The sequence below is a fragment of the Cebidichthys violaceus genome, unplaced genomic scaffold (genome assembly GCF_023349555.1).
Source record: "Cebidichthys violaceus isolate CVI_PGR_0920_01 unplaced genomic scaffold, fCebVio1.0.p SCAF_4, whole genome shotgun sequence".
Lineage (NCBI taxonomy): Eukaryota > Metazoa > Chordata > Actinopteri > Perciformes > Stichaeidae > Cebidichthys > Cebidichthys violaceus.
This window is the reverse complement of record NW_027176594.1, coordinates 1,420,446-1,483,382: the sequence shown is the minus strand read 5'-3', so window position 1 is coordinate 1,483,382 and position 62,937 is coordinate 1,420,446. Positions and strand designations below refer to the sequence as shown.

Genomic DNA, 62,937 nt, shown 5'->3' with positions numbered 1-62,937 from the left:
GCAGGTTAAACTCTTATAAACATTTGTGAATTTGAGTTTATATGCAAGCCTGGGATATGTGTATACTAGTGATTAGTGCACTAGTGACTGGAGCAAGCTGGCTCCAGATCAGCCCATTGATGTGCATGTTTATAACATTTCGTTTCAATTATAAACATAAGCTGATTGTTATGCCCTTTGCTTCCACGTCTACACATTGTTGTATTATTGCCTGCCTGTGATTGCCGTGTCTTCTCTTCCCTCTATCTCCGTCTGACTTCCTGTGTGGCAGAGTGCTGCCGAGTCCTAAATAAGTCAGCATTTTTGCACTTCATGTTCCCTCGTCTCAAAGTCAATGGGTTTGTGGCTGGGTGCCTAAAATAAGGTCTGTGGTTAACAGGAGCTGAAGATATTCGAGCATCAAAATAGGTCGCTGCTAACAAGAGGCTAAATGAGACGACTGAACGCCATCACTAAAACACTTAGTGCTGCTGTTCATGTCTGGAACTGACTGACAGCAGAATCATCTCTGATATTTATAACTCGTACAAAATGTTTTTCCCTAACTTATTAAGTGTCCACCATCACGTAATGCCTTGTGTATTTCTAGTAGATCAGGTTGGATCGTCAAGGTGACGCTGTGGGAATCTGCCCGACGTCATCTTCAACATGATACACACACACACACACACACACACACACACACACACACACACACACACACACACACACACACACACACACACACACACACACACACACATACTTGTTTTCCCCCTTTGTAAGGCCCAAACTTTTTTCACCCAAATGTGGGGTCCACCCTTTCCAGTGGCCCTACACCACTGTAAAAAATCAGGATAGATAAAAAAAAATCTAAATAATTATCATCTATTCAATATATCAAAATACACACACACACACACACACACACACACACACACACACACACACACACACACACACACACACACACACACACACACACACACACACACAGTGTTTTCTCTCGCTGGATCCTTTCATTGGCAAACAAACTGTAATTAAAAAAAAATCAGCTTCAAGTGAATTAAAGTAAATTGCAGTCGCTATTGACGGGTTGGTCGGCTATTTAAAAATGCTAGTTACGATTCTACAGAAGATTCTCTCTGACCAATCAGTGGTCTGCAGGTTTTGAACCCCCCCCCCCCCCCTAGTATCCGAGGTGGTACCAAAAAACAGTACCAGGTACTATCCACAACTTTTCCATATGGAAAACCAAAAGAGAACAATTCCAAGCGAGTCACGTCCTGCGAGGCAACGGGGATCCAAATGACTGTTACAACGAAATCATCACATCATGTATGTGTCAACAAGTGACCAACAGAAGAGCTGTATGTGTTAGTGAGAAGATTGGAGATGATGAAAACAAAACCCTGTCCGTTCGTGTTGGTGAAGAGAATCAATATTTCTCACAGGATTCACGGAAGTGATCGGTCCCACACATTTTACTCACATTTCCTAAACTCATGACACAGAAAAAAAAGTTGTTAATGAGTAAGAAATCTGCAGTTTTCCATCAAGAGCAGCATAAAACAGGAGTGTAAATAAAGACATTAAAGAACTCTCACTGATCAATGTGGTGCCATTTGCTATATATGCAACTGAACAAGATAAACCCATCTCTGTCATGGTATTCCTTTTGTTTTTGGGTAGTAAAAAAAATCTGAATCTGACGTGGCAGACTCGTACGAGCCCACCGCACCTCAAATGAAAGCTAAGATAAGAAGAAGACAAACGTTCTCCATACTATGTTCTCTCTGTGAGCACTGAACTCAGAGAGGAAGACAGCGTCTCAACATCCTTGAAATGAAACGAGAACAAATGAATTCTGATTCAGTCTGATTCTCCTCGAGCCGTGAAGACGCTGTTGTTGAGCGACGAAGATGAAGATGAGGGTCCTGAACTGATGCATCAAAACATCGACTGCGGAGACTGAGATGAAGATCGAGGAGACCAAAGATCCGGATCCGCCGCGGTCACGGTCAGGACTCGGTGAATTTGAGTGATAAATATGCGGTAAAATCACTTAGAAAAGATGTCATAGTTGGATAAATATCTCAACATGATGAACATTATTGTTCAAAACACTCGCACACACGCATTCCTCTCATTTTTAAACATTTACATAATCATTTTTAAAGTATGATGATTCTCTAACAAATGTGTTTCTTTTAGCAACAGAAATGAAGTTGTGAGTCATCTGTTGTAACTGTCAGTGTTGTGATGTGACAATGAGCTGCTGTTTGCACATGATCAAGCTCTGAACATAATGGCTGCTACATGCTGTAAATTACATTTCACGTTCATTTAGGTTCACGGTCATGACCACGGTCATGGGCTCAGGGGGCCTCAATGACAAAATGTTGCTGAAAAAACTGCAATACAATTACAAAGAGACATAAAAAGACTACAGAGATAAATAAAAACTACCACAACAAGATGCCAACGACTGAAAAAGGCCCAAAACATTATTATAAAAACAAGACGACTACAAAGAGATCCATAGTTACTACAAAGATATACGAAAAATCAATCAAAATAGATGCAAAACAATAAAATGGGACATGCAAAGCAAAAAAAATAGAAGCAAAATAAATGCGAAAGAAACCCAAAATGACTATAAAAAGACTCAAAATGACTACAAAGAGACTCAAAATGACTACAAAGAGACTTAAAACAACCACATATAATTGTTAAACATCTACAAATACATGCAAAACGACTACAAGGACACATAACACGACTACAAACACCACAAAAATGACCAATAATAGATGTAAAACGACCACAAAGGAACAAAATGAATGAAAGTAGACTCTGTGAGATTGGATGCTTTGCATGTAGACAGGGTGGGGGGGCCTCTTACATGGCTGTGCAAATTAGTGGGGATCTAAATAAGGAATAAGATTGAAGATGGTCAAATTTGCAGAGTGCTTCTTTGGATTTGTTTTCCTGTTTGTACTGCTCTTCTGGTTTTGACCGGCAAAGGTCCCCCCCACACACACACACACACACACACACACACACACACACACTAACCATAACGACCACCAGCCTAAACCTAACCTTATCCCAACCTTAAACCAAGTCCTCAGCCAGAAATGCAGTGATTTATGTTGTGTGGAGCTGCATCTTGTCCCCATAAGGAAGGCAAATCCCCACAATGTGGCTGTGTAAACAGATTCATGTGCCCACAAGGATGGTAAAACATAAACTCACAAACACACAAAGAACCTCCCTCTCACTGTAATCTCCCAAATTGTAAGGAGCCGAGGGAGACACAGAGACACATTCGAGGAGGAGCAGAGACGGAGTTCAGACAGAGGATTCTGTGAGACACACTGATCTCGTCGCCATGGTGTTCGAGGAGATCCTGGACGATGTCGGCGGCTTCTCCAAGTTCCAGTTCCTGCTCCTGTCCATCCTGTGCCTGCCCCGCGCCATCCTCCCCCTCCACTTCCTCCTGCACAACTTCATCTCCGCGACACCTCCTCACCGCTGTGCCCTCGGGAGCCCGGAGGACGGCGGCGCGGCGGCGCCGGGCTTCGACCCCGAGGCGCTGGCCCTCAGGATCCCCCTTCAGAACGACGGCTCCTTCAGCTCCTGCAGAGTCTACGACCCCCAGCTGGCCTTTGACCTCGGCCCGGGAAACAGAACGGAACCTTGTCCCCACGGCTGGATCTACGACCAATCACAGTTCAGCTCCACGACGGCCACCGAGGTAAAGAAAAGCTCATTCATAGCTATCAAACTTTGCATTTTCTCTATTTCCTGCACTTGAACGTTGAAGTGGACTTCAAAGTCAAAGTGAGTTGAAAGTGAAATTATTGAAAAGTATAAATTCCCGCACCAGTGCAATTTAAGACGATTAGCAGTGGTGGAGGAAGTACACAGATCTTGTACTTCAGTAAAAGTAGTAATACCACAGTGTAGAAATAAACTGTAAAAATTAAAAGTCCTGCATTCATAATGTTAATTAAGTAAAAGTCCAAAAGTATTCACTATTTAGAATGGCCCATTTCAGAATAATGTATATTATATTGGATTATCGTTTTGGATCCATTCATAGAAGTTATGCTGAAGTTTCTACAGCTGCAGTTCCTCTAGTGTCCACTAGATGCTGCTCCAAGAAAAGAGCGACGGTGTCGACGTAAACGTGGAAACCTACGACTTCATTCCCTGTTTCTGATGTCAGCCTGAGCTCCGAGTGGGAAAACGATGTTCACAGTAATCACGAAATGAAACCCCTCATAGAAGACAGACAGGTGTTTTAACCCGTCTGTCTCTCTGCAGTGGGATCTGGTGTGTGGAGACAAACATCTGAATCAAGCTCTCGCTACGTATTTCTTCCTCGGTGTCACGGTCGGAGCCATTCTGTTCGGACATCTTTCTGACAAGTGAGTTCTTCAGGATTCATTAAATGCTTCAAACCCTCACAGTGATCCGGTGCTGAGGGATCATTTAATGATTTTATTCATCATTAAACATCAACATATTATTGTAAGCCAAATGTTTTAATCTTCACGCCGCATCACACACCACAGCAGGACCAGTATAAAGTACATTTACTAAGAAGTACTCTACTTTTATGCAACGTTTTAGTGTATATTGTACTTTTTACTCCACTACATTTGTCCGACAGCTTTAGTTACTTTTCAGATCACAGTTTTTCATCTCGTTCCTGTCCAGTTAAAACCACGTGTCTCCAGATGTGTTGATGTTTGTGATGCAACACACACACATTAATGCAGCAGTAATATTAATCCAGAAACATGAGATACAATAGTAAAACACTGAGAGGGAAGATTTTCCTGAACAACTACTCACATACATTTTGTTGATAATATTTACATGCTGTAAGTATACATAACTTAAATATACACTTAAGCAACTTTTTTTTATTAAGTAGGAATATTACTGGAGTATTTTCACAGTGTGGTATTAGTACTTTTACTGAAGTAAAGGGTCTAAATACTTCACATAACAGTACAGTAAATGCAAAACGCGTTGGGTACCTCCTGCTGAGAAATATCAATCATAAATAGAAACACTTTTTTCTTTTTAATTTCTGAATGAAAAATTATTTATTAAACTATTTTCAACAATTTTCAATGCAAGTGATTTTCAGGAACAAAGTCAGCTGCTGCTCTGCTGATACACACGCACGTGTGTGTGTGCGTGTGTGTGTGTGTGTGTGTGTGTGTGTGTGTGTGTGAGAGTGTGTGTGTGTGTGTATGTGTGTGTGTCTGGCAACAACTGCAAACTCTCCACATGACTCTATATTGAATAAAACCAGTTACCTAATAATCCCATGTCATTGATTACTTAACACAGAACACTGTCTCCCCCCCCCCCCCACACACACACACACACACACACACACACACACACACACACACACACACACACACACACACACTTTTTTTGGAAATTGTTTAAATCAAAAGGTGGATACAATCTAATAGGGTTAGACTGAACTGAAACACTCTTTTGTGCACAAGTCAATCCTAAAATGAAATACCGAGCCTGATCCCAGATCTAATATACGTTGAAGTATAGGGCAGGGCTGATTATGCAATATGATTATGTCCATATTCCCCAGCCATACTTTGAAGGGTCTTCTTGAATATGTCTGCGGTGTTGGTAATGGTATCTTAAATGTATGTATGTATGTATGTATGTTACAAAGTGAGCTGCTGAGATGCACGACACATTTCAGACTCGATCTGTCAATGGACAGTCGACGCTCTCTACCAGGCGAGCTAGATTTGATCAAAGCGATGTGTTTGTGCTGCAGGTTTGGGCGTAAGTCGATGCTCCTGGTGGCTTTAATCGCCTCCACCACGTTTGGAGTCGCCTCGGCCTTCTCCGCCTCCTACGTCATGTTCGCCGTCTGCAGGGCGCTCTGCGGCGTGGCCCTCAGCGGACTGTCGATCATCGGCGTGGTCCTCGGTAAGAACTCAGAGACGCGATTCAAACCAGAAACGCTTTCACTGTGAGCTCTGTGTCAAAACTCACACCGACAATATTCACATTCGCCATTTCAAGACGGGAGGAAGTCTTTTGTAGCTCTAAGAAGGGTTGGGCGAAGTTCAAATTCCCCTACTGACGATATTAACAAAAGTAACGTAATACCAAATCATTGTCCAAAGTAAGCTGCAAAGAGAGAGTCATATAAATATCTAGAATTGAAAAAAGGAAGATATATTCATTTCCAAAATTCACAACATGTACAAAAAAAATATTCTGATTCATTTGTTGGTGTTTAACCTTTCAAAAACAACATTTTCACTGCAGTCCAAAAAAAAAAAAATCTCCTGCACACAACTGTATTAACGGAGCGGTCTAACAGCTACATTGTTATAACCAAGAGCAAAAAAATCTGCCGTTTGCTAAAACGTTTACAAAATACAAGATCGATAAGCTAACCAAGTAGCACAAAAGCTAACCCAGAAGCACAAAGGCTAACCCGGTAGCACAAAAGTAACCCCAACGATACCCCAACAAACCCAACAATAATGAGACCCGATCCGAAATGCGATTGACCTGAACAGGTCAATAGCATTTCAATATTATCAATATATAATACCAATGTCCACAGGTAGAAATCTGTCTCTTTTGGCAGATTTAAAATCAACCTGGTTCTCTGTCTCGACATATTTCACTGCAGTCTGTTCGCTCTTATCGCTCTCTTCCTGCTCAGGCATCGAGTGGACGGACGTGAAGCACCGGACCTTCACCGGTACCGTCATGAGTTTGTCTTGGAGCGTGGGGAACATGCTCCTGGCCCTGCTGGCCTACTTCATACGAGACTGGAGACACCTGACGCTGGCGGCGACGGCGCCCTGCGTCGCCGCCATCATCTCCTGGTGGTGAGGTGGATGTTAAGAGTTTCTAGTCTACATGCTGACGGTAAATACCTCAGTGTCTCTGTGTTTTGTAAAGGCCTGTTTCCTCATGTCCGTGCTCAGGTGGCTGCCGGAGTCGGCCCGCTGGCTGCTTACCAAAGGCAGAGCAGAGGAGGCCAAGAAGCATCTGGTTCGGTGCGCTAAAATGAACAAGAAGAACGAATGCACATCCAGCCTGGAGACTGAGGTACAGCCTCACGACTCCATGAAAACATCCAGTATGGATCAAAGTTACCGATGAGTTTAGTACCCAAATCCATATATTTGCCATGCTGGCAGAGGGGATTCAGGATGTTGACCTGTTCCTCCAACACTCACAAAAGCATCAATGAAACTTCCTGGCAAATTAAAAGCCTACCAGGAACAAGAGGGATGATGCCCTTTGAGCCACTGGAGGGCTTTTATTGTGTAAGATCTGCGCAGGAAGTGTTGAGTTTCATTGACGAGATCTTGACCACGCTTGAAAAATGGCAAAATTGAGTGAAAGAATGTTGAATGTTGAATACATGGTGAGTGTGACATGACTCTGTATTTATGAAATTTAACACTATACTTAAATCATCAAGGCAGGTAGCTGGTAAACATGGGAGGAAGTGAGTTTGGATCATGATGTCTCACTAAAATATGATGAACTGGATTTATGTAACAGAGGAAAGAAGACATTAAAACCTGTCCAACATGCACAACATGAAGCCAACTGGACTCTTTCTAAGAATAGTTGCATAATCTTTGACATTTTATGTGCTGACTGTTATTTCTGCAATGAGCTAACAGCTCTTCTGTTAATGTGACGTCGTCTCTGTGTGACCGTGTGCTTGATTCAGGCTCTGGTGAAGAGGACGGTGGCTGAGTTGGCTGAGAAGAACCACTCCTACCTGGATCTGGTCAAAACACCCCACCTGAGAAAGATCACCCTCTGCTCTGGATTGTTCTGGTACCGAATCCTCCTCTGACCTCAAAAACATGTTGTCTGGTGCCATGTGTGTGTGTGTGTGTGTGTGTGTGTGTGTGTGTGTGAGTTCATACTGGCCGTGTTCCTGCAGGTTTGCTGTTGCCTTCCTGTACTACGGGATCAGCTTCAGGATCTCGGGTTTCGGAGTCAATATCTACCTCACACAGTTTATCTACGGCGCCATCGAAGTTCCCGCCAAAATCCTGGCCTATTTCGTCCTGGACTGGATCGGCCGGCGGAACGGCCAGGCGGGGTTTCTGATCACAACCGGAGCTCTGATTGGAATAAACACAGCCATACCTTTAGGTGACATCACTTCCTGTCCCTGCATACACATACACTACCGTTGAAAAGTAAGATGGAATTGAAAGGCAACGTGTTGCTTTAGCAAAGCTCTTAAAACTTCACAATACAAACAGAAGGTTCTTCATCTTTTTAACTTTTAACTTCTTCTTCTCTCTCAGATTACTCGGTGCTTCGTACGTGCATCGCTGTGGTGGCGAAGGGTTTCTCAGAGGCGGCGTTCACCACAGCGTTCCTTTACACAGCTGAGCTCTACCCAACCATCCTCAGGTAAAAGCCCCGAACCTGAAACCACCAGGGTCCAGCTGAGGGACTCTTGACTGATGCTGCTTTTACTGACAGAGCATTATTACTCAGCGTGAGCGGAAAGAGCCGTGGACAAGCTGCTTTGAGGTTAAATAAATGTAGTGACGAAAAAAGTATAAAGTAGCATATAATGTAAACTCTAGAGTTAAGTGTAAATACCTCAAAATCGTAAGTACAGTAATTGAGTAATTATGATCCACCACTGCAGAAGCCTATTTTTTCAGTAATATGAGAGTTAAAAAAAAGATCTTTGGTTGAATTTTGACTTTTAATTGCTGTGACATCACTTGCATCTACTTGTACTAATTTTAAGCTTTTTTTCTGATTATATCATGTGAGAGAAGCTGTCATGCTAATAAGTCAACAAAACATATTGTGTGTTTTTAATACATATTCTAAATAAAGTGTGTATTTCTCTTTAACATTTTCATTTAAATAGAGATTTCCCACAATTCTGACAAGTATAAACTAGATCTGGAAAAATACTTAGGCTAACCCTTTCATGCACAATTATGACAGTCAGGATTTGGTTTGTGTTTTTATTCCTCATAAGGAAGTACATTATTATTTTTAAACATTGATTTTTTTGCATGTCCACTTAACAGTATGCGTTTGACTTTTCAACTGAAGAAATATGTATTTAACAAACAAACAGATAAAATTATAAACATGGGAAAACTATAGAATAACATATACTTTTATTTTTGTGTTCACATATTCTAACACGTTCAAGGAGTTCAATGCAATGTAAAACATGGTGGACCTGGTTCCTCCAATTATTGTTTTTGTTGTAGAAAAGATTGTAGAAGAGATTTTAACAACTGTGTTAGTCCTTAGTTGTTAGTTGATGTTACCAAACTGTATTTACCTGCAAGGGTCTCCTACTGTGGAACAATTAAGAAGATATTCCTGAGCTGCTCAGCGTTTCTGGACCGACAGCTGACTGGCAGCCATCTTGGTTTTGAGGAATTTGTGTTGCACTTACAACGGCTGGCCAGTTGGTGGCAGTATATACTATGATGCACTAGGGTCTACTATCCTCTGTTCTCTTGAAATCTGGAGCATTAATATGAATAAATAAGTGAACTGAAGCTCCCGGTTGTTTTGTTGTTACAGGCAGTGTGGTTTAGGCTACACCTCGTGTCTCGGCCGGATCGGGAGCTCCCTGGCTCCGATTATCATGTTGCTGGAGGACGTCTGGCTTCTTCTGCCGCCGCTGATCTTCGCAGGGACGGGCATCATCAGCGGCAGCTTGGTCTTTATGCTCCCAGAGACACACAACGTCTGTCTGCCCGAAAACATCTACGATGTCGAGGAGGGAAGGTAGAGCACTTCTGTTTTTTAATGTTTACTGCTTCATTTCTGTGGTCGAGTCACAGATCTGTGGCATAATCTGTAAAAGCACGCCTGACTTTCATGCAGCAAACTGAAGTTTTAACGGCTCTGCCACAAAGTTCACCTTTTGTTAATCCATGAGGTAACCTGCTCTCACTCCTAACTCTGATAGCGATGCACACTTCAGCATCTGTATGAAACTTAACCCAAACCTATGCGTATCATTATCAGACGGTCAGAGAAACAGATTTATAAAGAGCAAGTAAGTCCTCTTAGTGGAGGTTGTACGGGTCAAACAGACACAGGACTTTCACCCAGGAGACCGCTGTTTGTGTCCCGTCACAAACCAAGTCATGGTTGACTTTTTTTGGGGGGGTTAAATAAACACTGTTCTTCTTTTGTTACTTTCTGTTCAGACACAGGCAGAAGGAGGCAAATGGAGATGCAAATATTGAGCTGAAGGAAACAAACTCTAAAGACTCAACAGCATCACAAGACAACTGATCAGCTGTGAACAACAGTGGAGACGAGAAATCCTTCCTGGTTTGGTAGTTACTTTTCCCGGTTCGCTTCAATAAGAGTTTGTACATTTTAAAAGTTGAAGATGAAGCCTTGATGTCTTTGTGCGGAGAGTCTTTCAATGCTGAAGGCAGTGCATCAGAAACCGATGGCCTCTCATCGCTCTCCATTCAGTTCCTGATGCAGTATCATCAACATCAGGGAACCGGTCCGTCAGTCCACCGGAGGATAGGCAGTCACCTGTCCATGAACACATATTATAACTCACAGAGTTAAACCTGACACGTTTACGTAAAAGAGTTACCAGAACTTCTTCTGAACACTTCCAAGAGTATAGAAACAAATTAAAAACCGCTTAGCGAAGCAAAAAAAGGAATATGAAAAAAATGTCAAAATGTTTTTTTAATTAAAAATGTATAAAAAGAAAGTGACTTAATATGTTAAATGACATTTCTAGAATAATAAAAAAATATTTATTTCAATTACTAATACTTTTTCACTTCCCCTGTTTGACATTCCTTATTTTTTAACTACTCCTTTACTGTAGCTAAAGCATTTAAATAAAGACAATAAGATATAATAAACAGCAAACATATGACATCAAATCAGAAGGTAAATCATTATGACTTTGAGAGGCTGTTTACTGACATTTTACTTATAACTGATGATTCTTTACTTTCAAATTAAGACAGAAACTTGAATAACAAAATAAACACCTCATATTTTTCCCACAGCGCCCCCTTGAGGCTGTCCCGGTCCTCTGGTAGGATGAGATGGTGCTGCGTTCAGGTGAATCTTAGTCGGCTCTGTGAGACGCTCAAAGCTCACAGTTGCCAGCTGAGATTAAACTGGATCACAGCCGTTTGTTATTTCCTCTGCAGACGCCTGGTTTCACCCTTTTAATATTGATTTTATCAGTTAATCACAAGTGATGAGACACATATCAGTAGTTTGTGAATTTACCCCCAATCATGATAGTCAATACTTTTAGTTTTACCCTATAATAACATACTATTTCTTTGTTGATTAGAGTTTGTATTATTAATCTGAATCTGTAAATCACTAGTAATTAAATGTATTCATGAATGGATCCTGAAGTGTCAGGAACCCCACTTGCCTTCATCTACAAAATGTCACTTAAAGAGACACGAACCAACCAGGAAGTGACACAAAATGACCTCAAGGAGACATAAAACGACTACAAAGACTATGACAGGGGCAAAACAACTACAAAGATACATAAGAAGTGGCAAAACAAGCGCAGACAAAAGCAACTACAAAGAGACCAAAACAACTACAAAGAGACACAAATTGACCACAAAGACACACAAAACAACTACAAAAAGTGGCAAAAGAAGCGAAGACCAAAACAACTACAAACGGACCAAAACAACTACAAAGAGACACAAAACCACAACAAAAAGAATCTAAACAACTATAAAGTCTGTGTGTCTTTTTCCTTTGTAGTGGAGGTGGTGGGGGTCTTTTGCATGTCTGTTCCCAGGGGCCCGGTCATGATTGTAGCGCAGCAAAAAAATGCAAATACTAAATAAATACTCAAGTACAGTCCAAGAGCCCCAAATGTTATTTGATATCATTGTTGTTGATCAGTGCAGAGCGACTGGATCATCTCTGCAGGTGATTGTGTGTAAATGTGTGCCGTCACAGTTGCCTGCAGAGATTAAAAAGTCACACGCTTACACACACACACACACACACACACACACCATGGAGACCGGGTGGGATCCACTCCTCAGCCTGCAGATGGCGCTGTATTGATGAACAGAAGGAAGGGAGGAGGGGGAGGAAGTCTGGGGGAGAGAGGTTAAGAGATGAGGATCACGTCACATATGCGCTGAATACTACATCAGTATCGTCATCATCACTAGATGCCACTGGTTCCTACACACTGTCCCTTTAAGAAGGAACTTAAATTTGACTTAAGCTTTGACACATGGTTGTGTCTTTTGAGACACAACCATGTGTCAAAGCGTGAGTCAATTTTAAGTATATAGTATTTTATGTATTTAGACTCATTCATGACTTTTCAGAGAGGTCAGTTGTTGATCTGCATTAGTGTGAATGGAGCTCAGAAATGTGCATGACCTGACCACAGATGACATGTTGGATTTGTTCCGGCCTGCGGGCTCCGAGGGCTCCGAGGGCTCTAACGAGGCGAGACGTGGACGGACAAAGCATCAATTAGAGCCGCGGGCTGTCCGAGCAGCGGACAGTGGACACTGAACATGGACCCCCCTCGGCCGCTCTATTGTCTCCGTCCACGGAAAACAGAAAAATAAAGACAATGTGATTTGGTTCTGCTGAGGTGCACTCCAAAAGCCCTGGCAGCGTCAGAGAGTTGTCGTCTTCAAAGCGTCGTCGACCTCGTCGTCCTCAGCCGGCAGATGTGTCTCTGCACATGTCGACCCCCCCCCCCCCCCCCCCCCCCCGCTGTGCTCCACATACACTTTTCATCGGGCTGTTTCTGGTCAAACAGCATAAACATCATGTAACGTCGTTAATGTTTGAAGAGTAAATGACATGTTAACGGAGCAAGAAGCAATTAGTCCGCACAATATAATATAACAGAGGCAAGAAACCAGCAGTATATGAACTCTGAAAGATAATAAGCAACAGTGTTTGTCGTTTGATGGTAGATTTTAAAGATCTTCCTAATATGTATAGTTCACTTATGAAGTGATTAAAGTGTACGAGCAACAGGAATCAGATCTCTGGTGTTGGATCTATTCAGAATCAGATTCAGAATCAGAATCGGTTTATTAAGAACGTTTGCACATATAAGGAATTTGGCTCAGTGATTGGTGCGTAACAATAAACAAAGTGCAAAAGGATAAGACATGAACTAAAAAATCAAATTATGAAAATTCACAATAGAATAAACAAACAAAAAAAATAAGAATACGTTAAAATAAATCTGCTGCTAAAGTGTAAAGTGACACTAAGTCTATATTCCACATGCTCTTCAGGAGATATTTTTGGTAAAACATTACGCAAATCACATGTTTTGTCTGACGCACATTGGACACAATTAAATAAAATATACTGTGGTGTAACAACCATGAACAGGAGAGGAAAGAGATTCTTTCCCTGTCTGACTGTTGTCTCCATTCGTCAACCAGAAATACTCAAAGTTACTCATTTGTTGCCTTTAAATTGCACAGCAATATGGAACACGTTAAGCACATGTATATCAACACCTCAATGTGCAGGACATGAGAAGGAAGAGACTTCCTCAGTTATGAGCATCTAGTTTAAAGACACATCTGTGTGAAATGTTCATTCTCACGTCTTGTGACAACTTCGTTTTTTATTTTAACAGTTGAAAACATTTCTAAGCAAACACAGAAACAGACCCTCTGAACATGTGCTGCTGCATTTGAACGCAAACACATCGATCCGAACTACTCTCAGCTCCGAAAGCACAAAAAACTAAGTAGCAGACTGACATTCAGAGTTAGATGGAGCTATGTTATTAACATGACGTTTTAAAATGAATGTTTGTCTTACCTCAGTGATAAACACATGCGGGCTGCCAGCCTGAGGCGAGCTGTGAGTGTCTGTACTGTAGCACCACCCTGACCCCAACACACACACACACACACACACACACACACACACACACACACACACACACCCCTCCCTGCCATCACCCCCCCACCACCTCACCCTGGACCTCACTTGGATCAGCGTTGAAGTTTCCCGTGGTTTCAAGATGTTTACTTCCTGTGAATATATCACTCTTTTACCAGGATTCATCGTCATAAAGGAAGTTTGATTTTAACGCAGAACTGCAGTTCATTTTTCAAATTATTTTAAATTTGTTAATGTGCTAATGAGTTTGATTTGAGGGGGGACACTACAGGGGAATAGGGTAAAAGTGTTTACTCAAATATATCACCATGAAACTTCACAACCATTATTATTTATATTACAAGTGTTCTGATATTGTACGTTTACATATGCAAATGAGGCATCATCTTATTAAATATATTCTAATTTGCAAACATTCCCAGAACAGACATCTGAACATTGTTTAAAGCCAGGTTTCATTCATTTATATGTTAGAGTCAAAGTGTCTTTGGATATCTCTTTTTTTTATAACTGAATAAATCAGCCATTAACAGCCATACATTTTCTCCATGTTTTTAGGAATACAAGGTTCTATAAATAAAGCTACGGATGATATATAAACGAACCCCTTTGTAAACCTTCAGAATACACATGGAAATGTAAAGTGTGGCGTATGTACAGTATGTGCTAAAGCCCAGATTTTGAATTACTGAGGTCATGAATATTTCCAGAGCACAACAATATTTAGCCACCGTATCATTTTACAGAAATTACATTTCTGTAAACTTTAATTCCTCACATTATGGTCTAAACATGTTTTTCAAGCTTTTTTTAAACAGCCAGGTGTTTAATTTTGGTGGTGAATACTAAATCCCATTTTTTATATCTATAAAAATGTTTAGTCCCTGATTTGTCAAATTTAATTTAATCTAAAAAGAAATACCAGAATCACCCCTTGAGATGTGTTAAAAGAATGGCATTGTAAAATGTAATATACCCTTCATGCCTTTACATTTTGTGACTCAGGAGAAGCTTCATGGCTGCATGTGAATGTAGAAACGGTGTTTTCTAGACGGTGGATGACCGATTGTTGACCACTTTAGTCATTAATTAACTGCTTTCTTTTGAAAAAGCTTGGGCCTGTGAGCGTAGCCTTGATGTCATGTGTTCGTCTTATCAGGCAGCCGTCGGCCTTCCCACCTTCAAATGTCTGACGAGTCTTTTTCACGTGCAGCACCTGACGTCTTCCCATCGTCAAAAACATAATGTGTCACTGCAACAGTTTATTAACGTGTTCAGCCTGTGAATCATAACAGATAATAATTGATTGAAATTAAAAAAAATAACATTTATTTATTAAGTACATAGTTTAATTTAGTTTATGATGTTTAGTCCTGGAGTATTTATTACTTCTGCCAAGGATGTTATGTTTCTGATTTGGTTTGTTTGTCACAGGCTGCAATGAGGAAGTGCCTTAAACTTGCATTCTCTCTAATGTCCATCAGGGGGCGTCTGGTTGTATAGAAGTCTAGTCTAAAATGACTCTACTTCTCTCTTGATTAATTCCCTCAGTAAACATTGTAAACATGAGTTTATGGTCTCAATCTCTAGTTTCAAGTCTTCTTCAATACAGCATGATGTTCATTTAGTACATTATGGTCCATTTAGAGTCAAACAGACCATAAAGCAGAGTACGCTTTAGGGCGTGGCTACATTGTGATTGACAGGTTACTAAGGCGCCATTTCCCATCTTGATCTTTTTGTCCTAGAACTTCAACTCTTTCCCACTGTGTTTTCAGTTCATAAAAGTTAATTGTAACCTTTTAGGTTGCCTACAAATGTCTTATTTAGCGTTTGGTTGTACTTAGCTCCACCCTCTCATATCACTTCTGGTTGACAAAAATCTTGCCTTAATGCATATATATATATATATATATATATATATATATATATATATATATATATATATATATATATTTGTTTTTAATCTTGTGTTTTTCTTTACATACATAGAATTTCACCAGAATGCAGAAAAAAAGATAGATAGATAGTAAAACACATAAAATGAGCAATTTACTATATTTAAAAAAAAAAGACTCTCAAAAGTGGAGCAACAGCCAGCTGAGATGAGATCGACTAAAATTGAATGTGAGACCACCGACCTGACCTGATCAGTCTTGGCTGGTAACAGACAAACAAACATTCAGGGTCATGACCCCAAAACACAGCAGGCACAGTCATCATAGTTATTCAGAAAACAGCCGTATTGTAGTCAAGATAATCATGACGGATACAAAATTCCTATTAACAAGGAATCTTACGTTAAGTAAGTTTGTCCTTTTGTGACAACACTGTTGAAAATTCCGATGACTCAACTGCAAAAGTAAAATTGGCATGATGATTTCAGCAAAGTAGGCCCTAACTTGACATTTTGATTACTGATTGCTGTCTGGATTTAAAGAGAATTTCACTGTAGTGTTTTATTTTGAAAGGAATCTGGTATCAAGTGATAACCATAACTTGACAGAAACACAAACAGTAAAAACATCAAGGTTTTAAGTAAAAAGTGTAAAAAGCGATAAAACTGCCAACTCTCACTTATTGAGCATACTTTTTTTTGAATGGTGTAAAAATGTTACGTAAATAACAGAATATTGAAATACTGCAGTGATTCACAACAACATCCTCTTTTTTGAATGTAGCATCACTGGTGATTGGGATTAGAACTGTTTCAGACAGCAAAAACAGCTCTGCTTGTCATGTGATGACCATGTTTTTCATCACCCTATTATGAATTTGTATTTTCCTCTAATTGGTCTTTTCTCAATTTGTACTTTGCAGGATCCTACGACACATTTTCTAATAAACACAAAATAAAATCAGACAAATTGGTTTGACTGGTTTCACGTTTACAGACTTGATGTGTGTGTGTAAAAAAACAATTACCCCGGTGTCAATCTGAGGCTGGTGAACGTGACTTAGAATCTGTGCAGCAGCTCATATCATGGAACTCCCACAAAAAAGAGGAAGCTGAATGAGCTTGAGTACGAATGTGACTTCTTCGCCACATCCTGACTGTATTTCCTCATTCTTCATTTCTTAGAAACTTTCTTGACTCGATGCAGCAGCCAGACTCCAGAGTGACCGGACATTCTACGTACCTAATATGAAACCTTAAGGTAAGAAAGTTGTGTTTTCCTTTGTATGCATTAGCTCATGATGTAGATAACTTTGAGGATACATTTGTAATGTGATGTGAAGCTTACGGTCTCTTTTAACTCCTTTCACTTGACTGTAAACTGGTCTCTGTCTCTACAGTGAAGCAATCAAGATGCTTCCTGTTTATTTAGTGTTGGAGCGTAATGGTGCGTTCACACCCCTAGATGTTCCTCTTCTCCCCAAGCCGCTTGCTTTCATCGCCAGAGGAGCAGCTTTGTTGCAGCTGCTCCAGTATAGAAGGACAAATGTTTTTAGCAGTCTGTCGATCCAGCGCTTTGGTCCAAACTGAAATATCTCATGAACTACTGGATGGATTTTCATATAGACATTCATGTTCCCCTCAGGATGAATCTTAATGACTTTGATGATTCTCTGACTTCCCCTCTATTGTCATCATGAAGTGGACATTTGTGTTGTCCTCTGGCAAACATTGGACGCTTTCACGTGTTAACAAGTAAGAACTACTGTGATATTCATATTAAGATGTCAACCTTAAAGTAATAATCTCTATGATTTTCATTTAAATGAATGTCTGTCAAGTCCCTATCTCAAGCCGAAAGGTATAACACAATGGTGATTTACCCTGTGGCCCACTTGCATTTGCTGTATTACGAACTGTGTGTCTGTGGCGACATTCCCATAATCCTGAGATCCAACTAATGCAATTAGTGTTTATCGCCATTGGTGCCGCCAAAGAGAACACGATTGGAACTTTAAATGAAAGGTTTCATGATGATGTTGTTTCTGGTTCCGTAATGTTTGGTGTCATGCTGCTAGCATGGCTAAAAGCAACAGCACGGCCATTAGTTCAAGCACTGAGCTGGAACAACGGGAAACGTGGCAGACTCCAGTTCCTCATATGTGTGGGTTTCATTCATCAACTTCTTGCTTTAACATTTACAGTTTCCATTTAGTGGCGCTTTAACTCAAAGATGTCTCTCTTTAATTACAATTCCTGTGGGGCGACTGTGGAGAGAGCAGGGCCATCCTTCAATCGGTGGTTCGATCCCCGGCTCCGGCTCCGGCTCTGCTAGTTGCATGTCGATGTGTCCTTGAGCAAGACACTTAACCCCAAAATTGCTCCCGTAGCTGTGCCTACGGTGTAGAAATGTGATAGAATCTGAATTGTAAGTCGCTTTGGATAAAAGTTTCTGCTAAATGACTGTAATATAATGCTCTGGCACTTTTGTTTTCCTTCAGACTGACAAAACTGTTTGATTTTAGCAGGAAGCCACAATGACGTCAGAGGTTCTTTTGAACACTCTGAAGGAGTTAAGAGAGTGTGACTTTAAGGACTTTAAATGGTATCTGCAGCAGTCTGGCATCCTGGAAGGCTACCAAAGTGTTAAAGTGTCTGAGCTGGAGAAGGCAGAAAGGCGGGACACGGTGGATCTGATGGTGAACACCTTTAAACTCAGTGGAGCTCTGGAGGTTACCGAGAAGATTTTAAAGAAGATAAACAGGAATTATCTGGTGCAGAGTCTGTCGGACACCAAGTCAGGACAAGAAGGTCAGTCACACTTTGGTCATTTTGTTTTTTCTAGCAAAAAGAGTGGATTGAACTGCAATACAATACTTGTAAAGGAACTGGCTCTCTGTACAGAAGCTCATTGTAATCACCAAAGAAGATAATTGGAAGCCTGATCTCATACAAATCACCCTCCAACAAATCAGCTATCCAAGACCCAATTACCTTCAGTACATTTAAAAAAAAAAAAGAAAACCAATCAATAATCACTGATTAACTTGATGATAAATAATATGAAATAAGTGAAATTGATAACATAACACATAACCTCTCTCACACAGCGTCAGTGGATGTCGATGATGTTGGAGAGACTTCAGAGAACAAAGAAACTTCCTCCTCTCCGATTGAAGGTAAAGTTGCTGTTTTTTCTGGTATGTACGGAAGAGACAAAGTGTAAACATAAAAAATGAATTGTAAGTAAGTTTTACTTTCTGTGACATTGCATTGCAATCTGTAATGAGAAGTTATACCTAAACAAAAGTGGGATTGTTGTGACGTATTGTGATGCAGGAGGCTGTTCAATCTTTTTTTGTGGCGTTTCAGTCAGAACTGCAGAACTTCGCTACTTGAGCAGTTATAGGCTCATCCACTCATAAGAGACAAATGACGATTTTAGAAATGATTTAAATCAACCTATACAATTTAATCGCTTTTTGCAGGCGCATGCAGCTGTCACGGCCAATATTTCCCATAAACTTTGCTACATTTTCATTTTAATAACTTTTTTGCCTTTATTACAGAAGCATTTATTGCCTATAATAGAATATACAGGGATTGGATTGAGTGCAGCGGACCTTGAGACAATTACTGCTCACAACATCTTCCAACCACCCAGCCAGCCCAACCAAACCAAACACCAACAATTGTGGTGTGACCGCCCCAGGAATAGAGAGAAGAGAGCCTGCTTCTGGCTAATGTCTGGTCACAAGAACACAAAATGGATGAAATACACCTCTAACGCTAACCCAGCAACTGGAAATCAGAGACTGTTGTGTCCACATCTTTCCAGAGACCTGGCTTCATCATAACATCCCGGATCAAGCTATTGCACTTGAGAAGTATACCATGACCCTGAGTTTGCTTGGTGATGCTTGGTACTCTAAACAAAAAAACATTTTCCCCCACTTTGGACAATCGGATCACATTTCCCTGCTTCTGCTGCCTACAAATGTAATATACAGTCACATAAAATATGACTATGATGTGATGATCTCAAAGAAAACAAAACCATTTCCTTTACATTACATTACATGACAAGGAAGCATACAACACCGCCATAGCACCTCCACACCAACAACACCAAAGACAAGGCAGACAATCCAGAATATCAAAGGCTACAAAAATAGGTGCATCCCCATGACGTGTGAGGCCATGTTGCCAGATGAGCTGGCAGCCACCTGACAGCCACCAAAAAAAAACAACCTCACAGCCCGCCTGGACCCTCACCAGTTTGCATACAGAGCCAACAGATCCACAGAGAATGCTGTCTCTACTGCTCTCCACTCAGCCATCACTCATCTTGAAAATGAAACCACCGACATCTGAATGTTTGTTGAGTTCAGCTCAGCATTTAACACAATCTCCCCCATGAAACTGATTGGCAAACTTAGCAGTCTGCGCATGGGTAGCTCATCCTCCAACTGGTTATTGGACTTCTTCACAAACACACCCCAGGTGTTTCAAATTGTAAACCACACCTCCTCCACTCTAGTGTTGGACACCGGAGCACCCCAGGGCTGTGTGCTCAGCCCCCTCCTGTTCACACTGCTCACCCTCAACTGCAACCCAAGACATGAAGAGAAGTTCTTGTTTACTTTTACAGACTGGAAACATGTTTTGTGTACGGTCCATGACAGGAGGGTTCTTCAGTGAGTGATTAAAACCGCCCAGAACATCATTGGTAGCAATCTACAGAGTATTAGCGAGAATGGTGAGAAGAGATGCATGCAAAAGACAATACCCACCCCGGCCACAGCCTGTTCACCCAGCTGTCTGGCAAGTGATACAAAAGTATCAGCTGCCGTAAACCAGATTTCAGAGCATCTTCTTTACCATGACATCCCCTGTACTACCATAAAAAAATGTTTTGTTTGTATTTACTTGTGTAGCATAAAGATCCTACAACTTGCATTTCATTGTCGTTCCTACTGTGTTGTAGGACAAAAAAAATAAACCTTGAACCTTGAGAGGAAGAATAGTGAAACTGATTCTTCAGGACTTTTGTTTGTGACATGTTATCCAGTAGTTGGCAGCAACACCAGCAGCTGCTCAGTGGTCACCAGTCAAGGGCTGTGGTTGCAGTGAGGAGTGCATCTCCTCGTCATAAAGATTTAAATGTTGCAAAGCTAGGATGTTGAGAGAATGACGTGTCTAAATCAAAGAGTTAAGATAACTTGGTGTTTCACAATTACTATCTCTAAATACTGTAATACTGTCCACAGACAACTTGCTCCACCTTTAACTAAAAACTTTGTTTGACTGCCCTTTAGCTTCTCTTCAGAAACAAATGTGTTTACCTAGCTCATGAGGGAAGGGGCATCTGTAAACATGCAGCCTAATGTTTTTGTTCTATTTATTTCACACAGATGAGATTATTCCAGTACCAGAACCACGACACATCTCATATTACCAACACTTGCTTCAATCACACCTCCAGGATAAGTTCATGTGTGCACAAGAGGGGTGGGCACAGAAGAAGGATGAACAACGTCTTGATGATATCTACACAGAGCTGTACATCACAGAGGGGGCTGACGTACACATCAACAAACAGCATGAGGTCAGGCAGATTGAGGCGGTGGTGGTGAAGCCAGCAGGAACAGAGAAACCAATTAAACCTTGTGACATGTTCAAAAGCCCCTCTGGAAGATATAAACCCATAAGAACAGTAATGACAAATGGAATTGCAGGAATTGGCAAAACTTTTCTTGTGCACAAGTTTGTGTTAGACTGGGCTGAAGGAAGAGCCAATCAAGATGTGCATCTCATTTTCTGCTTGACCTTCCGCAAGCTGAATTTATGGAAGGGAGAAAAGTTTTCTTTGGCAGAGCTCATTCATGAATGTATCAAAGAGACCAGAGACATCAATGATAAAGCTCTTAATCACATCTTTACAACTCTGCAGTCATCAGGAAACACCAACTATGACAAGAGCAAATTCAAACTTCTGTTTGTTTTGGATGGACTTGATGAGAGCCGCCTTCATCTGGACTGCTCTACCAGTGGAAATCAGGCAGTTAACATTGATGTGACAGCGTCAACCTCAGTGGATGTGCTGCTGACGAACCTGATCAGCAAGACATTGCTTCCCTCTGCTCGCCTCTGGATAACCACACGACCTGCCGCAGCCAATCAGATCCATTCTGATTTTGTTGACATGGTGACAGAGGTCAGAGGGTTCACTGACCCACAGAAGGAGGAGTACTTCAGGAAGAGATTCAGAGATTCGGAGCAGTACAGCAGAATCATCTCCCACATCAAGACATCACGAAGCCTCCACATCATGTGCCACATCCCAGTCTTCTGCTGGATCACTGCAATAGTTCTGGAGAATGTGATGGAAACCAGAAAGGGAAGAGAGCTACCCAAGACACTGACTGAGATGTATGCAGAATTCCTTATGTTTCAGATGTATCAGACAAACGAGAAGTATGGCCAAAAAAAGTGCAGTCAGTACATTAAGTCATTAGCAAAACTGTCTTTCCACCAACTGGAAGAGGGCAACCTGATCTTCTACGAGAAAGATCTCAAAGAGAGTGGCATTGATGTCCGTAGAGCCTCGGTATGCTCAGGAGTGTTCACAGAGATCTTCAAAGAGGAACTTGGTAAGAAGAATGTTGAAGACAAGATGTTCAGCTTTGTCCATCTGAGTGTTCAGGAGTTTTTGGCTGCTTTTTACGTAAAGAGGGCAGTCATTAACAAACACAAGAATGTGATGTGTGAACCAGGACAGACAAGTGGTGAACAAATACGAATGTTTTTCAGTAAAACATCTATGGCTGAGGTGCACAGGTTTGCGATTGACAAGGCGTTGAAGAGTCCAAATGGACACCTGGACCTGTTCCTCCGATTCCTCCTGGGTCTTTCTCTGCAGACTGGTCCGTCTGTTCTACAAGGCCTATTGAAAAAGAAAAAAAGTTTAGAGACTAATCAGGAAACAGTCGAGTACATCAAGAGGAAGATCTGTGAGAATCTGTCTCCAGAGAGAAGCATCAATCTGTTCCACTGTCTGAATGAACTGAATGATCGTTCTCTAGTGGCGGAGATCCAACAGTCCCTGAGATCAGGAAGTCTCTCCACGGATGAACTGTCTCCTGCTCAGTGGTCAGCTCTGGTCTTCATCTTACTGTCATCAGAAAACGATCTGACTGTGTTTGACCTGAAGAAATATTCTGCTTCAGAAGAGGCTCTTCTGAGGCTGTTGCCAGTGGTCAAAGCCTCCAACAAAGCTCTGTAAGTGCACAGATAAGTGCAGATACTGTGTCACATGTGTAGGGTTGTTCTCAATAAAATTAAGTCTAAATAAACTGCAATGTTTAGACAACAATTTAATTAGTTGATCAATTGAAGTCTGTCAAATTGTTTCTTGAGATGAATGAATACATATTTACAGTCTAGTTCATTCAAGGCTAAAATGTACATTTCTCACATAATAGAGACAGTGTCAGTGTTTTTTCTTCATTTCTAACTCTTCTTCAGGCTGAGTGGCTGTAATCTGTCAGAGAGAACCTGTGAAGCTCTGTCCTCACTTCTCAGCTCTCAGTCCTCAAGTCTGAGAGAGCTGGACCTGAGTAACAACAACCTGAAGGATTCAGGAGTGAAGCTGCTCACTGCTGGACTACAGAGTCCACACTGTATCATGGAGATACTCAGGTCAGATCACGCTGTGATGCTTTTGTGTAATGCTGTGTTGTAAATTGCAGAAATTACAGGTAAACACACAATAGTAATATTGAAACTTGAAGGCTCTACTGCACATACATTGAGAATGGATTTCAGTTAAGTAGAACACCTCTTGTGTCCAACATATTTCCATTTCCATGAACTCTGAATTTTTGATTGAGGGACAACAATGTTGAAAACCCATTTAGACAGAAAATCCTCACCGGAGAAATTCATGACACTGTTTCCCCATTGGTGAAACAATTGCTTGCTTGTAACTAACAGATACATATTGCTTTGGTTTCTTACTGTTTTTTTGATGAACACATGTCTGCAATTTACATCACAAGAACGATCCAAAAATGTACTTGAAAATACATTTAACATGTTGGATGTTGAAGCAAAACATAAATATTAGTGCTGGGCAACTTAACGCGTTATTATCATGTTAACACATTAATTAATTAATGCCGACAATTATTTTATCGCACATTAACGCAGTTTAAAAAAAAATGCAATTCACACCGTTGATGCCAGCAAACCACTCAAACAAATGGTGGAGGGAGGCTTCAGCAGACTTACGTGTGGGAGAAGTATAGATAAACAAAAGCAAGACAAGATAACAAATGCCACAGCGAAGTGGATAGCTACAAACTGCAGGCCGATTAGTATTGTGGAAGATGTCGGTCTGAGGAATGTTCATAGGATCGCAACGAATGACGGCACGTACGAGCCTCCCTGAAGACGCACCGTCACAAGAAGAAGACACGAGTAGTATGAAAAGGATAGGACTACAAAAGCGATGGCGTTACAACGTGCACCAACTGTTGCTCTCACTGGACTCTACTGGACAGCGCTGGGTAACCATAATTACCTCGGAGTTACAGTGCATTATATTGATGAACAGTGGGATCTGCATTCACATGCTCTGACTGTCATGAAAACAGAAGACAGTCATTTTGCTGAAACGTGCGCGGAACATTTTATTCATGTTGCAGAGCAGTGGAACATTTAAAATAAAGTCAGCACACTTAGCACAGATAGTGAAGAAATATAACTGCTGCCGTGTAAAGGGAATACTGCTGTTAAAAAGCACCTTATTTGTTTAAAGTGTTTGCAAACCAAATGTTAATGCCCTTTTGTTCATATAGCAGTACTTTTTAAATAAAAGTGCACAATACACAACTTTTGAATTTGACACTACTGACACTAAAAACACTACTATTGAACTTTGCGCATAATAATGCAATTAATCACGATTAATCGCAGACAATCATGGGATTAATCGTGATTCAAAATTGTAATCGTTGCCCGGCACTAATAAATATATTTTTTTACTTATTCATATTTCAGATTAAGTCAATCCAAGTTCACAGAGAATTGCTGCCAGGAGCTCTCATCAGTTCTCAGCTCCCAGTCCTCCCTTCTGAGAGAGTTGGACCTGAGTAACAACTACCTACAGGATTCAGGAGTGGAGTTGCTCTCTGCTGCACTGGAGAGTCGTAACTGTACACTGGAGACTCTCAGGTCAGATCATGCTGTGGTGCTTTTGTGAAGCAACTTGTTTTCCCATTTTACCGGCTTTCAAAATTAAGCAACAGGAAACATTTAGAATGTCAGTTTGTGATGGAATTTACAACCAACTACATTTTTTTTGTTTTAGCATCAGCATACGCTCGCTAGTTATAACTGATTAAATCTGCAAACAAGAGTCACTCTCTGCAGCCTACAAAAAACCCACTTGGCAGGTAGAGGTTCACAGAGAGATGAGGCCAGTACTTCTCAGCTCACATTCCTTCATTCTGTGTCCTGGACCTAGAAGCAAGATCCTCCATTACGATTTAGTAACTCATCAACAGGGGAAATTCTAAAATTGAGAAGCTTTTTATTTTTTTTACATTGTACACAATAGAAACAATGTCAGTGTTTGTCTTCATCACTAACTCTTCTTCAGGCTGAGTGGCTGTAATCTGTCAGAAAGAAGCTGTGAAGCTCTGTCCTCAGTTCTCAGCTCCCAATCCTCCATTCTGAGAGAGTTGGACCTGAGTAACAACTACCTACAGGATTCAGGAGTGGAGTTGCTCTCTGCTGCACTGGAGAGTCGTCACTGTACACTGAAGACTCTCAGGTCAGATCATACTGTGGCGCTTTTGTGTAGCAACTTGTTTTTCCATTTTACCGGCTTTCAAAATCAAGCAGCAGGAACCATTTAGAATGTCAGTTTGTGTTGGAATTTACAACCAACTCAAATGTTTTTGTTTTAACATCAGCATACGCTCGCTAGTTATAGCTGATTAAATCTGCAAACAAGAGTCACTCTCTGCAGCCTACAAAAATCCCACTTGGCAGGTAGAGGTTCACAGAGAGATGAGGCCAGTACTTAAAATCAGTTCTCAGCTCCCATTCCTTTATTTTGTGTGTCCTGGACCTAGAAGCAAGATCCTCCATTACCATTTAGTAACTCATCAACAGGGGAAATTCTAAAATTGAGAAGCTTTTTTTTTTTTTTTTCATTGTAGACAATAGAAACAATGTCAGTGTTTGTCTTCATCACTAACTCTCTTTCAGGCTGATTGGCTGTAATCTGTCAGAGAGAAGCTGTGAAGCTCTGTCCTCAGTTCTCAGCTCCCAGTCCTCAAGTCTGAGAGAGCTGGACCTGAGTAACAACAACCTGAAGGATTCAGGAGTGGTACTGCTCACTGCTGGACTGGAGAGTCCACACTGTACCTTGGAGAAACTCAGGTCAGATGTTTCTCTGATGCTTTTGTGTAACACTGTATTTTTCCATTCTTTGGTCTAGTTTTGTGTTGCATGCCTGTTGCTGAAACAGAACTTTATTTTTCACGACAATCAAAATATTGCACATGTACATCTACAGTATGCTTAATCTTGACCATGTTCACATCATATTATCTTCGCACTTTGAATCATATAAACATTAACGGTGCTAACAAGACTAGGAGCATTTTTATTACCTCTTTATGGCTCTCATCATAGCGAGTGCTGAGCTGTCGGCTTGCAGCTAACGGTGCTACAGTGCAAACTACTAAAGAGAGAGAAGCTCATATTACAACACAGAGGAGTGTGACAGGATTCTCTACTTAGGTAGACATTACTCCCTTATATCTTTACATGGCAAATAGTTTCTGCTACATTAATGCTCTGATTCCAATATATTGCAAATCAGAAGATTGTCATCAAAACACACACCAGAATGCAACAAAATGTCTTTTTTATAGAATACAACTTTTTCAGTTCAGGCTTGGTTTTCACAGCCAAAGTTTATTTTAAATTCTAAAACTTAAACTGTCTTGTGTCCAGTCATACAGTACTGAGACACTAAATAAAAACATAGGAAATATGATCTACCTATTTAGGTTGAGTCAAACCAGGCTCACAAAGACCTGCTCTCAGGAGTTCTCACCAGTCCTCGGCTCCCAGTCCTCCCTTCTGAGCGAGCTGGACCTGAGTAACAACGATTTGGAGGATTCAGGAGTGGAGCTGCTTTCTGCTGGACTGGAGAAAACACACTGTACACTGGAGACTCTCAGGTCAGTAACCATCTTTAGTTTAACAGATGACCATTTAAATGCTACTGGACATACAAGTTGATGTCAATGATAAAGTCCAACAATTGCAGGATTTTATTGTGTAGAGTATGCTCAGAAACACTGCAGTAACAAATCTTTACAGGACCATTTCTAGACTTTAGAAAATGTACACACTTATATTCTTGAATTCTGCAGCAAATCCATTCAGCAAATCATCATGTTAACTGATTCTGTTTATGACGGGTTCTGAATGATATTCACACAGGAAAGGTGGGGAAGTCTAACACTGAGCTCAGTAAATGCACACTTACAAGAAGGACACTCATTGATACACAAAAATATATAATGTGTGTGTGTGTGTGTGTGTGTGTGTGTGTGTGTGTGTGTGTGTGTGTGTGTGTGTGTGTCTCCAGGCTGTCAGGCTGTCTGATCACGGAGGAAGGCTGTACTTCTCTGGCCTCAGCACTGAGATCCAACCCCTCCCATCTGAAAGAGCTGGACCTGAGCTACAACCACCCAGGAGACTTAAGAGTGAAGCTGCTGGCATCTGGTCTGAAACTGGACACTCTCAGGTATGAACAGACAACAAAAGCTCACACATTGTTTCTCTGTCACACTGACAAGCTCAGAACTATTGGTTCACAGTCTTTACCAACAGCACTGCTGATAACAGTGAAGACAGTAACTGACCTAACTGGTCTAATACCACATCAGGATTCAGTAGTGATTATACAACTACTATGACTCTCAGGAATCCTGTTGTGACTGTGAGTTTTATGTTAAAATTGATATCATTAGAAAAGTATATATCGATTATATTCTGCTTCTTATCAGTCTTATAGCTTCTTTCAGGACTTTGTTCAGACTTCAGCAGCAGCATTCTGAATGAGCTGAGATTCAGGAGAAGAGACGCAGGCCTGTCCTAAATCTGAGTGCTTTGTTTCTTCCTCCAGGATGGACCATGGTGGAGAGCAGTGGCTGAGACCTGGTCTGAGGAAGTGTAAGTGTGTGCTCACTTTGATTCATGAAAACAAGACAGCACATGCTAGTTTAAATCAAACGTTTGTGTATCTGTATTCAATTCTCAGCTTGTAAGAAGATCCAAAAAGATGAGTCATTGTGAAGATTTGATCTATTAAACAATCAGTCTGTTAATGAAGCAACAAATAAACCCATCAGGTGTGTTAGATGATAAACTGCTTCTGTATGTGTGTCTTGTTCTCTCCATCAGATGCCTGTGAACTCACACTGGACACAAACACAGTAAACAGAAACCTCAAACTGTCTGACAACAACAGGAAGGTGACTGCAGTGATGGAGGAGCAGCCGTATCCTGATCATCCAGAGAGGTGTGAACACTGGTATCAGGTTATGTGCACACATGGTCTGACTGGTCGCTGTTACTGGGAGGTCGAGTGGAGTAGAAGGGTTTATGTATCAGTGACTTACAGAAGCAGTAGACACAGCAGGTTTGGGGAGAACAATGAGTCCTGGAGTCTGTTGTGTTCGGATGTTGAAGGTTATTGTGTCTTGCACAACAAGGAAAGTACACGACTCCTCTCCTCCCTCTCTTCCTCCTCCTCCTCCTCCTCCTCTGTCTCTCACAGAGTAGGAGTGTATGTGGACTGGCCTGCTGGCACTCTGTCCTTCTACAGAGTCTCCTCCGACACACTGATCCACCTCCACACCTTCAACACCACCTTCACTCAGCCTCTTTTCCCTGGGTTTGGGTTTGGATTATATTCATATAGTCCCTCAGTGTTGCTGTGTTCCCTGTAAGAGGGGGAGTGTAGCGAAACACTCACATTGCTCTCTCTCTCTCTCTCTCTCTCTCTCACACACACACACACACACACACACACACACACACACACACACACACACACACACACACACACACACACACACACACACACACACACTTTACAATAAAGGCGCTACATGATAAATAATATTAAATATGATTTTCTTTTTCAAACAAATGTATCAATCAACTTACTCTGTAAAAATATGAATCCACAGTTTTGATTAAAACACATCCCTGTGATATATTTCAAAAGACCGAATCAAGTTAATGTTGTTAATCTGTCATTGTTGTTAAAGGTGGAAATGTCTTTCAATTTCATTTTTACATAGTAAATATATCATATAAATGGGTAGAGGTGGGTGTTAGTGTTACAGTTATATAGGAACCATGTCGATGAGCCTTAATACTTTCAAAAATTGACTGATAGTATACAACATAACAATTATAATTTAATATATTTTGTCACTCCAGTTGTTTTTTATTTACATTTGGATTGAATACATTCAGAGTAAATACCACACTTCCCCTGATGCTTTTGAGTGACACAAACAGGATTCAGACCAGACTGAGTCTACATTAAAACATCCCCTCCAGACACACATACATTTGTATTATATGTTTTGTAAATTTGTACCAATACTAGGTGGCAGGTAGGTATCTGCCACCTAGCATCAGTCATGTATTGGAGTAAAAAGTACTATATTTCCTCTGAGATGAAGTGGAGTAGAAGTATAAAGTTACATTACATTCAACAGTGAACCGTGACTGGACCTTTGGGCAATCATAGACATAAAATATAATGACAATTGTCCAGGCAAAATTCTCCAAAAATGCACCTATGGCAGAAAATTTGAGGAAGGGGCGTGAACTATAAATCTATTGATTATTCTAGCCAAATTGTAAATACATAAGTGTAAGTTTGCAAGGCAAAGATCTATTTTGTGTTTTATACAAAGAGTTTGAACTGTATTTGTAAACTACTGTAACAACAAAAAAGGACATGAGAACAGTAATGGCATGCATTGCCTGTGATATATGTCATTACACGATGAGAGTTTGTGCCTTAGTGTCCCCTTTTTCTCTTTATATTATTCATTTACGTTTTTATTTTATTTTTTATGCATTTATTTCTTTTTGTTTTTTTAATCTTCTGCGGTTGCCCCTGGCATGTTAGTTTGAATGTGTGTATTTTGCTGTTTCTTATCGACAATTTGTGAAATTGTACAAAGCTTTAAAAGCCACGTGACCACTATGGACGCCTACGCTGATGCCTGACTGTAAAACGTCATAAAATCACCAACGTGTTTAACGCTTTGTTCGAATCGATATTTTACCAAGTGTCCCATGTATAATAAACGATATATAATAATAAACATGCTTCATAATTTATAACATCGTTTGAGAATAGTTAGGCTAAACCCTCGTTGAGCGCTGCTCATCAACTTGTTCAGGCAGCTAGTCGGCCGCCTTTATCTGGACATCATGCTTTGAACAGGGGAAACAGCTGATCTCTGAAGGTGAGAGCGACTCAATTATATCATCGCAGGTTCGTTTATGATTCTAATGTTTGTTTGAAGTTTGATTTCTGCTGCTCAGCTGTGTAAACACACGACCAACGGGTCTGAGTGGGCAGCTAACAGTCTGCTAGCCTCGTGCCACTGTTAGCTTTGCTAGCGTACACAACTGTTAGCAGGTTAGGTAACTGCTGAGTCGCCGGTCATTGTTTAGTTTGTTTTGATGCGTTATTAAATGATAATGTTAGCCAGTTTAGGCTGCCAGGACTTCTTTAACACGCGCACAAGCGTTTATATCTTGCTGTTACACTCTATTAGTTACACCTAGCTACTGCAGTCTAATGCCAGTGTCCAGATAATTCACTTAAGTAAAAGTACAAATACTACACTGTAAAAATACTCAATTAAAACATCTGCGTCAAAAAGTGAGGTACGTGAACATGTACTTAAAGTATAAACATGTACCCTGTAACTGTTATACATCATATCATTAGATTATAACTTATTTTTGAACTATTAAAAAACAAATTTTAAAGTAACTAAAACTGTCAGAAATGTAGTGACGTAAGTAGTACAGTATATGTAATAGCAATACATGGAAGTACTATGGTATAGTACCTCAAAATGTCACATAAGTACCGTACTTTTCATTCCACCACTGATACAACGTGAAGGTTGTGACGTTCAGTGAGTCGGTTGTGCTGCTGTTGCGTCACACGGAGAGCCGTTTCTGTTATGAAGGGCGGCCCTGGGGTGGACGAAATAATAGAAACACCTGTCAGCATACAGTTCAACAAATGAGTCAAATTGATTGTGGAATAATTAGTTTATAAAACATCAGTGTTCGGCTTAATTTCCCAGACTCCAAGTTAACAAATTAATTCGTCGTGTTTTTTTTTGTCTGACCAAAAAAAAAAAAAAAAAAAAAAAAAAAAAATCACAAATTGAAGCGGATTAGTTTACTGTTATTAAAGAATGCGATCAGTTTAGGGCTACAACCTAACAATTATTAACAATAGTGAAACATGTCCATCACGAGGTTTCCAGTTTTACTGAAGGTGACATTTTCAGTCCAAAGACTCCGTTTGCAATAATATTAAAAAGGTAAAAAAAATCAGTAACTTCTCAGATTGGAGAAGCTTTGTTTTATATGTAAGAACAATGAGTCAGGCGCTAAGTTGAATGCAAACAGTTGCTGATTTGTTGTTTTACGTAATGAATGAATCGTGTGTGATCAGAATAAAATGGTTTCAACACTTTGCTCGTTCAAGATCGTAAAATGACAAGAAAGTGAATCACAAAGCATCTGTGTGATAACAAGAAAACTAAATAAATACAATAAATCTCATCTCCTGTTTTCCATAGTATTCTTTGGTTCATTAGTATTATTGGGTGAAATGACATCAGAGCTGACGTTCGTCCTTGTTCCTGTTTCCCCGGCTCAGTGCCTGTCAGCCATGGGTCTGCGGGAGTTCTGGCACAGCTACAAAGTCTTGATTGTGATGGGAACGAGTCTGGGGCTGATCCACTGGGGCTGGTATAATCTGAAGGCAAACCCACAGCTGCGCAAAGTCAGAGAGGAGTACATTCCCGAGCCCGGCATCGTCGCTTACGTCTCTCCGCCTGTCGCTCCTCCGGCCGCTGCCAAGAGCAAGTAACTCAAACCGAGGTATTAAACTGGCGCTTCGCCCTGCGGCACCTGCAGCTGGTTTCCTGTGCTCAGCTAATCAACCACTCAGGCTGAGGTGCGTTCGGCTGCAGTTCCTCTTCTGTCCACTAGATGCCGCGCCAAGAGAACTCTCCATATTGAGGCAATTGGGGAAAAACCCTTAATTCTCTCCATCGACACAAAAAAAAAAAAGTTATCATAGTGTAATTTCTAATAATAAATGGAAAGAATGAATTAATGCTCGTCATGGTTCTGTGTTCTGTATAACTTACATTAAACATAAAAGGAGGTCTGCTCTGCACACTGTTAGGCTCCAGATAAACACTTCATTTCTCTCTGTAAGGCACCGTATCCATCTGTAACATCTTCCTCTGGAAAGTGTGGAAGAAACGAGCTGCAATTAACTCAAATCATTATCAGCTGCCGGTCAGCACACAGCGGAAAAACCACACACCACAAGGTGGCGATCACAGTACTCTGGAATATAGAAACACCCAAATAAGTTTGAGATCACCGCGTTGTTACACTTCATCTTTATTTGTTGTTATTATTATTATTATTTCATAATCAGATGCGCTATTGGTGGTGTCTCTCCATGCAATATTCACAAATACCTTCATAATAATAGAGTATAAGTGGATCGATTGAGGTAAACCTTTATTGGTTGAGCAGTACTTCAATGTTTGAGCAGGTCTGTTTGTGTTCTCTGCGTGGGGTAACGTCACACTCCATCCTTTTTATTCTTATATTTCATACATAAAGAGACGTTTCAGAGAATGTATTGTCATGAGAATGTGCCTCAAAGGCTTGGAAAAGTCTGACGAGTGTGAACGACGGTACTTTTAACCTGCGGGTGAATCAGGTTTCTGTGTGTTCTTCCTCCTGCAGCGGTGTCGGTATGAAGCCTCACAGCTGGCTCAGGAGGAACTGGCTGTGGGCCGCCGGCGGTGCGTTCGTCTCCGTCCACCTCGCCACCTGGCTGATGCAGAGCGCCATGAGGAGCGCCGTGCGCTCCGAGGCCGCTGCGCTCAAACAGAAACCTGCTGAGGAGACGCTGGAAGTCAAGGACGGACAGCAGCCTCGGCGGAGGACTGAGACCAGCGCTACCACTGATGAACTCTGAGGAGCTGTGTCCCCTTCAGTCCGACTTACAATGTTCAATTGTGAGTCATAAAACTGCAGAGAAGAAGCTGCTTTGTTCCACAGTTTTTGTGTTTTTAATTTATGGTTGGTTGATGAGTGAGGTGTGATGCACTGTAAATAAATCAATAAACCAATAAAATGATCAAAAGTGTCAATCAAATCAGAAACAAAATACATATAGACTGTCTCTCTCTGTCCAACTTCATGTCCTGCATAGATTTAAATATGTTATTAACACAAACATATCTTGATGAAGCTGTAAAATGTATTGCCAAAGTATTCACTCACTTTGTTTATAAAAGACACAATGTTAAAGATGAGTCTGGTCATTATGTCGAGACTCAAACCAACAATGAATGTATCTGCTAACAAGTATATTTGTGTGCAATTCAATTTATTTTTGTACAGCCCAAAATCACAAATTACAAATTTGCTTTCTGTATGAAAGTGGGAATACTGTTTTAACTCCATCATGGTTCCTACTGAAGACGCCAATCTTTAAAAACACAAATATAAAGTTTAATGTTCAAAAAAAAGAAGTTCAGTAATTTCCTAAAACAGCTGGTCACTGTAGTTTTGAATCCATCTACTTGTTGGGGACTACTTTCAGAGGCGGATTAATCCACATTTGGCGCTCTAGTGAGTATTTGTGGCAGCAGGACTGTGTGTGTGTGTGTGTGTGTGTGTGTGTGTGTGTGTGTGTGTGTGTGTGTGTGTGTGTGTGTGCGTGTGTGACAGATTTAAAATGCTGAAGTCAGCTTGTACACCGTGTGCTTTTTAAAAAGTTGAAACAGCTTTAAGTAATATGTATTTTATGAAAGTTATTCTAGGAAATAGTAAGTCATTTTGATCAAACTACAGAGTGATTGCAGACTTCCAGTTACTCTGAATCTCTTTGTTCTTTCAACTTTTAACTGCAGTGGAGAAAACACAATGTCCTGAGAGATCAAAGTGTGGAAAGAAACAACCTTTAGTCACCTTTTGAACTTCGGCGCAGGCTCTCCCGTTTTAAAGAAGGTCTTGAGTGAGCGAAGGCCACTTAATATACTGTTTCCCTTCCTTCACTGTGAGCTAAGAGGGAAACCATACAGGTTTGTTTTAAGAAATCATCAGATCGTGGACTTGGCTGAGACGAATAGCTGAAACAACTGGGCTGTGACTCGTGTGTGTGTGTGTGTGTGTGTGTGTGTGGGGGTGGGGGGGGGGTGGGGGGGGGGGGTGAGAGGAATGAAAAACATGTTTCCTCCTCTAAAATACTCAGAAATCCACTCGTGAAATTCGGCGTGTAACTGTGTTTTCTACAGATCTGTTTACGGGGAGGGAGGCTGGTTCTCTGTCGAAGGTCCAGCTGAGGACTGTGGACGGATTTTTAAACCTGTCTCTCTGAACAAGACTCTCACAGTTCAGGATCTGGATCCTCTTGAAGTCACACAAACTTTATTTGTTAGCTCCATTGCTGGTAACACTTGATTAAATAGATAAACCATTGTGTTGAGTTCTTTAAAGAACTTTCATTCAGAGTTTTCATCTTGTTTGGAGACGCACCGTTTCAACAAGCTGCGGCTCTGTGAGACTAACGGTCGTGGTAAAGGAAACAGAAGACATTTTGACCTCATGATGGCGCTAGACGGACGTTATCCGGGTTCATCCATCCAATCGGACCAATCCATTGAGGAGATATTTGAACACTTTAACTGGGGCGCTAGATAGCAAAGTCAGAGGATCACCAAAGTCACTACAAATCCTCCTCTGGAGACCATGAATGCCAACACCACCATCCATAGAGGCGTTCAGTCAGCAAGGCTGAACCGGTTTTTACTAGAAAAGCAGTTTGAAGCTGATAAAACTTTTCTGCATTTGCGTTTTTTTTTCCAAAATCAATACCTTAAACAAGGTTCCTTAATTACACCGCAGGTTGTGTTTCGCTGAATCAGGATTCGATTACTCGTTCTCGCACGCCGGCGTCCCGAGAGACAATCACAGATATTGACCATCCTCCACACCTGTAGACGTACACTCAGTGTTTGCCACACGTGAGACATGTTTTCTTCATGTTTCCTCATTAGGTCAATGCATGAATGCAATGTGATCCCACACGGGAGATCTGCATAATGTTCAGATACTATGTGAGAGCAGCAGATTCGGCTCTACCACCATGTTTTATTGAGCATTTTGTGATATTTTACTGGATTTCTATGCATGGACACGACTATTATGAACACAAGCATGTAAAAAGACAGGGGTGTATAAAAATGCATATAGAAAATATAAATATATATAAAAGCACCAAAGACCAACAACATAAATAAAACATCTATTTACAATTAAGTGTTTCTGAAAGTTGTTAACAATATAAATATTGCAAAGAAATAAATATCGAAAGGGGGAATAGTGTGTGCATATTATCTATATATACCTGTGTATATATATATATATATATATATATATATATATATATATATATATATATATATATATATATACGGTATAACATGTAGGATTTGGACAAATAAAAGCATGGATAGACAGGGAAGTGAGGAAATTATAGTTATTATTTATATATCATAATTTGGGCGAAGTAACCCTTTGACCTGCAGATCTCCAGAAGCGCCACATCAGAGACGTGCAGCTCTCCTCCTGCTGCTGCGTCTCAGGTCGGTACTCGTTGGATTGAGATAACGAACACGTGCAGGTTCCCACAAACATCCGTCACTCCACAGCGCTGATGTCTCCGTCTGCTCCAGGCCTGCAGGGGGGCCGGAGGTCGAGGACATTAAGATACCGCGGCTATCCCTTCAGCTCAGGACTCGCAACAGATGGATTTACGTTGCGTTTGACTCGTTTGACCGACTTCAGCGGGAAAGGTTCAGCCAGTTCGCTGCGTCCAGGCCTGTCGACGCGCCTTTGACCCAGTTAACCCTTAACTCAGCATGAATGTAATTAAACGGGGACATTTTTTTTAAAGATTTCAACAGAAACGGATTTTGCAGAAATAAAATGTCCTGGATGGTCTCATATTCCAATTATTACCTCATTAAGTCTAAAAGATTTAAAAGACAGGTCGACATTTATTTTTCCAGTCTGTCTTAAAGCAACACCCACATGCAAAAAGAATGCAAATACAAAAAAACAAAAACACCTAAATGTACTACTATTGAATCACGTTAAGAGATCCCTCCCTTCAGCGTGCTTGCAACGTCCACCCTCTGTCTTTTGTACTAAAATATAATATAATATGAGGCTTCAGCAAGATGAATAAACTCAGTCGTTGAGGAGGAAAGTCCCTCGTTTCCCTCTCTTCACACATTTGGACATTTATGACTTGACAAGTTGCTGAGAAGCACCTGAATGCACCACAGGGAGGAGGAGAGGTGTTAGCCGGGTCTGAGCTGAATGAACGGGGACATTTGGACCCGTGTGTCATCTACAGACTTGTTGAGGTTCCATACCTGTCCACCAGGAGCCCTCAGTGAGCTCCAGGGCTCTGCTCATCAGGTGACATCCAGGCTGACCTTTCACCTGCACAGCTGCTCTATATTTACTCTCTAAAGCCCCAGCAGCAGGTCAGAGATGTTTTCCTCCGTCTACCAGCAGACTGTGAGTGTAGTTCAGGGTGCTGTTGGATCCTCAATGAGTTGTTTTCCTCGACTTTTTTCCAGCCATGAAATCCAACTTTTTGTTTCTGCTGTCAGTGTGACAGCAGAACATAGTTCCCTCTCCTTTCACCACAACACAGTTCATGTAGATTTTCATTTAAAACACAGATTCAATAGAAACATTTACAATATTATTATGTAAAGTAACTAAAGCTGTCAGATAAATGTATTGGAATAAAAAGTACAATATTTCCCTTTGAGCTATAGTGGAGTAGAAGTCTAAAGTAGCAGAAAATTTAAATACAGGGAGTAAAAGTACCTCAAAAGTATTTGTACACTTACTGCAAACAGCAGACAGACAGTTAGCGACCAGCTGGGGAACATATTTGAGCGTTTAGTAGCTAAAGAGACAGATTTTTCCCTCAGGAGTTGGTGGAGACCAAAAGCGGAGCTAAAAGAGAGAGAGAGTATAGTGGAAAGAAACACAAGTCATCGCTGAGCTGAAGGAAGCTGCAGACCTTCCTCTGCTCAAAAGCTTCTGAACACATTATTTCTCCCTATTGTGGTTTCCTTTGTCATCTTTGGCTTGTGCTTTTACTCGGCTTTGTTTGAATTCTTCCCGCTTTTATTAGGTTTGTTTTGACTTTTATGACTTTTAGCGGCTTCGGTTGAATGGTTTCTCTGCCTTTTTAGATTTTATTTTTCCTTTTACTCCCCAACAGAATAACTGAGCCTCAGTTTAGTCCGTATTTTGGGTTTTAGGGTTAAACTGGAGGATGAAGTGGAGTGAACAGCCTCTGGCCTCTTCCCAGGATGAGGGATCACTTGTCTCTGAGAGACCAGCAGTAACAGAGTAAGAGCCTCTATTTCACATTGACGTTTTAACGTTTTAAACAAGAAGGTGAACTTTTAAAAAGAACAGCTCTTAACACATCAAGGGAAACAAACAGTCATTGAAACCCATATCAAACAAGATATAAGGTGTTCATCAGTGAGCTTTAGAGCTGCTGCTGATTGTGTAAGCTTTGGACAGAGCCAGGCTAGCCGTTTACCCCCGTTTACAGTCTTTATGCTAAGCTAAGCTAACCAGGCGCTAGCTGTAGCTTCATATTTAAGGTGCAGACATGAAGGTATCAGTCTTCTCATCTAACTCCCTGCAAGAATGCAAATGTGCATATTTCCCAAAATGTCATACCATTCCTCTAAGTTTTATAGAAATGCAACAATTAACTGGAAATTATCTTGATAATCATTGAATAGTTTTCTGCCATTTTTCAAGCAAAATTATCAAAACATCACCTGGTTCCAGCTTTCTCTATTTAAGAATTTGCTGCTTTTTATGATGGTGAATGAAACATATTTGTATTTTGGACAATTGAAGACGTAACTTTGAATCAAAAGTTCCTTTTGGACCAAACTCCTAATTCACATCAGCAGCAGTAATGAGTCTCACACCTCTGAGACAGTAAACACCACCGTAAAGATCGCAGCATGTTTGCCTTTTTAATTTGATATTGATCTGTTGGTTTGGTCTCTCAGAGCGAGGAGGAGGACACACACACACACACACACACACACACACACACACACACACACACACACAGCTGAATCATGAGCAGTTATTATGGTGCCATTTAACAGCAGCTTTAAATCATTTTAGGTCCATGGTCCTTCTTTCCTTTCCACATTCCTGGAGCTTTTCCCTTCCCCGTGGTTACATGAGACGGTTTTTAATATGTGTTTTTATTATTTGGTTTTCTGATGGAGGTTTTCTTCTGATTATTAGTTGAATAAAAAGCTTAAATGAAGTACAGTTTGAGCTGCATAAACATGTTTAATTCTGTAATTTACTGTCTCGCTGGAAAAACCAGTTCTTTAGCAGTTCAACTGTCCATTTTATAGATACTTAAAGCAACAGTCCGACATTCTTCTCCAGAGAAGATTTAAATCAGTTTCTTCTTCGGTGTGTCTACAGATGGTCGAGGATGTGTTTAGCCTAGCTTAGCACAAAGACTGGAAGCAGTGGGACACTGTTAGCCTATCACAATCAAAGAAGAACAAAACACCACCTTCTATTGATGAGTCATATGGTCAAAATCTTCTACCCTAATATAGGTAATCTCATATCTCAATAACGATATATATCAATAACATGCACGCATGCAAACAAAAACAGAATAATCAGATTAAGACAATCGTTTGATTTAACTACACCGGGTAGAATCAACCAATTCAGATTTTATGAGAAATTTCAGTTGTTCGTTTTATTATCAATTTAGAAAATGTAATTGTGTATCCCAATATTTCGATATATGATTTCCTTACGATGTTATTCCATTGATAGACCATAAATGATCATATTGAATTATCAGCCCTACATGGTACTTGTTGTGTATTGAACAGGTGTAGAAATAGAAATGTAAGAAGCTAATCCTACGTTCATGTCTTGACTTGACTGGACTTGTTGATAATAGACAGATTGTACCGACTGAGCTGCTGACTTTTTAGTAACAACGGGTTTCCCAAACCACCAGACCACCCTGCTCACTGCTGGACTGGGCTTTGAGCTTGTAATGCTAATTTTCATTTTTGTGACTTTGATCCCGACCGTCGCTATTTAACTTCCCTTTTTTTTTTAACCACAACTCATTCATAAAACCCCATTCGTTCCGGCCAAGACAATGCAGTTGGTGTCAAACTCATTTACATTTCCGCTGAGAGGATGTTGGTGTGTTGTTGCATACCGTGGCTTGTGCGGTCCGCAGTCCGCTCTCCCGTGGGGCCTTCTTCCAGGTTTTCGGGATCCCAGCAGGCTTGTAGAGCAACGCCGCAGATGTTTAACCCAAAACCAAAGCAGAGAAACGGCATCCTAAGCAGTACTTTTCCTGTCAACGCAACCTACTGGTCCGTTTGGGAAACAGTGAACCAGGCTGAACTCGGAGCGGTGCATTCGCATCTTTGTTTGGAAACAACAGACCACCCAAACCGGACCGATTCGGGTCATAAGTCAGTTTAGAAATGCCACCAAATCCTCTGACAGCGGACTGTTTAAGAATATTGTCAGCTGCTGAAGGTTTACATTGTGTTGTTCTTCATCATGTGGCTTTGGAGATGCACACACTTCAAAATTCAGCCATTATCTCATGAGTCAGACTGGAAACAAACTCTTGACACAAACACTCAGGTCGACACACTGCAGCATGTGGTAGTCATTACGCTCCCCAAACTTCATTACACACACACACACACACACACACACACACTCATAAACACACACTCTGGGACGAGAATTCGTGGTATGTACGGCGGTCTCTGTTGTGGGTTTAGATTTAGAGTTTGATGATCTGGCTTCAGGTCAGCTGGAGTAAAACTGTTGGCCTCAACACTCGAGTTTAGATTATTAAGAATTTTTATAAATCTCCATGGAGAAACTCATGTAGTTGTCATTAGAAATAGTGGAAACACTGGTGGGCATAACGGAAAGATTAAATAGCAAATAATTATATTAAGAATAAAAGTCTAAAGAGACACTAGTGACCCCTAAAGGCTGCAGTGTTCATTACATATTAAAATGTCGGACTGTTCTCGAATCCTTGTCAGTCGAGGAGCCAGAAATGTCCAAAGTTTAGGACCCTGCAGCGGATAAACCTGAACCTGAAATGCATATATTAATTTTCAAAAGAACTTTGTGATTGACAGGTTGCTACCAGTCTGGTACTTATTTACTAGTTTTTATGTTTTGGTCGCCGACAAATTTTCCAGTCACATTAAGCTCCACCCTCTCGTGGCTCTTCTGGTTGCAAAAAAAACATGATGGCGATGGCCAAAATGCCAAAATTGAGGTTTCAAAACGACACAGTTCCTGTAGGCCGTGTGGATTGTAACAAGTCTCCTCCTCAGGTGAAGTTATTATCCCCCCCCCCCCCCCCCCCCCCCCCATCTCTGCTGAGCTGAGTCTGGCGTATCCTCTAAGGCTGTGGTGAGGTCAGAGCCGAGGAGCCAAACATGTTTCTCTTGTTTCATTACTTTACATTTGTGTAATAATCTGCTCCACGAGAGTTGGCGGACTGAAATCAGTTTCCTCTTACCTCCGATGTGTTGCGTGTGAAGGCAGACGTCTCGGTGATTTGGGTGAACTGACCCTTTTTAAGCTTGTGTTTGTGATGCAATGCATCATTGCATGTTTGTGATGCAATGATGCAGAATGTATGCAGGTAGAGGTGTCAAAAAATATCAACTCAGCATTTCCCCAGCAGCTGCGTGTGTGTGTGTGTGTGTGTGTGTGTGTGTGTGTGTGTGTGTGTGTGTGTGTGTGTGTGTGTGTGCGTGTGTGTGTGTGTGCGAGCGCGCCTCAAGGAAGTTTGAATAGGTTCGGAAAAAGGTGCAAATGAACGGTGACTTCAAACGATATCCCAGCATCCCTCTGTCTCTGCTGACGGGCGGACTTCATGGGGAACACTGAGTCACAATTTATGAAGCCAGATGGCTGGTGTGTGTGTGTGTGTGTGTGTGTGTGTGTGTGTGTGTGTGTGTGTGTGTGTGTGTGTGTGTGTGTGTTTGTGTGTGTTTGTGTTTCCTTGCAAACTAACTACACACCCTGGGAGGCTCTTAAGCAGAGCACAACAAAGTAAAACACTTAAAACGTGTCGAATTGAATCAGAGGCAGAACTTTTGTTCGAACCGACTGTTTGACGAGTCGACCAGACTTTCTTTTTATAAGATATTTTACAACTTCATACAAGTGTTTACAAGCCAACACAAGAACAGGCCAACTTAACGGTGTTAAATGTCCAGAATAGTTATAATCAACACATGTCTGAGGACGCAGCTAGCAGCTTTACTGAAGCACAGTTTCTGTTGCGTTGTAGATTTTCGTCCACTTGAATTTTCTCGATACTATTGCTCATATTATCGTATTGTTATAATCCTCAATACTTGAGGAAACCTTACTCTAAGACATTTAAACTCCTTCTTCTTAAATGAAGAGTTCTCAAATGTTGAATGTCGTCTGAACGTTGTCTCGATAGAATATTAAGTCTTAAACTGGCAAAAAGTCTAAGGAAACAAGGTTCTGACTCTGGCCTCAGCCTGAGGCGTGACATGATGTGTCGTCTCAGTTTGACCAGATCTCTACAAGACAAAGTAACCAGCGTGTAGAAGAAGTGAGTGTTCATCCACTGTGGGAGGCTTTTTCCTAGAGAACGAGCGTCTTTGTGCAGACTTCTTTTTGTCTCTGTTTGCAGATTTGATTGTGAGAAATTGAGTCAAGATGTTGGCCCCCTTTTATTTTTTTTTATTTTTTTTTTTGAAAACACAGTGGACAGAAACGGAGCAAAGAGAACGAGAGAGGGACAATAAAACATGTCAGGAATCATGATGGGATCCTGAATCACTGTTGTTTCATTCACTCCTCTGTGTTCAGCCTGAGGGAGTTGACGTCAGTCCCTTTCCCCTTCGCTGTCTCCAGACTCCTACAGTTCCCACAACTGTTTCTGCACAGCTGAGTCATACCGCCACACACACACACACACACACACACACACACACACACACACACACACACACACACACACTTAAACCACACCCCTTTACAGGGCAATTTGTGAAAACACTGAGTTCTTAAATTACAACATCCATAACAACCAGACTGGAGTTGAACTTTGAATCGATCCTCTCGGGGTTGAAACCTTACAGCTCCACATCTGTTCACATTATTAGTGCAGTTGGTCACAGCGGGCATTGAACCCCCAACCCCCCTTTGGCAGTGTTAGTGCCTTGCTCCACAGAGACTCGCATGCATCAACTCTGCTCTCCGTTGAGCGTAAATGCCTCCATTGAAATAAAGCGTCTGGCAGCTCCGTCCCTACGTCCGACATAAAGGCTGACTTGGGTTTCTCTGGTGGATTAGTGGAACGATGTGGAGGCGGGCAGGCGTTGGTGAGCCTAACGATCGCGTTAGCTCTGCTTTGCCAACAGCTTTGAAGCAGCGAGAGAGCAGAGGTTCAGATTTCATGACTCGGACCATTAAACCCCCCCCCCCCCCAAAAAAAAAAAAGCCGAAGGGACTCTGGACTGAGTTTGGTGGCTGTGGAGCTGGCTTGAACAAAAGCATAAACACGAGGAGGAGCTCTGTGTGTTTTTTATGCTTGTGTGGTAAAGACAGTAGGGTCTGACCATGAAGGGTTCTGAGCGCCAAGAGCTACTGATATCTGGGGTTTTGTGCCGGATTCTGTATTAAACCAGTGTTGTTCAGCTTGTGTGTTTTCTAGGCAGCCACTGATACTTAAGTACACCATGAAAGTCAACTGTGGTGGCGGGAACCAAGGACGGTGAGGTTGAACCGTTGCGTTCCTGGTCTCCATGAAATCTGCTTTAAGGACATTATCAGCTCGTTCGCCGCTGGATTTTTATTGAACTAATGAAATGCTTACTGTGATGGATTATCTATCTGGAACATGTTTCCAGTTTGCCAGTTAAATGATGTGAAACCAGCAGCTGCCTTGACTAAACTGGCTAAAACCTGCAGAAAATTGTGGAAATTTGTAGTTTAAATGTGTCAACAGAGTTAAAAACTAAAATGTTTTTTTTGGTTACTCTGAATTAGATTTTCCTTCTCAGAAGTGTAAGAAAGAAAGAGACAGTCGGGAGTCTGAGAGTGGAAGTTGTGGTCTGGACCATGACGGCGGGGCGAGAGGAGGGAAGATTGGCATCATGTCGTAACTCAGAGTATGAAAACACAACGGCCACAAAGCGCTCCAAATGAAAACCCGGCTCTGATCCACTGACGGTGACTTTCTTTGCTTATCAGCGTCTGATTTGGATTCCCATCAAGCCTCTGCTTTGACAGTCACAACTTCAGAAGAATGCACATAAACACAGTCTTCCACACTGGAACGGTTTGGAGGAGCAGGGTTGTGGTTCCCCCTCGCTCCGTTTGTTTTCCGATGAAGGTTCGGGCATCGGGGGCAGAAATTCCTGCAGGAAAAGCAATTATTGTAAAATGTCCCATGTTGTTTATTTGTGAGGGACAGTCTTTTTGTGCTGCGGGCGGATCTTTATAAACGCTCTCACATGTCTGCAGAGGACAGTGTGTGATGGACAAGAAGACTAGAAGATGGCTGGATAAGCGGAGACAAAGCCACTTCTGTTCTCCGCCTCCGATAAACACCTCGATGTCTGTCTGGGTCAAAAGAGCAACACACTGAAGCCTTTAACCACGTCAACCAAACGCATGCATGAGACTCCTTTTCTCTTTTCAATGGAGATTCCAAATGTCTACAAGGATGTATTGTTACAGTAATACAGTAAAATACTGTGATTTTTTTGTATCAAGCATTTTATAAAATCTAAATCCACTGTCAAATATGCTTCTTGAATCAGAACACTGTTGACAAGAGTTGTTTAGTTTGGCTTTCAACATTTTTAAAGTAAAGTTGTGAAATGCTGAAAAATAACGACCTGAAACATGAATGTGGAATGAGCAGAAGACAACGCTGGATTAAATATGTATCTGACACATTCAAATATCAGCTTTAGTTGTTATTTTTCACAACTTTATCCAAATTTCACAAATTATAATAGTTAGTCATATAAATGTCGTTAAAAAGTCATATAGTATGTAATGAAAATGTTATAAAAATGTAGTACAGTAAGACATAAAATAGTCAGTATATATATATATATGTAATAAAACATTGTAAAAAAAGACATTATACTATGTGATTAAAGTCATAAAATAATCATGCTATAGTACGTCATTAAATGTCAGAGCATTGTTTCTATCAAACTAACAGGATCAATTGAAGTTACTGGTTCTTTCTGAGATGCTTCACCAAAAAAAGAACAATTCATTGTTGCCAGTAACAAACAGATTTTTATTTCTCAAGGTCCAAAAAAAACCAAAAAACACTTAAGTGAAATGTACGAGAAAAACACATTTGATTTATTCCTCCATCATGAACTAAAGGGGCCGACGACTGGAATCAAACAGGGTTTCACAGCCTGACTCTGTAAGGCAACACGTCACAATGCTCCTGCTGAACTCTCTTCAAGCACTTCCTTAAAAAGGTTCCCTGTGGAGGAGACTTCAAGTGTTCACTTCACAAGAAAACTCCACAGGGAACCTTTGAATCACGCAGGTTTGATCTTTCAGATTGTTACAAACACGAAAACGAAACCCAAATTCTGTTCTGTACTTTTTTTTTTACACTGTACAAAATGTACAAATACCAAAACAATCCTTTGAAGAATTTCTTTTCAGTAGCAAAAGCAAAATGTCTGCCACCATGTTGGTTTGTGTAAAAAGCCCCCCCCCCCCACACACACTTACATGTTGAACTCAACAGAACATCCTGGCAAACATACCAACAAAATCACATCCAACAGACGATGTACAAAACATTTAGTCGAGGCACAAAAATGCCCAAATCCAAAAGGCAAAAAAAATTAACTATTCTTCAAGAGCACTTTTGGCATTAAAAATCTATAAAAAAAAAAAAAATCCATCAAGAAATTGTAAGCTTACAAACCTTTGACTCAGAACAATACTCATAAATTAAACAAAAGGAATATCTTAAGGCTCTTGACGATTAAGTTAATAAATCAAATATACACAATGATTAATAAAAAAATATTTACATATCTATACAGAAACATTCTACGTGGACAATTCTTCATATTGACTCAAACCCCCCCCACCCCACCCCAAAAAAAAGCTAAATAAATATATTTTTCTCCCAAATTGGTCGGGTGCTGTGGTGAACAGCACGTTCAAATACAAAACTCAATCTTGAATCAAAGACCCTTTTCGTGTATGTCAGTCTCCTTAGAAACGCTCCCGCACGTCCAAGTTCTGTCCTTAACGAAGATGTCCACAAAATCGGAGATCCAGCCAACCGCAGTGGGCCGTTCGGGCCAGCGTCATAAATTAAACGTCAAAAAATTAAACGTCAAAAAATTAAACGTCAAAAAATTAAACGTCAAAAAATTAAACGTCAAAAAATTTTTACGTCAAAAACTTTTACGTCAAATTTTTTTTGCAATTTTTTTAAACAAAAAGAACACAAGAAGAAGAACACCAAAAAAAGACAAATAACCAAAAGTCTTCCACCACTGAGGTGGGTCGGATCTCTGTGGACCCCCGTTGGTTATACAATATACTCCATCCTGTTTACGCTCTGTGACTGCAGCTGCCTGTTGTCCTGTTTGCTAGTCCAGTGTGGGGGTTTGCCTGTCGTATGGTGGGGGGGGCGTTCCCCCCAGTCCACCAGCGAGTACGCCGGCGTCGACCGGGGGAACCTCGCCTTCTGCAGCCTCTTGTCCATCTCGTCCTCCTCCGATTGGCTTCCAGTGTCCGACTTCCTGATCTTGGCATTGACGGTGTTCTTGTCATCGCAGAGGTGGTGATGGAGCAGTAGGTGGTGCTGGTGGTTGGGTGTGTTTTTCACGATGGGGTTCTTGATGTGGTTGAGCTGCTCGCGGGCGGCGTTGACGCTGTTGTGGAGGGCGTTGTTGTCCTCGGCCACCGGTGCCGCCGCAGACGCCGCCGCCGCCGCCTGGGTGCTGACCCCGGCGTGGGCGCTCTGCTTCCTTCGCCTCCTCACGAACCACAGCAACATCAAGGCGATCGCCAACGCCCAGACGACAACCACGGCGGACACCAGAAGGGGCACGAGGTGGTCTGCTGGACGAACAAAGGAACGGAGGTCAGCGAACAACAAAAACTCAACACAATAAACTGCGCTTAAAATCATCCATTCCGACCGAAAACGGCCTCAAATGCACGAGAGAGTTGTGAAACAGTCGACGTCCTCTCCATTTCGCGGCTCACCGTTGGGGCTGTGGCTCTGTCTCCTCTGGATCCGGACCTCTGCGATGGCGTTGATGACGGTGCTGTTGGCGCTCTTCTTGCTGACCAGATCCATGATCCTGTCTGTGATTTCCTTGACAAAGGTCAGACCTGTCCTCTGGTCCTCCGTCGACTGAAAGAACCAGCAGGAAAAGCTCCCGTTATGGTTTATCTACGACATTTCAGTCTAAATAAATGCTTGTGTTGGTACCCTCTAATCACCGATTCATGAAACACAATAAGTCATGAAAGCTTTTCCATTCCCAACTAGAAAAAAAAAAAAGTCATCTGGCACACTGGATGCGTTTTATTTTTCTGGCTTCAGCAACAGCGGTTTGAAACAGTTTAACAAAATCTTAAGCTTTTAGCGACAGTGTTGGCGCTCTTATCTCCGAATTCTGACTCCTTTTCCATTTTATAATCCCAGACTTTTCGGTAAATGTTAGTGTGATCTACTGGAAACGGTAGGAAATCATAACCCGATCATATCAGCTGACGACCGCTTTAAAATCTTTACACTACAGGAGTTTTGTTCTACGTTTCCAACAAGTAGTAAAAGGACTCTTCAGACCACACTCACGATGGCTACGTGGATCTCCTTGTTGGTGCTGAGCGACGGCTCGCAGGTCATGGAGACGGAGGAGTCGGAGGACAGATTCTTGACGACGTAGAGGCTCCTGAGCTCACGACAGACCTGCTCCACCGTCACGCCCTGAAACACCGCACCAGAGGACATCCGTCAGCGTCCAGCATGGAGGTGTGGCGCGATATGAAAAACACCCCAAGGAGACCGTGACCACTAACGTTTGGAAGGAGGAAAACCGAACTGACCATTGCCGTGATGTCCTTGTTGAAGGTAACGGTGACGTTGGCGCAGCTGCTCTCTGAGTGACACCTGGCTGTGGGCGGGGCCCGGTGGGCGGGGCTCATGCACTCCGCCTAACACACAACACATTGTCTGTTCATCATCAAAAAAACAACAACAACAACAACAACAACAACAACAACAACAACAACAACTACAGAACAGTGTTTAAAATGGATCCACCTCCACCGATCCTGCATAATGACGACTGTTGACACTTTAAGTCAATTTGACTGCTGCTGTACTTGAGTATTTTTACAGACAGTTTGTTCTTTGCCTCCATTCATTAAGCCAATAACATCACGGCTGTCTTCAGGCGCATCATGTTGTTGTTCAAACTGTATAATTGTGTTAGAGTAGTTCAAACGTAACTCAGAAATGCGTTGTCGTCTACATTTAGCATGTTTTTGCTAAACAACTAAATAAAACTCGGTAGAGCAACAATATAATAAGTATTAAGTATTAATGCACTGCAAAAAAAATAAATCTTAGAACTATAGATTTAGTGTACAATTGAGTACTAAAATCTTTTTTAAAATTTTTAAATAAAATCTTAACAATAAAAGAACAGTGTAAACAGTAATTTCAGTGTTTTGGTACATTTTGTAAAAAGAAAATACGTTTAATGGAATCTTAAGTAAAGAGGTAAAAACGAAACACTAAAGAATGGTTTGCATATTTTACTACCTTGTTGATTTGCCTTCATCACTTCACGTGTTGACCGTAAAAGTAGTTTTACCTTCGAGCAGACGATCCTCCCGTTGTGGCAGCGGCACTTGTTGCAGTCTTCGTCCCATCTGCTTCCGTCCAGAGCCACCAGCCCTCCGACCACACAGGGCCTCCCCGACGCTGCAGCACAAAGTTCACCGTCAGCATCAACTGTGACCGGTCCAACACCAACACGTCTCATGATGGTGAAGATAATGTGTTACCTTCTTGGCAGCGGGGGCCGGTTCTCCCCGGGGGACAGATGCAACGGAAAGCGTTGATTTCATCCACACAGGTGGAGCCGAAGGAGCAGGGAGACGACTGGCACTCGTTGATATCTAAAAAGAGGCGAGTGACACGTTGTTATTATCGGCCGTTCTTTGTGTCGTCTGAGAGCTGAATGAAGAGACAGAATGGGAATAATGAAAAGAGCAGCAGATGAGTGGAGGCAGAGCTGGAGAGAAGGTCAACACTCACTGATCCTGCAGTCTGGGCCGGCGAACCCCGGAGCGCATTCACATCGATACCAGTTGTCTCCATCGACACAGGTCCCGCTGTTGTAACTGCAGGACAGAGATGATCAATAAATAAACAACCCTGGGCTAACTGAGCTGGAGCCCTCACACCGAATCTTAATTATAGAATTACTTTACTTACTTTTTTTTTTTTTTTTTAAATCTGAAATTTTTACAATTACGTTTTATAATATACTATATTGACATTTTTATGATTTCATATGGCATACTGTGTTATGACATTTGTATGGTATACTATGACATATTTCAACATACTATATTTTTTGGACAACATTTTTGACTTAAAAATGTAAAAAAAAATAAAACATAAAAAATTCATAGTATTCTATGTTGTACAAAATGTCACAGCATGGTACGCCATACAATGTAATATGTACATCAGTGTGTGTTGAACTCACCAGGGATGAGGACTGCAGTCGTTGGCATCTGGAAAATAAAGAAAGAAAATGTTAGACTTCCCTCACCGTGTTCGTCACACGTTTAAATCTCTCCGGTCTGAGTCTGGACTACGAAATGAAATATCTTAAGTCACATTAGCAGTGAAGCTCTGACATGACAACACTTGTTCTCAACATCTATTCTACGGATTGCAATTAAAGTTTAGAAATGGAGATTCATGGTCGCCAGAGGATGGATCCTTTTCATATTTCAGTAAGTAAATCAGGCATCTTTGGCACAATGTTTTTCTTTGTATGAATAACGTTCTGCTATCTCTTAACATGCTAAATATTACCACATTAACATGCATACAATGAACATGTTAACATACTTAAAGTAAAATGTGACACTCACAAATCATGTCTTCACACGGAATGTGAACCGTTCAAATTTGACCCTCGATTTACATTATGCAGACTAGACCAGCGGATGTGCAGTAACTCACTGTGGCTGCAGGTGGCGCCCTCCCAGCCCTCCTTACAGACGCAGCTGAAAGAGTCTCCGCCCACCACACAGGTTCCCCCGTTCTCACAGGGACTCGGCAGGCAGCTGCTGTTCTTCGCTGTAGACGCAAAGACGACAGTTAGACATTTTTGCGCCGAAACACAAAGACACTTTCTTAAAAAGAACAAAACAGCGTCACGTCATTGCTGACCGATGTTACAGGTGGCGCCCTCCCAGCCAGCGGCGCACAGACACTTGAAGGCGTCTCCTTCGTCGTAGCAGGTTCCCCCGTTGTTACAGGTCGCCTCGTCGCACTGACTCTCTCCTGGGGATAAAAACAGCGAGTCAGAATTTTTAACCAACATCTGGAACAACTGGAGGGCCAGAAATCGAACGGCAGTTCTATGTTTTCTCACTTGAGTGGCAGGTCTTCCCCTTCCAGCCGTTGCTACACTCGCAGTAGAAATCGTTGACCAGGTCTCGACAGACGCCGCGGTTCCGACAAGGGGCGGCGCTGCAGTCGTCGATGTCTGCGCGACAAATGACAAAAACATCGGAACACATCCAATATGGCCGCTCAACGCCGCCTCTTCCTGCTACAGCTACGGGGATGAAGAGGGAGGAAGAGGAGGACTCACTGTTCTGGCAGGTAGGTCCGTCCCAGCCGTCAGCACAGATACACTGATACTGACTGACTTTATCGATACAGGTTCCTCCATTCAGACAGGGGGCGCTCTCACAGTCATTTATGTCTGACAGGAAGAGGGAGGAGAAACAATAATGTATTAGATTTATTTTTTGTTTTTATAGAACCCTGAAGTTAATAAAACGAACATCTAATTGGAGAAAAAAAAAAAAAGATTGCTCAAGAGATTATTAAAAAACTATTATGGGAAAACACATTTAAGTACCAGAATTATAAAACAATACATAATATTCATTTATGTACTCACTCTCGTGGCAGTATGTCCCGGTGAATCCCTCCTCACACTCGCAGCTGAACTGTCCCCCGGCGTGGCTCCGACACCGCCCGTGGGGGCCACACACGTTGGACGAAATCAAACGCACCCCGCCCGGCGTGCTATTGGACGCCACCGCCACCGTGCAGCTGTCAATCACTGGGGGAGAAAGAGACGCATGCTAAATTTACTTTCTCACCAGATCTGGATGCTCAGATTAATTCTACTCCATGTTTGAAGACCAGCAGCCAGTTAGCTTAGCGTAGCTTAGTAAAAACTTTGGGAAACAGCTAGCCTGGCTCTGTCTAACAGTAACAAAATCTACTTACATACAACACGTCACATCCTATTTGTTTAAAAACTTCAACTTTTAAAACTTTTCTCTGTATTTTCTGTGCTCTAGTTTTTCTTCAAGACTAACTTTAATTTAAGCTAGGAAGCAACCCGGACTACTTTTTGGCTGCTGGTCAGAGCATTCACAGACATTTATTATCTATGTCTGCCTCGAGACAAAGTGTACATTTGCATGTATGGACTAAAAGATTCTCTCGCTTACGCTCGCAAATAATTGGAATTAATGAATGCAATTAGCACCAAGTGATACAATCCTTTCTAAGAACCTTCCTATGGATTTATAGTTACTTTCTAGGAAGTTACAGGAAACCAGGGACCCATAAATTACACTTAGAGATTTAACAGCAGTATGTTAATGTTCTGTGAACTCCCCCCCCCCCCCATTGATCAATAAAGTTTTATCTTAATCTATAATAATACGTCATCGTTTGATCGTTAATTATGTTTTAAAGAACTTGAGTAAATGTACGCAGATACAAAACGGGCCGTGGATAGCGAGTGAACATGGGGTGGAGGTGAACCTTTGCAGGGCGTCGTGCGGCAGTGGTCCTTCAGGTGGGAGCAGTTCTTGCCCTCGAAGTCGTCGGGACATTTACAGAAGTATTCTGCCGCAAGGTTGAAACACTGGCCGCCGTTCTGACACGGACTGTGGAGGCAGTAATCGATATCCAACTGTGGACAGAGAGAACAATTCATCCAGCTGGGAAAAAAACCACGCTCAGCATTTCACAACAATAATAATTTGTTCAATGGCTAATACATTAATATTATACATTAACAGCACTGTACACAGTCTTTTTTTGTGTTCCCTCTTTAAGAGCTAAGTTAGAATTACATCACTTGTTATTTATGGCGTCTCCTGATTAAAAACAGTATTTATAAGTTGAGGATATCAAGAAAACAGCATGTGTGTCAGGCATACTTTGGACTCTTTTCAGTTGTTCAGAGTGTTAACCAGCAGGACAAAGACGTGGTGTAAAGTTACAGCAATTATCTGTAATTATAATATTGAATATAAATTGAATTGAATAGAGGAAATGAAGAGGAGGACCAGCTGAGCCAAATAAAAGAACAATGTAGAGTTTAAAATCAGGTCACAACAGAAACACACATAAACAGGCAAAGACTGGTCATGATGGATTCAAATTATAATTTTTCAGAGTTCTTGATTTAAGACTGATTATCATATTTTAGTGGATGAATAGTTGGATAATAAAACGGCGTATTACAGCTGTTGTAGATACAAAATATACAAAAATAAATAAACAGAAGCCAACAAGACAAGCTACAGAAACAAGATGAAAAATATGACCAGCTGCCTGGCTTTACAAATGATATATTGATTTGTTCATTTTTTATTTCCAATTTTAATTGATAAAATAATTGAAAAGATTTCATATCTTGTGAAGAAACCAGGTCAGTTTGCAGAAATAAACTTCCTGTTTCCATAAACCGTATCTTAGCTCACCTGACAGCAACTTCCAGAGAAGCCGGGTGGACACAGGCAGTGGAAGCCGTTAGCGGCGTCGTGGCATCGGCCGCCGTTGAGGCACGGCCCGCTGGCGCACTCGTCCACGTCTTTCTCGCAGCGTTCGCCGGCGAAACCCAGAGCGCACACACACTGATAACCGTTCACCAGGTCCTGAAGGAGAAAAGTTCTGTCACTATTTATAAAATCATGTTCATATTTCCAAATCACGCACCAGTTTTCAGTGACTGTATTTAGTATTTCTTATGATATTTCAGTATTCAGTCTTGTTAACACCGTTTGCTAGTTTTTGCTAGCTAACGTTAGCCGTTACTGTACCGTGAGGGATGTGTGATGCTAATTGAGGAGTTTTATTTAGCGTATTTACATTCCTTTTTAATTGTACAACATTTCTTTTATAAATGAGTTGTTCACGTTAAGCTCCAAGTTCACACACAGCCCACATTGTCAGCTCAAAAGCACCTTTCCACAGAGTTGACTTGCTAGCTAACGCTAGCTTACTACGAGCTTTCTGTTGTTATTATTGTCTTGTTTTCGCTGCTTTGACTGTCAAAGCACTTTGTGAACTTTGATTATAAAAAGGTGCTATATAAATAAAGTTATTATTATTACTATTATTACTAACTACATGGCACAATTCACACTGTGTGTATTAGCTTCTAGCTCTTAGCTTTTTGCCAAACTAAGCAGCATGTTCAGGGAGGTCAGAATACTTCTACTTTTTTTTACCAAATTAGTCTTTAAAGTTTTAAAATCTGCACACAGATATGTACACTCGTACTCAATAACAGTTTGTATTTAAGATTTTGTTTCACCCTCTGAAAAACAACAACCACTGAACCATAAATACTATAAATCAAACTGAGCTGTGTATGTTGACCATGCACACTGTCAGATAATGCTGCTACTGTAATGTAATCTGGCTCCTATCAGTAAACAATAAACCATTGTGAGATGAAGAATGGCAGAAAAGAAAAAGGAGCAATCAGCATTTGAAAAGAACGAGGACAGACTGTTTATCTTCTGTTTGGAAAACGAGAAAGTTTGGAGAAATCTGATCTGCTGTTGTCATGGACACACAAGCACAAATACACACAGTCATGTCTCTGTCCTACATGCACAGGCTCAGCATTTGCTGTTTATAGCTGTGTGTGTGTGTGTGTGTGTGTGTGTGTGTGTGTGTGTGTGTGTGTGTGTGTGTGTGTGTGTGTGTTGCAGCAAGAAAAATGACTCCAACTAGGAAGCGTGTGAATCCTCTGAAGCTCACCTTGCATGTCGCTCCGTTCTGACACTGACCTCGACAGTCGTTGATATCTGCAGAATCAAATTTTTAATGAGATTTTACAAAAAGCATTACACAAAACAGTTTTTCCTGAGGATAAGCAGTTTGATTAGGAGCTTAAAGTTAACTTAAAGAGTTTCGAGGACAATTTTTTTTGCCAAAACAGCTCAAAAACTTTTGAATCTTATTGCCAACAAAGCAAAGATTTACCAAACCTTGTCCGTCTGTAACAAAATTGTTGTTTCATTAATCTCCTGTTGTCGTTGGATGGGAAAGAGTCTATTATTTAACCGTGTCCAAACAGAAAAAGATGTTAAAAATAAAGCTGAGGTTGTGTTTGATTTGTGAATCCTGACACCTGAACATTGCAGCCTTATGTGACACTTGCTCAAACTGAGTTTCAAAATAAAAGCTTCTCCACAAATAAAGATTGTTGTTATTGCTGCCGCCGGTTCACTCTTCTGGCATCTCGACTGCCTCCATCTCCTCCTCACTACACATTATGATTATTGTGGCGTCGTTGGGAGCGTCTTACTCACTGGTGTCACAGTTCTGGCCCGTCCAACCTGGGACGCACTCGCAGAAGTATCCTCCAATCAAGTTTCGGCAGGAGTTGGCATTGGCGCAGGGTTCGTCGTCACACTCGTTGGCATCTGAAACGAAACAACAGATTAAACGGATTAGAGGGAGAAAGCAGGAGTTTACAGATGTTTCTTTTATATGTTGCTTCTTTGCTCAATGTTGTAAAAGTTTGAAACTATTTTAAAAAAGCACTTTGTAAAACTTCAAAATCAAGGGCTGGCAGATCCAAACTAACTAGCCACAGTTAGAGGTTGAGCAGCATGTGGCTGCTGGTCAGCGGAGGATTAGCGCTGCGGTGGGGCGATCCGTAGCGCTAATCCTCCAAACCAGAACCGTTCCTCCCCGAGATCATAATGGTTATTAGGTAAAATAAAACCCTCAGCAGTCTCAGTGAGAGGAGGTGAAGGATGGAGCTCCGACCTGCCGGACTGAAAACGCCCCGAGGAAAAACTGATCCCCACAAATGGAAGAGATGAATCATAACTTATATAAAGTTTTCCTAAACAGCCTCAAACTTCAACCACAAATTTGGAAAAAAAAAAAGAGCACAGCAACAGTTCTGGTTCTGGAGTTAGAGGAGGACCCACCGATGAGGCAGGTCTTTCCGGTCCACTGAGGCGGACAGGTACACTTGAAACCGTTCACCAGGTCCTGACAGGTTCCTCCATGACTGCAGGGGTTCACCAGACACTCGTCCACATCTGAGACGGAGAGAAAGTCCAAAAGAAGTTCGTGAAGCTTCACCGCAGGTTTGGAAAGAGGATCTGATGTGTGATAAAGGTTTCAGCGAGGGGGGGGGGGGGGGGGGGTCTTACTGTTGGAGCAGGAGGGTCCGGTCCACCCGGAGGCACAGCGACACTCGAAACCCTGACTGGTTTCCACACAGCTCCCTCCACTCAGACAGGGGTTGGACAGACAGGCGTGGTCCGCTGATGATCATGAGGTAAGAACTGAATTAGGGTTTCACAATTTGCTTTGCTGTATTGTTGCATTGTCATGAAAGAGAGAAGTGTTAAAATGTAAAAAAGGTTCATCCTCTGGGGAGCAAGACTGTCGTCAGAATACGATAATCAAACTTCACGGTATTCCGCTTTATTTTAATCCTGTCGTAAGTAAACATGGAGTTCTGATAACACTTCACAGGAAGGGTTGAAAACTCGGCATAGTGCCTTGCTGCTGGTAGCGGGAATTGAACCACGGACTCCTCTCACCCCTGTGACAGTTGACCCCCGAGAAGCCATCGGGACAGGAGCAGTGGTATTTGTCTGGTCCCGTGTTGCTGCAGGTTCCTCCGTTCAGACACGGCTGCAGCGTCGCACACGTGTTCAGATCTGCGGCGCAAAGACGCGACGTTCAAATTTAATATCTCTGGATAATCAGCCGCAGAGGTTCACAGAATACAATGTACTTTTATGAAGATAAAAAGAAGATACTCATGTTCCTTCTAATGTGCAAGGACAAAACCCTCAGGGGGAAAAAAACACACTTAAACTGATGGAGCCAGTTCTCTAATAACTTAACAGTGTGTCTGAGTGTTTGTGTGTGTGTGTGTGTGTGTGTGCACCTTTGTCACACAGCTGTCCTCCGTAGTTGGTGTCACAGAGACACTGCCAGGGCTCCACACAGCTGCCGTAAACACAGCCGGGATGAGGGATACAGTGATCACAATACTCCCCCTGCCAGCCATACAGACACCTGAGAGACATCCCACAATGTTGTTAAATTGTGACTTAATACTGACATTGTGAGCAGCATTCATACACACCATACGGTAGATATTATAGTGTTAGTATTTAATGACATTTAATTGACCAGAAGAAGTTTCATCTCCAGAGAAAAAAAAAATCTAAACAAAATAGTTTCACTTAAAATGGATAAAACGTGATTGAATGCATTTGACGATTTAATCTACTTTTAGGCTGTGATTTCTACATGATACCGTTTATTTTCTGTCACTTCTCAATGTGATTTTTATACCTTTTTGTAAATGTATTTTGATTCATGCTGCTGCATGTTCAGTGTTAATATTTTTCATCTAGGCCCAATGTTTAGATGGGGGGGGGTTATTATTATTATTATCAAATATGACCTAATTTTAAGAAAACTTCCATTAAATACATGTAATGTAAAATTACATACATTTTGGAAACCCTACAGGTAAATAGGAAAAACAAAAAAAAGAATCAATAGATAACCACAAAACTTCCCCAATTACTTACATCAACACAATTATTTTTTGTATTACACGTCTTCTGAAATTTTAAGTTTAAATATGCAAATGAGGCATTATCTAACTAACTTTTTAACAGATCGACAAAGTAGTAAAATAAACACCTAAATGTGTATTTTGGAGGGTTTTTTTTTTACACTTTTGTGAAAGAAGACATGTTATAGAAGCAAAATCTCTAAATTGACCAGAGACATTAAAACCAAAAAAAATAATATTATAATATATATATATATATATATATATATATATATATATATATATATATATATATATATATATATCATGAATGAAATAAAGTAAAATCAACTCCTGAAACAGTTGCTGGAAAGCTGAGAGAGCCTAATTTGATTCGAGTTGAGGCCGTTCGTCTCCGTCTCTACCGTCTCTATCAAACACAGACAAGAAGACAGAAAGCCGCTGCGCTCGTGTTTTGTGTGTGCTGGTTCTCACTTGCACTCTCCAGGAACTTTACAGGATCCGTGTTCTGTGCTGCAGCCCTGTCTGCACATCGCTGCGGAGAGACGGAAAGGAAGAAAAAAAAATGTGGGCAAATGCGGGTCATGGATCATGTCTCCAGATTTCCACAAGCACTTGAACGCACCGGCAGAGAAGCGTCGCGGCTCTGAGCTGCAGTAAAGTAAAGTGCTACTTCTCTTTTTGTATAGTTCTGATAGGACATTGAAAGTGGATTTTAATATAAATGCAGGAAACAAATCTCTGCCTGGAAGGAAGGAGAATCAATTAAAAACTGTATGAAATGGGCTAAAACAGTAGAGTTCCCGTGCATCGATGAAACCCACAGAGAACTCACCGGTGTTGCAGTCCGGACCGGACCAGCCCTCCAGGCACGTCTTGTTGCCGTTGTGGTCGCACTCGTAGTGGCCGAAGAAGTCGTCCCGCGGGCGGCAGAACTTGTTGCAGCCGAAGCCGTAGTAGTGCTCGTCGCAGCAGAGGCGGACCTGGAAGTGGAACTGGGCCACGGGGCCGTTGTGCTTCAGGCTCTGCCACTGCCGGCTCGGGTTGATCATCCCCGAGTGGACGGCCTTCTCAATCGTCGCCCCGCCAGCGCCTGCAGACACAGCGGTTTAGATCAGTCAGACAGGAAACACTCAGGCGTTTGGAGGCCCAAAATGGACTCCAAATTAACCATAATGTACTAAATGAACATCACGCTGTATTGAAGAAGACTGTAAACTAGAGATTGAGACCATAAACTCATGTTTACAATGTTTACTGAGGGAATAAATCAAGAGAGAAGTAGAGTCATTTTAGACTAGACTTCTATACAACCAGAGGAGTCGCCCCCTGATGGACATTAGAGAGAATGCGGCACTTCTGTATAAACTTCACTTTTCAGTGAATCACTGAAGGGCTTTTGTTTGAAGGAACTGGAGGCACAGCTTAAAATGCTAACGTATTGCTATATAGTGTAATGGTAACATATATGTGTGTTCGAGTGCGGTCTCGCTTCCCATTGAAGAAACACAGCTTGCACTCATGCAAAGTGTGCACAGCCCAGGTGGAAGGAAATGCCCGCTTCCTCCTTCTCGACCTGTTTCTGTCTCAACTGTTAAACCATGACTGTTGTGAAACTTTGTGTGACACAGTTCAGGATGTTGGCACCTGAAGTGTGTGGAACACAGCGTATTCTCAAAGTACGTTGACGCTTCTTCCACGGACAACTGAATCTGTTCAACTCTCTTCCTTCTTGCAAGCGAATAAAACCAACGTTGACTCTCAAAGACCTTTTATTGATTTGTGAACAAAACTCTTTTCTCCTGATTAACAGAGATTTTCTACAACAATAGAGACCGCTCTAAAGACGCACGCAGCTCGACAAGAAAATGTCTCTGGGAATTTTTTTTTTTTTTCTAGATCATATTTTGGTTTACAGCTAGAATTGTAATTACATAATTCTGCAAAAAAACTATTCTGAATTCAAAGATAAAGTAGTAAAGGAGATTTTTTTTTTAGGTAAAGATGGAAATACATAAAATAAAATGTTCATAATAATTTAAAATAGCCTAAAGTGACATTTTCAAACGGCTTGTTAACTTAAGAGTTTATGACATAGAAGACGAAGACAACCAGCATATATTGACTCTCGATTGAACAGAAGATTGATGGACTAATGATTGTAGGTCAATAGTCTTTGAGGCTCGTCCTCAGCAGCTGGACAAACACAGTCACAGTCCTCTGCCGGAGCGCCCGTGAGGACAGCGGTAGTTGTGGCTGCAGAAGGAGGCGGGCTGCTGTAATATTCCAGAGAGTTTGAAAATGCTGAGCTGCTCTGTGGTATTTCACCGGCGGGGTGGAAAGTGTGGTCGGGCCGAGGTGACGGCGCCCGTTTAAACGACGAGCGACTGGACTCAAAGAGCTGAAAAGAGACTCCAGAAACCTCGGAGCAGGTAACACCACCGGCCTGGAAGCAAACTGTGACACTTCACATCACGATGGGGAATCAAAAAAAAAAAAAAAAAAAAATGGCACGGAGGTAGCAGATTTTGAAAAATAGGTACCCTTCGAAGAAAAAAAAAGGCTGGATCCGTTCCGTCCAGAATATTTGAGCAAATATTCAAACCTGGCACTTGGTCGATGAATACCGGCCGAGCTGTCGAGCAAACGGCCGCCTCAGAGCCGCAGCGCCGAAAACTGAGGAAAACCTCTTGATAAGTTTGGGTTTACGTCCTTCTTACTGAAGCACGCATACACTGATTTTAGATTCTAGATCATTTCATAAGCATTCAAGATTTTAGAAATGTACTTGTATCCCAGTGCTGAATGAAATGAAAGCGATCTGCTGGTTTGTTTTCACTCTCTTTGACGCGTCTTCTATGTTTAAAGTCTGTCGTTATTGTGTTATTTTTAGGCGGTACTTTTACGCTGCCATCTTGACCAGGACCCCTTTCTGTAAAAGAGAGTCAAAACGGTGAAGGTTAAACGAATAAATTAAATAAAAACCTTCATTACAGACGCTAGATGCCACCGAAAGACGTTTTAACTGTAGAATTGTCCGTCAACTGGGCGACACTTGAACATTAAAACTGCATTGACAGTACAAACAGTACAAACCGCTGCTTATTTCAGTTTCAGTATTTCAAATTACAGAGCAACCTGATAATTAGGAGTGGCGCTCGTGTCCACCTGATGGATTTAAGTCGGGTATTCTCTTGTCTTTTAGCTCTGGTTTTGGTCTCCACCAACTCCCCGGGGTAATGAGTGTCTTCTTTAGCTGCTGAATGCTTCACTATGTTCACTATCTGTGTCGGAGCGAGTCGTGTACAGAGGGCTGCTGCTGCTGCACAGTAACGGAACGACGCAGGCGTCCATTGAGGCCCACGTGTCGGAGGCACTTAACTTGTTGATGCTAAACTGAGAGGGTCAATATTTGTTCCTGTCCTCATTTGGCTCGACGGCATCTTCGGTTTTGTTTGTCTGCTGAAGGTTTCAGAACGACAAAAAAACCAACATCAGAGTATCAGAGTGTCTGCGGCTGGGATCGACTGTAATGTGACCGTTCTAAAAGCAGGAAGACACAACGCTCATATTACCATATCCACAATCCAAGACGGTGTCGAGTCTCATGTCAAGATGTTGAGAAATATGAATGTATTTCCCAGCCCGAATCGTATCCATCGTTTTTTTTTTTTTTTAAACTTAACAGACTGCTCATTTCTGGTTCCACCTTCGGAGTGAAACTGGCTGCGGTGAAGCCCACCTGGGCCGAGGTCAGCCGACTTCACACCGGGCCTATAATGGCTCCCTGAGGTACGCCAAATACAGCACCGAGCCAACACTCTCGCTCCGACCGCCTCGCTGACCGCCGGGTCATAAACAGACGCTAGAAAGTAAAAAGGTGCCAGCTTCACTCTCTCCTCACACACACACTCTTTACAACCAGTTTCCTCAATGGGACTCATCCAGGGCATGTAAACACCTCCACAGGCTGCTGTAAGGGGGGGGGGGGTTAGCGCTGCAATAAACAAGAGAGGGAACTCCAGAAGTCTGCAAAGGGTTAAAACAAGGAGAGGACGTTCCTGGACAATGTCTTGATGTCTTCTGTGTCTCATATTTAATTGAACATGAACTGACAAAGTTTGTCAACATGTATATTTTTGCCATAATTCAGAGTGAATGAATGAAACATTTGGAGCTCAGAAAAAGACTATATTAGTCGTCATCCCACGTCAAATCTACATTTGGACTTTTCGAGAGAAACCGTTTCTTTTAAGCATTTGAGTGAAGAAACTGAAGCAGGTTTGCGGTCGGTTGGTTTTCACACAGACGTGGCGTCTTTATGGATCGGAGGTCTGTGCAGCACTGAGCTCTCGGGTCAAAAGGCCGTGCTGATGTCAGCAAGAAACAGAGCCGAGCAGAGAGGAGTGAAGAAGAAGAAGAAGAAGAGAGAAGAAGAAGAAGAAGAAGAAGAAGAAGAAGATACTCACTGCCGGAGGACGAGTCGTTGTTGAAGTCCAAGGCTTCCACGATCAACGTGTACGACCTCTGCACACAAAGGTCAGAGAGACACAGAATCAATGAAACAATACAGCAAGTGAAAATAACACTCAACTTCTGTTTGTTTGTATAAATTGGACATTTTAGATACTTATTGTCCAACACCAGCAGAAAACATAGAGCTGGATATTGTCACATATTAAATTGTAAAAAGATCTCACTATCATGAAGATCGTGGACCAAAATAGACAAACGGGGGAAATGAAAAATGTACAAATGATGTAAATGCAGCATACACACAACATTTCGTGCAGACGCAGACACACACACACACACACACACACACACACACACACACACACACACACACTGAGGATAGGAACAGATAAAGATCGGTCATAGCTGAAGAATCAAAAGTTGGGCGTCTCAACTTTAAGGAGCATTGACAGATCAAATCAAGTCTTTAATGAGAAACACTGGAAACTAAATTCACAGGCGTCACTGAAACACCCTGAAGCCTCTAAATAGAGACACACAGTGTGTGTGTGTGTGTGTGTGTGTGTGTGTGTGTGTTCGATTATTCCGGCTCCACTTTGAAACCCTTTGTCTCTCTTAAGGCCACTGTCGCTCTCACCGCTATCGAATGACAGACGTACCAGAGCCTGCCAGAGAGAGTGTGTGTGTGTGTGTGTGTGTGTGTGTGTGTGTGTGTGTGTGTGTGTGTGTGTGTGTGTGTGTGTGTGTGTGCGCGTTATTGTGGTTTAAGGCTTGGAGGTTTCTCTCTCTCTCTGTCTCCAACATTCACACCATCCAAACTTGGAGCTCGACGTCAACAAGACACCAAAATAAGAGCCAGGGAACCACAAGGACTGAGGAGTGTGTGTCTGTGGGCTCCTTGACTAGACCTTCTGGAGTTCTGACGCTGCAGACTGAGGACCACTTTGTCTGGTCCTCACTTCTTCCATGGGTTGTTTGAGGGTAAAGACCTGGTTTTAATGTTAGATTAGGATATGAAGGGTCTTCACATGTATAGAAGAACATCGTTGTGCGTTTGTGATTTGCAGCTTGAAGACTCTTTGCATTTGTTAAAAGGACCAAACCACTGTTTTTACAGGGGGGGGACTGAATAGAACACAGTGTCATGGCGACTCGACGGGTTCCTGGTTTGTTGCCTCATTGACGTTAAATCTGACTCTCTGATATAAAACCAACTTGCTTTAAAATGCGGCCGAACTTCAACCTCGGCGGTCCCGCGTCACCCTGTCCACGTCCGTCAAAACCCTGCGGATGTTGGCGTAGATCCACGGCAGCTAGATAAACTCTCTCCCACCAACGCTCCGCTCCGCAGGAAACCACAGTCGCTCCATGTCGTTTACAGATTAGCGGTTAGCTCGGGCTTGTGATGTCGGGTTATCGAGCGCCTCCGAGCAGCCGACGGGATTATTGGACCATAATGAGCCGTGACAAACCAAACGCGGGGGATTTCTTCATGTCTTACATGTTTCTACAGCAACTCTGGAGATGGAAATGTATACGGTGGATTTACACACGAACAGATAAGAGAAGGAAGAAAAAGAAAAAGCATGACATTTGGCTTCAATCTTTGTAGTGTTTGCAGCTGGACTCAACAAGATGTTCCTACAGACCGAGTCACGCCACACAAAACAGTGTTTTCCCACACATGGTGAGCAAGGTCCACGCGACTGAATATATTGTACTTTGTTAAAGGATAAATCCAGTTTATTTCGGTTTTGTTAGTTGTTTCTATCAATAATAACAACATTCTTATCTGAGATCTTGGAACATCACTCTAAAAAAAAAAAAAAAGGTCTGCTGGGTGTGAAACACTAGACGATAAAGCAGGTTGGACACAAACCAGATCATCATAGACCACTGTGGCTGGAGGTC

General features: G+C 41.6%; 5 protein-coding genes across 6 annotated transcripts in view; 4 read left to right on the top strand and 1 right to left on the bottom strand.

Annotated features, from left to right (window-relative positions):
* The first annotated feature begins 3,373 nt into the window (after window positions 1–3,373).
* Window positions 3,374–10,444, top strand: slc22a7a (solute carrier family 22 member 7a). Its single transcript, XM_068727240.1, has 9 exons — window positions 3,374–3,739; window positions 4,312–4,415; window positions 5,816–5,970; window positions 6,722–6,890; window positions 6,990–7,113; window positions 7,751–7,860; window positions 7,970–8,184; window positions 8,343–8,451; window positions 9,604–10,444. Exons 1-9 carry the CDS (start codon window positions 3,374–3,376, stop codon window positions 9,812–9,814), a joined length of 1,563 nt encoding a protein of 520 aa, XP_068583341.1. The 3' UTR covers window positions 9,815–10,444.
* Window positions 10,445–17,028: 6,584 nt separating this feature from the next.
* Window positions 17,029–29,173, top strand: LOC137884779 (NACHT, LRR and PYD domains-containing protein 3-like). Its single transcript, XM_068726788.1, has 13 exons — window positions 17,029–17,111; window positions 17,496–17,605; window positions 18,376–18,661; window positions 18,961–19,029; window positions 21,265–23,131; window positions 23,378–23,551; window positions 24,914–25,087; window positions 25,515–25,688; window positions 26,129–26,302; window positions 26,938–27,111; window positions 27,525–27,683; window positions 28,065–28,111; window positions 28,343–29,173. Exons 3-13 carry the CDS (start codon window positions 18,388–18,390, stop codon window positions 28,888–28,890), a joined length of 3,834 nt encoding a protein of 1,277 aa, XP_068582889.1. The 5' UTR covers window positions 17,029–17,111; window positions 17,496–17,605; window positions 18,376–18,387; the 3' UTR covers window positions 28,891–29,173.
* Window positions 29,174–30,338: 1,165 nt separating this feature from the next.
* LOC137884795 (uncharacterized) lies at window positions 30,339–32,339 on the top strand. Of its 2 annotated transcripts, none has more exons than XM_068726806.1 (2): window positions 30,339–30,435; window positions 31,878–32,090. In XM_068726806.1, the coding sequence occupies exon 2, from the start codon at window positions 31,890–31,892 to the stop codon at window positions 32,088–32,090; it is 201 nt and encodes a 66-aa protein (XP_068582907.1). In that variant the 5' UTR covers window positions 30,339–30,435; window positions 31,878–31,889. The 2 variants fall into 2 exon arrangements, with proteins under 2 accessions (XP_068582907.1, XP_068582908.1); XM_068726807.1 differs by having other exon boundaries at window positions 30,398–30,464; window positions 31,878–32,339.
* A 660-nt stretch (window positions 32,340–32,999) lies between these two features.
* On the top strand, window positions 33,000–33,617 carry LOC137884794 (uncharacterized). The gene has a single exon (XM_068726805.1). It carries the CDS (start codon window positions 33,000–33,002, stop codon window positions 33,222–33,224), a length of 225 nt encoding a protein of 74 aa, XP_068582906.1. The 3' UTR covers window positions 33,225–33,617.
* Window positions 33,618–45,511: 11,894 nt separating this feature from the next.
* LOC137884781 (protein jagged-1a-like) overlaps window positions 45,512–62,937 on the bottom strand; it is a 25,106-nt gene continuing 7,680 nt past the window's right edge. Inside the window, exons 3-26 of the mRNA XM_068726789.1 lie at window positions 61,020–61,077; window positions 57,386–57,643; window positions 57,025–57,085; window positions 55,909–56,039; window positions 55,556–55,675; window positions 55,160–55,273; window positions 54,932–55,045; window positions 54,302–54,415; window positions 53,748–53,794; window positions 52,460–52,633; window positions 51,513–51,663; window positions 50,632–50,796; window positions 50,317–50,430; window positions 50,095–50,208; window positions 49,890–50,003; window positions 49,680–49,796; window positions 49,195–49,222; window positions 48,738–48,823; window positions 48,485–48,598; window positions 48,292–48,401; window positions 47,519–47,626; window positions 47,268–47,399; window positions 46,670–46,820; window positions 45,512–46,522 (exon numbers count right to left, since the gene is read on the bottom strand). Of these exons, the coding sequence (XP_068582890.1) occupies window positions 45,987–46,522; window positions 46,670–46,820; window positions 47,268–47,399; window positions 47,519–47,626; window positions 48,292–48,401; window positions 48,485–48,598; window positions 48,738–48,823; window positions 49,195–49,222; window positions 49,680–49,796; window positions 49,890–50,003; window positions 50,095–50,208; window positions 50,317–50,430; window positions 50,632–50,796; window positions 51,513–51,663; window positions 52,460–52,633; window positions 53,748–53,794; window positions 54,302–54,415; window positions 54,932–55,045; window positions 55,160–55,273; window positions 55,556–55,675; window positions 55,909–56,039; window positions 57,025–57,085; window positions 57,386–57,643; window positions 61,020–61,077 (3,231 nt within the window). The 3' untranslated portion in view covers window positions 45,512–45,986. The remainder of the gene's footprint in view (window positions 46,523–46,669; window positions 46,821–47,267; window positions 47,400–47,518; window positions 47,627–48,291; window positions 48,402–48,484; window positions 48,599–48,737; window positions 48,824–49,194; window positions 49,223–49,679; window positions 49,797–49,889; window positions 50,004–50,094; window positions 50,209–50,316; window positions 50,431–50,631; window positions 50,797–51,512; window positions 51,664–52,459; window positions 52,634–53,747; window positions 53,795–54,301; window positions 54,416–54,931; window positions 55,046–55,159; window positions 55,274–55,555; window positions 55,676–55,908; window positions 56,040–57,024; window positions 57,086–57,385; window positions 57,644–61,019; window positions 61,078–62,937) is intronic.

What these genes read in the sequence shown, in the direction of transcription:
- LOC137884794 (XM_068726805.1), top strand. Translation starts at nt 33,000, where the DNA reads ATGAAGCCTCACAGCTGGCTCAGGAGGAACTGGCTGTGGGCCGCCGGC.
- LOC137884779 (XM_068726788.1), top strand. Translation starts at nt 18,388, where the DNA reads ATGACGTCAGAGGTTCTTTTGAACACTCTGAAGGAGTTAAGAGAGTGT. An exon ending in TGTATCATGGAGATACTCAG is followed by an intron (nt 23,552 to 24,913) that starts GTCAGATCACGC and finishes TTCATATTTCAG; the next exon opens with ATTAAGTCAATCCAAGTTCA. An exon ending in GAGACCTGGTCTGAGGAAGT is followed by an intron (nt 28,112 to 28,342) that starts GTAAGTGTGTGC and finishes TCTCTCCATCAG; the next exon opens with ATGCCTGTGAACTCACACTG.
- slc22a7a (XM_068727240.1), top strand. Translation starts at nt 3,374, where the DNA reads ATGGTGTTCGAGGAGATCCTGGACGATGTCGGCGGCTTCTCCAAGTTC. An exon ending in GCTCCACGACGGCCACCGAG is followed by an intron (nt 3,740 to 4,311) that starts GTAAAGAAAAGC and finishes GTCTCTCTGCAG; the next exon opens with TGGGATCTGGTGTGTGGAGA. An exon ending in AAACACAGCCATACCTTTAG is followed by an intron (nt 8,185 to 8,342) that starts GTGACATCACTT and finishes CTTCTCTCTCAG; the next exon opens with ATTACTCGGTGCTTCGTACG.
- LOC137884795 (XM_068726807.1), top strand. Translation starts at nt 31,890, where the DNA reads ATGGGTCTGCGGGAGTTCTGGCACAGCTACAAAGTCTTGATTGTGATG.